Here is a 71,942-nt window from a genome sequence, read left to right on the forward strand (position 1 = left end):
GTGCGAGCAGAGGCCGTGCGAATTCGATGTAGTAGAGTCGCCTGGGATCTTCTCAGTCCCTTGGTCACACATGGTTTGTGGGACGCACTCCACAGGGTACTTAAGTGATCGAGCCCCGTTTTCCTGCAGAGACTTTTTCCCTCTTGAGGTACTTTTTTTGATGGAATCTTTTTTGATGGAATCTTTTTTTGATGAGAGCTTTATGGGCGAGATTGTCTGCCACCTAATTACCGTTGACTCCTATGTGAGAGTGCACCCATTCGAAATGTATAGTAAAGCCTCTGCTGTGCAGATTCTGCACCAAGCGCAGAGAGCTTATAGACAAGGCGTCAGTGGGGAATCCGCGCTCTAACCTCTGAAGGGCAGATTTTGAATCAATTAGGATGACAACAGGTTGAGCCGGACAAGACCCTAACTTCCGTAAAGCCGCCTCAATAGCAACACTTTCAGCCGTTGTGGAGGATACGACAGCAGTACAGCGTACGGACCACTTACCGTCCAAAGAAGGAATGTAAAAAGCCGCTGCGCTAGCTTGTTTGACCTTGTCCACAGAACCATCCGTGAAAATTTGAAGATGGCGCGCATACTCTGTTTCCAAGTGTTCAAGTACAAGCGAACGCGTTGCTGCCAAAGGAGAGCTGCGCTTTGAGCTCACATGGGGAATTGTGACCTTACAGTCGAGGGTCGGAAAAGACCAGGGGGGTTTCAACCGTTTCCTTTGCCTTCGGACATTAATGTCTAAAGAACTAAGATTATTGAGTGCCAAGTAAGCCTTCGACTCATATCACTTGCAGAGCCGCTGGAGAAGGGATCGCCCAACTACCGTCTCTCCTAGGCGGTCAAGATGCATTAGTAGCCTCTGAGAACCGAAAAGGCTAAGAGGTTTCGATTGAGACTCATGAAGTACTGCCTTGTTCGCAGCCGCCTGGGGAACTCCAATGGCTCTTCTTAGCCCTTTCTGTGGACAACTTCGAGACGTTCAAGTTGTGATGCCGAGGGAGAAATTAAAGATAATTATTACATTATGCAACTGACCACCAGCGCTTCATGAAGTTTGACCATTGAAGAAGGATGGTTTCCCCTTTTCTCACGTGCAATTCTACGGATCACATTGAGAGGAGAAGATATAGATGAAACAATCGCGTCTACAGCTTTTCGCCACAGTAGACGGGAGTCAATAATGACGCCCAAGAAACGCGTGCGGTTGAATTGACGGATGCAAGAGTGACCGAGGTCTATCTTCAACCGCGCTTGACGTATTCCTACACCTGGAAACAGAACAAAGCCGGATTTTTCCACTGACAGAGACAACCCCACACCTTGAAGGTAAGATTATGCCGAAAGTAGAGCCTCTCGAGCTATCAGGGCTAATCGCTTGAGTTGGTAGCCAGTAATCCAAATACTGATGTCGTCAGCATAAAGTGACATATGCACTTGCCGGCAGCTCTTTTTCAACGAAGCGGGAGGGCTAGCCATTACGACGTTAAAGAGCGGGGGGGGGGGGGGGGGGGAGAACACTTCTTTGAGGCACACCTCGTGATAGAACCCTTTCGGTGCTTAACGTACTCCCTAAAAGTACATGAACCGCTCGATCACTTATAAACTTGTAAATGAATCTTAACATATGGCCTTCTATGCCCATGTCTTGCAAACTGTTTAGAATTGAGCAGTTTGCAAGACATGGGCGTACAGGGCCATATGATCTCTGCGAAACGTCAGTTGCGTTTTGGTCAAAGAAACACATGATTACAGGAAATATGAAAAACTTTTAGATAACAGCACACACAAATCAGCTTACCAATAATACCAGAACGTTATGAGCCCTATAAAGTGTGTACGGCAGCTATCCATGTAAAAAATTGTGGACAAGCTTGTTTTTTTTTCAACAGGAAGTTGTCGATGAACGCAAGTTTTTCGCATATCTTAAGGTTGTACTACAGTAATCAGCATATCTTCAGCTTCCAGCTAGAAAAATTTGAAGTTTTCGTCAAATAATTGTCAAACGGACATCCCTTTGGTTTTGTAGGACATTCTTAACTGCTCGCTGGCTGCGAATACCGGACAAACTGCAAGAACAGTTTTGCTCCGCACCGGAAGCTTGTAGCATTTTCATCGATATGTTCATAATAGTATCTGGCAATTTTCCACAGTTGCTGCCTATTATTCTCCGAAACCCGCCTTATTGCTGTTCTAAGGCACCTTAATTACTCAGTAGGAGCGCAGGACAAACTTTCGAAACAACATTTTTCGGCGCCCCGGAAGGTTAGACCATTCTCATGGATACATTCCTAGTAGCAGTTTAGAATAGTGCTTCAAAATTAAAAGTGGTCTCCAGAAAGCTGGACTTGAGCTTTTTGTAGGAAGTTAAGCAGTAACGTTTTCCTTCGTTTCAATAAAAAGAGACTAATCATAATAGGACCCAGGTCCGTTGCAGTAGTGAATCTGTTCGTTTTAAATAACACTACGAGGAAGGCGTCTCAGGGATGTAGGCTTCACACTTTTTATTATAGGCTCTAAATACTATACAAAACATTCTAACGCAACGCTTGCTTGAATGTTTATCAAAGAGAGACAGATAGGCTGCTTTGTATACAGTGTTAGGCTCTGGATAGTGGTTCCCGCGAGTGAGAAAACATAACCAGCAACGTCGAAGGCCACAGCCAATCATGACGCAAACCCAAGTTACGCAATCGTTCCAAGTTTCGATCTTGATGTGAGTTGTCTTTCAACAGCGCTGCCACCTGTGTTACGGCTCTTGTACACGCAGACGTGTTGAAGTTTTTCTTCTAAAAGGAACATCTTGAGCCAAATAACTGGAAGAGAAAGCGAGTTCTGGGCCTGCACAATTATTGGAAATTTTCTTCCCGATACCGTTTTGCGTTGTTTCCAGACAGCTGAAGCTTCAGCAAACAAAAAGGTGCAGAACACAGTAGGCTGAAGCTTCAGCCTACTGTGTTCTGCACCTTTTTGTTTGACAATGCTTTTTTCTGCAACTTGCGCTCGTTACCTCTGTCCACGATTGGCGCGCATCGAACGAAAACCCCATCTTCTAAGAGGGATCGAGCAGAAAGAAGGTGCTAAGCTTTTTCTTGCTCTGGGAAAGTGTTTCGCTAGTAATTATATAACACTTTACAAGCAGTGTTGCACTTTTCTCCCATGGTAGGTTAGTTTTTTCTAAGAAATAGGTTGCTGGCTTCTCTCTTGTTTTAGTTGCTGCTGTCATCATCATTTTCCGGAGCACCCGATTTCCAAAGCGAACACTCTTTCGGGTCAAATTATGTGCAGCACTGGGGTAGGCTAGTACCCCAAAGATATATCGATTTCTCGACGTAGTGCTGCAGTAAAGATTGTATCTTGATCGTCTGAGACAGATGGAGCCATACAATCCATAGCTATCTAAGAATCTAGCTGCTCATAACCTGACCCTGATAACATGCCGTGGAGACGACTGCGGGGTGTCTTCGAATTTGCCACGTGCGGCGTTTGAGAGCTGCACGTCTTCATACCGGAGCTCCAAGAGCAACGCTGCACCCAAGCAGGGACGAGCGGCGTTCGAGCGGCCTCTGGCGTAATTGGTTGCTGGAATGAGGAACGCACCTTTCTTAATCTACAAGTTTCTCTCCGGTGCGTCGGAAAATGCGTGACTCTAATGGTCCTATATGCGTTTTAAAGATTTAACGCTTCTCTTTAAGCGAAAGGCGAAGGCGGCGTTTCAACAACGCAAGCCTTTAGAGCATTACTGCGTTCTTCTTGTGTTTGTAAAATAATTCTAAATCTTTCCCAAGGCAGAAAACGCAGTTCAAGGGTCTTATAATGAGGCACTGTAGCCGACCGCGCTGACAGAAATATTTCTGAATTGTGAAGAAGTATTAAATTCGTACCACGCTAAGGCCACGATAAAGCTAGGTTCCACCATTCGTACCTTCTCTTGCATTCAGTTAAAATTAAGCATGCAAATCGAGAAGTGCTCAGCGAGTCAACAAGTTTGACATCTATAAATAACTGTCCTCAGCTTAATGAGGTTACCTTTAATGCCGGCTTGTAACAATGGACTCTAGAAAGTTCCTGGAACGTAGGCATGGTACAAGTACCGCTTTCTCTGGCAAAAATTTTGAAAATTCGGAAATTGCAAGAGACGGGTATAGAAGTATTGAAGGTAATGGTCCATTATTCTGATATGCAGCAAAATCTTTATGTAAAACCGTTTCCAGCGATCGCATCGAATAGTTAAGACTGGCATTCAAATTAATGGGGAATTCTTTTGACGATAGCAAAAACGTGAATAGAAAAAAAATACAAGACTGCCGTCGGGTGATCTGAGGATATATGATTGTTAAAGTGAAATCCTATATTATATGAATAAATTGCGTACATAAACAGTTTCTTCGCTCAAAAATGCTTTTTTCCAGAATTGCTGGAAAGGTTTAAGGAACAGTGACCTCAACCGCACTGGGAAGGAAAGTTAAGGCACGTGGAAGGCACGGCGCAAACGTGTGGAAATTTTTAATGCGTTATATCGGTGGCCTGTGTTACCGTTGTCAACGTTCACCGCGTACATTCTAACTCGCGCTTTACCTTATGCAGTCTGGTCGTCATGAACGCTTTCGTTTTATTGCATCCGATCTGAGAAACTGAAAAACGCGCTATCTCACCTGAAATCAACACCTTATTTAACGTATATTCGACCAATGCTCCAATGGGCTCATACCGTGTATGACCCTTGGCAAATAATATTGAGCATTGAAAGTATTCAGAGCAGAGCGGTAAGGTTCATCCAATGCCGGTACTTGAGAGTTTCATCGGCATGAAAAATGAAGTAAGATAGGAAATTCTTTTTACTCGGCGAAAAAAACTGCGCCCTATATTCTTCTAACAGATATTTCACGAAAAATGCAACACTCTATATGCAGCATACTTACACAGGCCCATTCTGTCTGTCCTCGTACTGACCATTGTTTTAAGATACGGTACCAGAACTAATATGTATGCTAGTTCTTTTTTGTTCTCTCCATTAGGAAATGAACTGGTCTTTCAGGTCAACAAGTTTGCAGTATCAATAAAGATGCGTCTTTCTCAGCATTGTAAACCCCTAATACAGTGCCTTCTTATTATGTGGCATAATCGCTGAATAAAGAGTCAAAAACAAAGATCGGTTGTGTTCGACGGATGCATATTTCGATCGCCTTCGTTAAGCGATCGCCGACACCTGATGATGAGCGGTTGTGTCGCCTCATTTGCTATGAAAAGACAACAAGATTGCCGCTCCTGTGTCACCGTTTCCCAATTGCGATGAATCAATACCAATGGCGTTCCGCTGGTTACCTCAATGCCGCAGGTTCGATTCCAGCCGTGACCCTGCGTTCAGAGAGAGTGAAAGTACAAAACCCGCTTTCTACTGAGTTTCAGCTGCTTAGTGAACGCTCAGTGATGTCAAAATTAACGCCAACCACTCCAATACACCATGTAATACAGAGTTACTTGCCGATGTAAAAATCAGCGAGTGAGAATTAATAACAATCATTAATAACAATAAATAAATAATATTTGTGCGATTGGAAGAAACATTCATTATGTACGAGTATAATAAACTGTTAGCGATGGCGGCGAGAGAGAGAAATATTCATTGAGAAGCGGTGACCAGATAATATATTCATTCGCGCATCGCAGTGGTAACCCACAAGGTTCACAGCTGCTCATCGAAATATTATCGCTAATCAATACGGCATTTGCTCGATTGTAGCACTCCCTGGATTGGTACGCGCCATCGGATTTCAAGGCCAGAAAAAAAAGAGCAATGACAGGTTGTAACACGCACCAGATTTTCATGACGCGATAAAGAAATGAGCAGGGAAGGCCGCCCGACTGCTACTGGCCTCTGTACAGAAGATCGCCTTTTTTTAATGCATTAACTTTACTCAGCTCATTTTTTTTTGCGCCCTCGTCAGCGTCCGCAGTGCAGAACTTGGCAGCTAGCCAACATGTTTCGCTCCGAAAACAGCGCCGGTGGCGCACCCGGAGAACTTGGCTGAACGCCATGGCGCAGTGCGCCCTGGACGGCAGCGCCGGCGGCGGTTTTGCGCTCAGTGCAGGGCTGTCCGGCTGCGCCAGTGTGTTTCTTAGAAAGCGTCCGCATTCAAGGTCGCCTTTTTTTTTTTTTAAACCCGGCGTCATAGTGAACTCGGCGCGTCTTTGAACCGACGTTTGCATTTTGGCTCAGGTCCAGGTCGGTGCCTCGCTGACGGCATACTTCATATATGCTTGCGAGTCCTCTTGGTATCGATACAACCCTGCTGGGGACACGTCGTTTGACCCCTCGTTGACCTCACGAAAAAAAGGATGTCTATAGAAACCTACAAGCGGAATCGTTCCCACGCTTTTCACAAGGGGGGGAGATGACCTTCCCTTTGGTTCGCTGCGAGACGCGACCGACGATGGACAAAATGACGGCAGGAAGAAGAGAACGGTGCCTTCCTTTAATTAGCCGTGTCTGACCAGAGCCGTCCCGACCGGAGATAGCCCGCCGAGGTTGCACCCACGGCGCCGTACCTGTGCTTGGATGGACACGTGCAGCTTGGGGCGAAGTACCAGCGAACCTCCGAATCCTTCTCGCCCATTCCCACGGTGCCCCGCGTGCTATGTGCTGTGACACTCTTGCGATCTCTGCCTCGTGTAGAACTGGCGACCACGTTGTGAAAGGGCGGAGCCTAAGTGTATTTAACAGGCGACCTGAGTGAGAACGATCGCTCTGGGCCTGACAACAAGGTCATCTAGTCGTTCGACGCTATGAACTACTAAAATTTGACAGTTTGCTCTTTTCTAAATTACGTCATTAAGTTGCTTCAATGTTCCAGTAAACCCGTTTGTTTTTCGTTTTCCCAGCTTTCAGGTTCCATCTTGCCTCAGCCCGACGGCTCGGACACGCTACCCGAAGGAGAGCGGGTTCGAGTGAACCCCTTCGCCACGACAGTATACAATACCGCAGTAGGCAATATCGATAGTATTGATGGGCACGAAGTACCAAAACGACATTTTTTTATGCTGACGGCAATAGGGCGCTGCTGTCGTAGTTTCATTTTCGTATTCAGTTCAAAGGTGCTTATCATTAATAGGTCATTTTTTTCGGAGAAAAGGTGCGCTTCAGAGTCGAGTAAATACGGGAGTTAGATTACAAAGTATGGTAATTTTCCGCGCAACATTTCTGGGATCATCTTCCAGCATAAAACACTGTAAAGAGCGACCGACATATTTTTGGTAACTGCATTTTAGACTTGAGAGTGAATTAAGTTGTGCCAACACTACTGGCCCCCTGCCGCGGATGACCGCACTTCGAACACACAAATGCGACAAATGGCACAAATAGATACTTCACCCCGCAGTTAGGTAGCTCTGCCACTTTTTTATTACTGCAGTATATATTCTTGAGAGTATATGATTTACAGAAACATAGCGAATTAAGCATTTTTATTTCTCCACATCATAGCAGAAAGAGCCGCTTTGTTGCATTGCGCAGCGAAAAACACAGTATAATTTTCGGCCACCTGACGCTCTTTAACTTGCACAGATGTCGCAATGGCCGCTCTTTTTCTCATTTAGACTTCGACAAAACTAACGTTACCTTCGCGGGCTTGTCATCGACCTCCTCAGTTCGTGCTTGGTGGCAGAACCCTAATAGCACTCAGCCGTCATAATAGGTAACATGTGCGAACTGTAGACTGCTGAAAAACAAATTATTTTGCTCAGAAATGCCGACTGTGCATTTTTGCTGAACATGCGACGGCACATGCCAACAGTCGACTGGACATGCGTGTTTGCTCACAACTGTGAATGGACTGCATATTTAGAGATGGAATAAGGTGTTCCCCTATATTCTTGGAGCTCTCTCAGCTTTCTCTATGCAAATTGGTCTGTCATCGGTGAAGAGATAATGAAGCAGTAGGGATCTTTCACGGCTTGGCGGGGTGGGATGAGGAGGTGAGGACCTTCTTTTAGTGGTGATAACCGCTGACCTATCGATTCGAAACATGGGCTGTTTCAGAGGCCACCGTGTGAGCACCCTTCCAGTTCAGAGCATTGCAACCTTTTAGAGTATGAACATATGAACTGTAACAAGCACGCACGAACGCGAAGAATCTGCAAAGCATTTGGAAGTTAACTTTTCGCTGCAAATCTTTTTTCCACCGAGGCGCGTCCCCCTTGGGAAAGAAACCTTGTTGGCCCCTGTGTCTTTTATCATGCGGCTCTTGACAGACGCTGATCCGTACTACTGATTCAAAAAGGTTACACAGTGGTGGCGAGCGCTCTTTCTTTTTTGTGTCAGCCGAGAAAAAAATGCAGCGTACTTTACTGTACATGTTCATACAGATTGCATACCGAAGAACGTCCCCTCCTCCCCCCCCCCCCCCCCCAAAAAAAAAAACAGTATTACAGAGCAAAAGAAAGCAACGATTAATGCTATGAAACCGCCGCACGGCGGATCTTCGCTGATGAAATACACCTCATTGGACATACCAACGCTGCTGCCATTGCATACAGTGTATGTTGAAGAACCGAACAAGGTTTGTAATGTGGCGCCGACGGCAGTGACCATCCAGTGTTCGTTTTAGGCGAGAATCCCTATCACACGCACGTGACCATCTTCTTAGTTTAAAGGGATACAAGCACAAAGGTTGTGGGTGTCCGTTTATTTGCCCTTAAATAGGCCAACGGGCCATATATCTATGACGGTAAGCTGAAGACACCAGTGCACAGCGTTACTAATCAATAAGAAGCAATTTTGTGGAGGGAGTTTCGGTCTCTGTCGCGCTAGCGCTCATGGTCGACCGGCCGACCTAGGCTACCACATTCCTGATGAAATTGGCGCCGCCGCCAAACACTGGTTGTTCGTGTGAACAACCACTGGGATCGGTGACGTCACAATAATTGGGGAAGTGCACGCTGACGTTATTTCACACGCCTGAAATACCGTGCAGCTCCTAGGACAAAAATCAAAATCATATTATATTACGTTCCACTGAAAGCCTGCGACGGCAACCTCCTAGAGGGCATCTCCATACGCCCATGAAAGAAATCGTAATGTGTGCGTTCGAAATTTTGTGTCTTTATCAGTTTAAGGTCAGGTAACGGGTCGGAATGTGATTATTTAACTCTTTTTTGGTAGCACTGTGAGACTAGTGCACCGTTTATCATCTTGGCGGGTAGTTTTTTTTTCAGTTAAAAATTTGCAGTGAAAAAATCTTTAATGCTACATCAAGTGCAGTAATGAAATTATACTCTATAGGGGCTTTACCTAAGATATTTATTTTAGTTTGCTTCTAATAATGAAAACATTTTGTGCTTTGTCAGAAGCGCACACTTAATGATGACAGCTCATAGGTACGACTTCGCTCCAACAACTATTCGATTGTCGACGCCGTTCGCCTGCAAATTACATTGTTTCAAGTCTCACCTGCCAGCGCCAAGGTGTCTAATTCTTCAGTGCCCTGCCACGGCAATGACAACGTTTTTCGAGAGAAATCCCACCTTCTCGCACGTTGAATGGACTCAGTGCTCCAGGTGGAGAGCTTCGCGCGTCAGTAGCAGTGTCATCTGAAGCAGAATAGGCAGGCCTGACTTCATACACACCTGCTGCGGCGCACGCTGCTGCAGCCGAGGTCTTTCGGCATTTATAAAAACAAGACAGCAAAGGCGTGACTGGCTTTAATCTTGTTCCTGTTCTCCCTGTACGCGTATGCAGCACAGAAAGGAAACTTCTGCAGTCGGCTGGACACGCCTGGCTGAAAGCAGGAAAGAAACGGAGGAGTCTGCTCAATGAAAGCCTCAGTGACGTCTGCGACAAGCAGAGACGGCGGATTTGATGTGCAATCGCGCAGCTGTTACAACGCCCACCATGTGGATAAATCTCCTTAATTAACAGCCACTCATTTTACGGGCCGCTGGCACTGAATAATAATGAGTGCTTTTAATTAAGTTTTTCCGCTTTGTTACTTTATGTCCGTTTTTTTTATTTTGGCAGAGTTATAGTCAAGCGCTTCGTATCTTTCATATTTCCGGTGTCAGATAAAAAGTTGCAACTATAAAAGTAAGGGTTCACTAGCATACCAGCTTTTTGCAGCGGCGATTATTAACGGATATGGCGTCAAACAGCTAGCCGTTTAATTTTACTCGTGCGGGTACTGTTTGCCAGGAATTATAACGCTGAGCTGGTTTTAAGATTTCCGATTCATTTTTAACGCAACATATTCGCCCATTGCTGATATTTCAGCACTGTGAAGTGCGAGTTGGGAGCTAATAAGCCTCTTCTCCAGAATAACGGCTTGAGGGGCGAGTTGGTGCGTGATGAAATGAACGGCGGCTTAAACAAGGACACTAACAAGAAAGAAAGAGACGCCACATGCGCACTCTACCAACTGTTTATGGCGCGGAAAGGTGGCATATTTAAACGTTCAGCTTGGACATGTGACATCGAATTATCGCTCCGAACCCAACACGTGGAAAAAAGTCATCAACATCAGGAAAACGAACAATAAAATTTAACCCCTGCTTAAAAAGCAACAGATTCTGATGAAAGGAATTAAAAACTAAAAGTAGGTGGCACTCTTTTAGCATAAACAGTGTCACACGATCGTAGCAATAGCAGAGTCATACATGAGAAGCAAAAGCAGTCAGACAGTAAAAAACCAATAACAAATAACAATCGTAGCTAGCAAAAGCAGAGTCCAACAAAGGAAGCAAAAGCACTCAGAAACTGAAAAAACAACAGAAACTAAAAAGATAAACAAGATAAACTCGATAAAAAGATAAACAGACGGCTGCTAGAAAAGGAGAGCTGAATAGTCGCACTGAGCATGATTCATTTCTATCGACTCTTGCGTTAGCGACTCTTCGATATCCCTCCGTAGAAATGAAGTTTCATTTCTTGATGGTTTTTTGTGACATCATGCTCAGTGGGACTTTTCAGCTCTCCTTTTCTAGCGGCCGTCTGTTTATCTTTTTATTGGGTTTATCTTTTTTGCTGTTTGTTATTTTTTCGGTTTCTGAATGCTTTTGCTTCCTTTGTTTGACTCTGCTTTTGCTACGATTGTTATTTCTGAATGGTTTTTACTGTCTGACTGCTTTTGCTTCTTATGTATGACTCTGCTATTGCTACGATCGTGTGACACTACTTTTGCTAAGAGATTGCCCCCTCCTTTTAGTTTTTCGATTCCTTTTATCAGAATCTGTCACTTTTTTATGCAGGGGTTAAATTTTATTGTTCGTTTTCCTGATGTTGATGATTTTTTTCCACGTGTTGGGTTCGGAGGGATAATTCGATGTCACATGCTTGAGCTGAACGTTTAAATATGCCACCTTTCCGCGCAATAAACAGTTGGTAGTGTGCGCATGTGGTGTCTCTTTCTTTCTTGTTAGTGTCCTTGTTTGCGTCGCCGTTCATTTCAGCCTCTTTGTCGGTGCTTGAGGGCTTAATTTATCTGTGATTGTCTTGAACTGCAACTTCGTCGTGAACCTGTAATATTCTTTTCAGCGTTCCCCAGCATACATCAATCGTCTGCTGCCTTTGCAAGAAGCTGAAATAAGAAAGGCGATAAGAAGTGTTCTTGCATAGAGAAAATACCCCTTTCGAAGTTCTATATCGCACATTCCAGACATTCTTCCAATGCTAGTCTTTGTGTGCTGAATTGTGGAATGCACAGATCTGTGTATTAATGTTCGTGCTTTGGGAAACTCGTCTCTTTGCTTGTGTTTCAACATTTATTCAATTTTAGATGCACACACTCGCTAGCACCAAGAATTTAATCAAAGATGAATAGTTGGTAACACTCCAAGCTTGCCAGATATAAACTGCCCGCTAACGACGCAGCAGCGCCTTTACATTCGCACCTCAAGGTATGATGCAGCGCAGATGTTTATAGGGGAGGCAAAGGTGTTGTGAATATCAGCGGATATTATTTCGCACTGCGCCTTCGGCCGAGAGGTGAATATATGTGTAGACCCACTGAACGCACTCGCTTGCTGCTGAAGAGCCGTGGTCTTGGATGGCTTCCACTAAGGAGCCTGCCTATCTTTCCTTGCAATGTGACCGCTACACTCTCTATATTTCCGTATTCTCGAGTTCTACCCTCAGAAATATGGACGGCGGTGCACTTTTGCCAGCACAAACTCACCCCTATACCAAGAGCAGCGCGACCACGTATGCGTGGCGGAACACGCGTCTACTTTCTCATCACGTGCAAGTGGGCCGAATGCTCTGTGTCAGCCAGAAATTTCAAACGAAGATGGACCGGCGCGGGTCCCGTTTGTGCCTTGCGAAGTTCCACACGTGTTCAAAAAGAATAAAAAAATATAGGTCTCAAATTTTTAGTTTCCTTCCGCAACGTTGAGGACAACACGCCTTTGATCTCGCCTTCAGTGCTACTACAGGAATATATCTCCAGAAAATTCATGCGCACGTGTTTGCGCTATTTCTGAGAAGATACAGTGCACGGCACCTTCTTGTGCTTAAAGCAAAACTGTGCCAAACAGCTTTCTCAAAAGGCAGAAGAAATGAAAACAAAACAAGACCTAAACGCACCTCTATAACAAAGTGACAAGTAAGTAAGCAGCTGCCCTTTTTTTCGAAACTTGGCCGCGGCAGAGGGCATCATGATTTGAGCGGCTGTAGAGCCGGGACATGTTGTTGTTGGCACGCTATCACCTTGCCCTTGGCATGATCCACCCATGCGGAAAGGTTCGCGACAGACGCGCAGCCGAGCACTATGTCTCAATTTAGCGCTGTGAGTATGAAAAATTAGGGCGCAAGGAGGGTTGGCAAAGCTACGCGCGACCACAAAACGCGCTCACTGCGAACCCTTGTGCTATGCTTTGCTAGGCTTTAATGTACCAGAATTAGTCGTTATCTAGTGTTCTGTATTCTAGCAGATAAAGGAATGTTTAACATTCCAGCATCGCTTGGTCAAATATTCACCCAAGCGCAGCCGTACAGCTACAAAGGAAAGCTATACAGTTTTCTCAGAAACTTCGCAGTCCAAGAAAAATTCGTCCTGGTCCTGGGAGCACCTATTCATCGGAGCACTAGCTCTACCAACTGAGCTAACGGGGACGACAAGCTTTTGGTAGGGCGAGATTGATTTGATCGATAACTCAAAGGGAGAACAGTGTTGGTCAAATCCAACACAAATACCGCAAGGTGGAGTGAATTTGTAATAAGGGAGTAATTACTCATTGGCATCCACCCAAGCGCTGCCATACGGCTGCAAAAGAAAGATACAGCTTTCTTAAAAACTTCGTACTTAAAGAAAAATTCGCCTTCGCTCCGGGTTTTAACCCGGGATCACCGCTTCACCACAACACGGTGTATGGGTGGATGCCAATGAATCATTACTCCCTTATTACAAATTTACTCCACCTTGGGGTATTTGTGTTGTATTTGACCAACGGTGTTCCCACTGCGAGGTATAGATCAATTCTTTCTCGCCCTACCACAACATTGCCCATCCCGGTTAGCTCAGTTGGCAGAGCGACTGCTCCGGTGAAGCGGTGGTCCTGGGTTCGAACCCCGAACCAGGACGAATTTTTCTTCAACTACGAACTCTCTGAGAAAGCTGTACAGCTTTCCTTTGCAGCCGTATGGCTGCGCTTGGGTGGATGCCAATGAGTAATTATTCCCTTATTCCAGCATCACTTGTGACATGGTCTGGTTCACTATATCCTTGCAGATACTTTAGGCCGTTCGTTCAGTTGCCTTATCTACGCCCGCGGATCATCCAGACAGGTAGCATCAATGGTGTAAGACAGAAATTGCTAACGCTTTTTTGCGCGTTTGCCAGTTAGAGATTCAAAACAACACCTCAGTGCAATGTTTGTTCTGAGCAAAAATGCATTGTGCGGTGCTTTTTAAATATGTTGTTCGTTGGTTTGCCCCACAAGACAAATAAATTGCAGACAAAATTTGATTCCGAAATGATAGCTTTTTTTCGCATCGCTGAGTTCAACTTAATGATGGCAGTGCCGAAAAGGACTCCGTGATCATGATTTGGAGCTGAAAGGCGGAGTAACTTAGCCCCTGAGATCCGCGTAAAAATAATGACATCATTGACATTTCATAGTAAATACGGCACAAGGCGGTAATACCTATGCTTCATTTCTGGGCATCTTCTGGCTTATAAAGGCTCCTTTTTGGTGACGGTACCCCATTTATCATTAGACCGCGGTAACGTATATCAATAAAGGCCAACTTCGATTTCTTCTGAGAGCCCACTTGAGCATCATTGTTTACGGTTCTAGCACTCAGATCCATGGTTAATGATAACAGCAATGTGAGCTTTCTTAACGATCATTATACTTAGAGTACCAAATTAAAGGGTAGCTAAAAATTCCAGACCATCTAGACCCAGACGCTTCCTGCAATATGCGTTACCGTAGATGCTTTGCCGGTCGCTAAATTTAGGGCGTGGAATTTAAATTATTTCCAGTTTTATACCCGTGAGCTCATCGTTATTTAATATCTATATCTGTTGTGAAAATAAAAGTGGTGTGACCTATGGGAGGTCAATAATAATAATAATTGGTTTTTTGTGGAAAGGAAATGGCGCAGTATCTGTCTCATATATCGTTGGACACCTGAACCGCGCCGTAAGGGCAGGGATAAAGGAGGGAGTGAAAGAAGAAAGGAAAAAGAGGTGCCGTAGTGGAGGGCTCCGGAATAATTTCGACCACCTGGGGATCTTTAACGTGCACTGACATCGCACAGCACACGGGCGCCTTAGCGTTTTTCCTCCATAAAAACGCAGCCGCCGCGGTCGGGTTCGAACCCGGGAACTCCGGATCAGTAGTCGAGCGCCCTAACTACTGTCAATCAAAAAATTTTCGGGATAATGGTGCACAGTCTAGCAGCAGAAGATTAAGGTTCACCAAGACTAAACTTCCAAACACCCAAGGATTCTAAAGGACTTAGGAAAACTCATTGTATTCATTTAATCGAAGCAAGCCAAAAGAACGACACACACTGAAAGTGATGAAATTAACTTCAGCCGTGCAGGAACGAAATCCTGGTGGCAAGACGTAGCCAATTTGTCAAGGGTTCATGACACCGCTTTAATAAGTGCCAGCGCTTATCGACCTGCGTGATTTAAAACTGTGCTTACTGACAATATCTAGCGCGTGTCAACTCCTGGTTGACAGCTTCGAGAAAGTACCCGCGAAATTTTTCGACATGACGATCCCTTACTGATCGGAAAGTATTGAAAGGGTCGGGAGGTCATGTCTGAATTGGTTTTGTGACCATGAAACATTTGCCTGGATTTAAGAAATGGCTTCCTCCGAACTTGATCTGACTTTCAACAACAGTTGCTATTACAATAAACAAGCGGTGCTAAGTCGATGTAATCATTGGAACTGCTTCGCAAGGCTGGACTGTCTCACTGACAGCTTTCTACTGTCTTTTTTTTATCCTGAGGCCAACGCGACACTGGCTTAGAATATTTTGTATGTTGCAAATTTTCAGCAGTGACTCCTATGACTAAGAAGTTTCAAGATACAGTGCTGAACACATATGGGGACAATTATTTTCTTTAGGCCCCAAATTTTTATGGCCGTCTGCCGCACTGAATAGATGCAGCGAGCGTGTAGAGCTTGAGCGCTTGAAGACAGCCGGAAAGAATCCACGCTTAATGTAACTGAAAAGACATTGTTATTTGAAACATCGTATCATTTTTGGGCAGACAGTGCGTACTTTCGGAGTACAGTGATCACTTAAAGAGCTTTCTTTAATTGCGAATGTAGTAGGCGCACGGTAAATAAGGCTGCTTTTCACTCGGTTATTTAGTTTCATGCAGTACAGGCTTTTGAGCCGTTACGGTGGCTTAGCGGTTGTGCTGCTGACCCGAATGACACGGGTTTGATCCCCGCCGCGATGGTCGCATTTCGATGGAGTTTAAATTCTAGAGTACCGTGTACTGTGCGATGTCAGTGCACGTTAACCAGCCCCAGCTGATCAAAATTTCCGGCGCCCTTCACTATTGCGTCCCTCACAGCCTGAGCCGCCTTGGGACGTTAACCTTATAACCTTATTAACGACGAACGCACTGCAGGCTTTATTCATTGCAGGTGCTCTCGCGAACCAGCTTGAAACCCATGGAAGGGTCACCAGATACTGATCTGGGAATTCTTTTCGGCCTCCATAATAATACCTCTATGAGGTAGTTATTACTTGAGCTCTCCAGAGATCAACTATTTGAGGTACAAACTAATTGCATGTTCGACGTGCTTAAAGTGGCTGGCAGGATAATTCCTGCTGTCGTTTCGGCTCCACAAATGCCGACCGCATAGGTAGCCTGTCCGCAGGCCAGGGTATTTGTTGGCGCTGTTGCTTTGAGCTTCAATTTTGCTTCTGGACTTTGTCCTTTTTTTAAGCGCTTTTTATGCTATGCAAGCTCCAGCAATTGTGTTTTGTCAAATGTTACCCACAACATTCTTACAAAAACGATCAAAATAGCCATGCGGAATCTCAGGCCAGCAGCAACAAAGCTGACTAGGCCGCTTACTTTTGGCATTAAAAAGTTTCCCGCTATTCGCAACCGCTCATGATTTGCTAATCCCCTCCAACCTCCTCTCAAGACAGAACGAAACCTGAGGGCATTGTCAAGCCGAAACTCTTATAAGCATAGACTCTTTTCAAGCCCTAAATAGCAATTTCTATTTTACGATCTGTGTACAAACATATCGTCGGCAAGCAGCGTCGCGCTAGCCGTGCCCACCAGATGCGATTTCGGCTGGAACAGCGTTAAGAGGTTCTTTGCGTTACCGAATTCAGTGCTATTCCTTCGACACAGGTACGTAACGCTGACAGGTTACCGTTTGATTGACGCGGACCCAAATTGATCGCCCTTCTTCAAGCGGCATCGGCCGATTATCTCCGCTGCTTTCTCAACTCGTTGTCCAGCAACTCGATCATTTCGGTGAGAATTTAGAAAATCGATTCTGAAGGTACAATATCTCCTAGACACTCGTAAGTTGGGCTCCGATGGAGAATGAAGAGCATAATGTATGTCTTGAATTTCTGAACGCTGCCATTAGAGCGAAAGTCTATCTCCCGGCCCTCAGACGGGGATCGACTTACGCGCAGATACAAAGACTGGGAATTGGCCGGGTTGCATTACTTCTGATAATGGTTTCAGCTGGGTTTGATTTTCCTTACCCCTAAGATTATTTAACAGTTTTACATCAATTAGAAACGTGGAATAAAATCTCAGTCAGTCACAGGGTCGCCGAAGCAATGTCACGCCCTGGTTGCAACTGACGCGGTTCCATTGGATGCAATTCCCTGCTTCGTCCCATCCCCAGTCGGCAGGAATGCCGCCAAACGCAAAAAATGTCTGGTGGCACTGCTGTGAAGTTCCGATGTCCAGAGCAACTGCTCTTATGGCTCAGTGACAAATGGAGTGCACAAGGGATAAGTTAGGAAGATTACGTTGAGGGACACGATATCACTGTCCCTCAAAGCGGCGGGAGATGCTGGTGTCTTTCCTAAGCGACGATGTCATTCGCCGGGCCACTAAGCCATGCTGGTAATAAAACACTCCATAACGTTATGATTGTTGTCCTTTTTCTTTATTTTCGTTGTCGTCGGACGAGGCTTACCACGGACGTCGCCAAAAGGAATCACGGCCGTCTTCAGTCAGCCACTTGCTCACGAAAGCATTCCAGTGGGTCTGCTGGCCCCAATCAATAAATCGGCACCCGGCGTTTTGCGAGCATCGTTTGCCCTGGGAGCGCTTGAAAATAGTTATTTTCGACTCCCGCACTGCCATCCATATGCAGAGCTCTTTTTTTACCGCCCTCATTCGTACCTGCTGTAAGGAGAGCCCGATTATTTTCTGAAAGCCGACGTCGGGCTCTTAACAGCTCTGAGGGACGTTTCAAATATTCATCCTCTCAGCATACAGGATGAATGCGTATTGAAAGGGAGCAAATGCTCACGCCCTCCGACGCACAGCCCGAGATGACAACTGAAATGGCGACAGCTGTCCTAAATAAGAATCAAGAAACCTTCCCATTTTTTTTAAGTGTCGCGTGATTTCGTGGTTATCGTTGCTCGGCTTTATTCTGCTGTCTTCGTTTTCGAAAGGGCTGATCACGAGAAGCCAGAGGTCCTGGGCCCATTAATTTATATATATATATATATATATATATATATATATATATATATATATATATATATATATATATATATATATATATATATATATATATATATACAGTGAAAAGGTACAACTGGTTCTGTTATCTAGGTTTATTCACCAACGGTTTCAGATGGTGGACCGTCCTTCATCAGGGTTAACTTAACCCTGATGATTCGACTTAACCCTGATGATGTTAACTTAACCCTGATGAAGGACGGACCACCGTCTGAAACCGTTGGTGAATAAACCTAGATAATCGAACCAGTTGTGATATATATATATATATATATATATATATATATATATATATATATATATATATATATATATATATATATATATATATATATATATATATATATATATATATATATATATATATATATATATATATATATATATACATTCGCATAGAAATTATCTTTCTTCGCGAGCGACTGCTGTCTAAGCAGCACGAACACTTTGTGTTCTACTTTTCAGAGAAATGGCACCAGAGCGACCCACACATCTCTGCTTGTAGTCATCGCCTATACATATTTACTGCCTAAGTGCACTAGTTTCATTGAATTTCAGCTGAAGAAGCGTAAACCTGCGCTTGTTCACTTATAAACGTTGCTCCAGTTCGTGTCTATCAAATTTATTCCACCAATTTTTGTTTCCATCACTAAGAAGTGATCTGGTTTCAAGCTTCACAATGCTTTATGTTGATATCGAGCTCGTGTCTAACTCTGAATTCAAGTGATTGTGTGTATAGCCATGTAGGTCAGCTAGGACTCAAGTGTGTACTTGATTTATGGACGTCATACAAAATTTAAATGTCTCTGCGGTGGAGCAACTGCCGGCAGAATCCACAAGGTTAATCCCACATGTAGCTTGACACAACTTTAACTCAACTTAGTTAAGAGTTCCGACTATCACATAACGTAATGCCTGGGCTACACACCTTTCTCGAGGGTTCTATAGGCAGACCATTAGCGCTGTTGCTGTTCTGAACGCTTATCTCTCAGGGTCTGTTCATAAATAGGAAACTCTTTTCAAAGTGGACCCCCGCCCCTTCTTTCGTCATTGGGCCTACAAAACTCCAATCCACTGCCATACCAGGGACCTTGTTTCTAGACACAGGACATTGACGGGAAGCTTTAAGACGCTGGCGCATGACGGTCCCAGGAAGGAGTCGCCATCTTCTTTCGATAGTGCGTCGACGGGGACTCGTGACAGGGAGTCTGCTCCGGAATCCTTGCCCCCGGACTTGTATACCACGGTGATAGCGAACTGCTAGAATCGCAAGCTTCCTCGAGCAGGAGAATGCAGTGTGGTTCGTTATGCAATCCCAGCCTTCCAAACATCTCGAAGGCTCGAGGAGCACTCATCATTACCCCTCCAAATGTTAGGACTTTCTCTAATGCTACAAAAGCTCTACTAAGCGGCTTAGTAGCAATCCACCCTAGGTTTTATACTTTTAACAAAAGCTATACATCATGCAAAGCACAAGACATGAGACGCCATATTACCTTACGTCGTTTTTGCCAACAGCCTGAGACAAACCGGTCGATTCTATCCCAGGCCTTATATGGCACTAAGGTAACTACAACCGTCCGCACCACGCTTCCACTTATGAAGAGAACCTCCACGTCACCGCCTATCTTCACCGCTCAGATTAAGCCCGACTACTTTGCCGGCTACCGACCCTACAGCCTACGCCCGCGTCACACGGAACACAGGCCGAGTGACCTGTGTAAAATTGTGCATACCCATTCGCCACTGCGGACTAAGCGGACTGACCGGACAGCTTTCGGGCAGTACAAGATCTGCGTATATCCGCCTTTGGATCGGAGAACCTGACTACGAAGTCATTCCCGATGGAGTCACACCATCCAAGCGGCGCCGCTCACGCCCAGAAGTTGTGTGTGGCGCGCCTAAAGGTTCACTGTGCACACTAATGAATGCTTTGTGCTTGTGATCTGAGCGTGCATCTTTGCCCACAATTTTGTTTCGCTGTAAAGCATCGGGCTGATGCATCTTTAAAATGGGAGTAACCACGCAAGCATGTAATGTTTTCAGGCGCTCGCAACTGCTTCTACGGTTTTCGAGATTTGTGTAGGGGATTTCCACCTGTTATCTCGATTGCTATTCGTCAACGTTAAATTAAGCCTGGAGGAGAGCGCCGGTGATTCAGTGCTTCGGCGATCACCGAGTATACTGCTATCACCGTCGACGAGTTCTTCGGTTCTTTGTTGGCGGAAGTCCCCCGAATAAGTAATTTGTTTGATAATGATATCAGCCTGCTCTTACACTGTTCCCAGCGTGGTGAGGCCCACGTGACAAAATTGAAGGCGTAAATTTAGTTGTGTGAGCTGAAAAAATACTTCAGGCATCGTTTTGGGAACAAAATGTTGTAGATATAGGTTCTAGGTAATTTGGCAAGAACGAAAGAAATATTTGATTGTAGAAACATAACTGCGCCAGGATAAGCAATGGCCGCGCCAGTCATTGCTCAGAAAACTAAGCAATAATGATTCTGACGCCTGATAGGCACAATATATTTGTAGCTCTTCACAAGCATTCTCACCGCGAAATTAGGCACGTGAAAACAAGGCTACGCTCACGGACTTGTCTCGGCCAACCAGATTTCGCGCTGAAATTCTTTGAGACAGTAAGCAGTGAGCCCTTATTTGTTAGCCACGTGGTTTTTCTTGGAGGCAGCTGCAGCTGAAGAAAGAATTATTTTAGGTACGCGAAATGTCCATTTTGACTGCGCAGCGGAAATCATGCGGGAACGATAGTAACGAACGACGTCGATTGTTGTCCATGTTGACCGCGTTTCTTGTCCCTGTGGGTTTTGGGTCGCACGCGACGCCCTCAAGGAATTAAGGAGTGCCTGGCAGGCCTCCAGAGCTGACGGTCCTCGGCGGCCACCTTCCGGAATCTTCCTCTCCATCAGCGGGCGAGGATCAAGCGGCTCAGTGGTCGGCATAGCGGTCCCCTTACGGCGCTGCATGTGAAGCATACACAGCGCGCGTGCGCTGTGTATGTGACGGAACGTGATAGCGTGTGGCTCGACAGAAACGCTGCGGATGAGTTTCGATAGAGGGGAAAGGCTAAGGCGCCCGTGTGCTGTGCGATGTTAGTGCACGCTAAAAATCCCCGGGTGGTCGAAATTATTCCAGAGCCCTCCACAACCGCACCTCTTTCTTCCTTTCCTTTCTTCTTTCACTCCCTCCTTTATCCCTTCCCATACTGCGCGGTTCACGTGTCCGCTGATATGTGAGACATACTGTGCTATTTCTTTTCCGCAAAAAATAATTTTCATTATTAATGTAGCGGAGTTGCAAGGAAAGCCCCTAATCACTCCAGTACTAACTTACTCCGGCATACTTCAGCACGTAAAGCTAGCCCACCGGAACTACACTCCGCCGGCTAAGACGATAGACAAAGGGGAAGAACTACACCTCCGAATATTACAGAAAAACACTTTCAATAACCTGCGAATACCACACGCAATATATCCGGAGTCATTTGACTCGCATTGCAAATTCTGAGGGGAGAAGGTGGTCCTGTATCATACGGTATGCGCCTGCAAAAGTAACCAGACTATGAGTATTAATTACCAGCCAACGCAAGAGGGGCGGGAGACAGCTCTGACTAGCTAGGGCGAAATGAGTGAAAATAAACTCAGCCAAAGAGCCTGGGCAGCAGCCTGCGCCAATGTAGCCCCAGACTGAGAATTCCAACCGCCGGTACAACCTCCTAAAGAGTTAAATAAAACATCTTCACTGCTGCTACCATTACTACCCATTATACTGCATAACAAGAGAGAGAGAGAGAAACTATTGTTGGAGAGGAAGTCGGGGCACGCCCCTGGGTCTCCGCACGACCCCACTGCACTCAAGTGTTTATGTCCCAAAAGTCCATAACACTGGCAGCCCGGCAGGTGGTGATTGTCTGCACGGCCGGGTCCTCCGAGCGCAGCAGGGTCTCCCAGTCCTCCCAGGTCTTGAGGTCCTCTAGGCCGCGCGGGGGAGGGTCCGCCGGGCAGAGGGAGAGGATGTGGAGGGAAGAGGCGAATGATTGTGGGCACAAGGTGCAGGCAGGAGTGGGGAAGGAGGGATGATAGTGGGCTAGGGTCAGGGGTGAGGGGAGTGTGTATGTCAGTAGTTTGCGCCAGAGTGTTGCGTGTTTGTTATCTAGGGAGGGGTGGGGCGGGGGTAGAGCTGGCGCGAGGCTCTGTAGGCCTGCGTCATCTCGCTGAACGAGTGCATTCGCTCCCTCGCGAATCCCCGATCCGAGGCCACCTGAACCCGGTTTAAAGATCCTCGGGCTGAAAGGTTGGCAGCCTCGTTTCCGGGATTCGCGGAGTGCGCAGGCACCCATATAAGCTCTACATGGCGGGGTGGGGGTGCATCGGGCGAGCCCAGTATGCCAAAAGCAGGTACGTGGACTCGGCCTCGCGCAAAATTTAGAATTGCAGTTTTAGAGTCTGTAAAAATGTACTGGGCTTCCGTGCGGGTGATAGCAATTGCGATGGCGACTTCCTCTGCAGCCTCTGGGGTGTTGTCAGGGGGGAGAGGTAGTGTGAGGAGGGCGGATGAAGAGCAGTCCACCACGGCTGTGGTTGCTTCGTCACCCGTGCAGGCGGCGTCCACCCATACGGCGTCCAGCTCGGAGCCGTACACTCGGTGGAGTGCCTTCGCGCGGGCTCTGCGGTGCTGCTCATGGTGGGAGGGGTGCATATTTTTTGGCAGTGGCTTGATGACCAGCTCTCGGTGAAGGGATCGAGGAATGGGGAGGAGGGTTGGGTCGTTGGCCGGTATTCTGATTCCGAGGGAGTCCAGGATATACCGACCTGTGGAGGTTTGTGTAAGCCTTATGTATTGGGCCTGTCGATGGATCTCCACGAGTTCCCCGATCGTGTTGTGGTGGCCCAGGCCTAGTAATCTGTCTGTGGGGGCGTTGAGGGGAAGATGCAGTGTGACTTTGAATGCTTTGCGGATCAAGGCATCCAAAGTATTTATGTCATGTTTGGATAGTTCTAGGTATGGGGTAGTGTAGAGCACACGGCTGAGGACAAAGGTATGAATGAGGCTACAGAGGTCGTGCTCCTTCATGCCTCTATGATGGCCCGAAGCTCTGCGGATGAGATGCGATATCGCCCCTGAAACCTGCTTGAGTTTCTTGAGGGTGGTGGTGTTTTTGCCATCGTTCTGGATATGCAGTCCCATTACGCGGAGGGTGTCAACCTCCGGTACCGGATCTCCATTCAGTTCGATGGCAATGGGGGAGCGGGGGGGAGCGTTGGTTCTTAAGCCAGATGAGGAGCAGTTCGGACATCTCTGGGGAACAAGACAGTCCGATGTTCTGTGCATAAGTTTGGGTGAGGATGGCTGCTTCCTGTAAGGTGTTCTCTATGTCGCCGTCACTGCCGTGGGTGGTCCACAGTGTGATGTCGGCATAAAAAGTGTCCTTAAGGTGGGGGATAGTTGCCAATTTTCGGGCGAGGGGGATGAGGGTGATGTTAAAGAGGAAGGGGGAGAGGACGGACCCTTGAGGGGTTCCGATACTCTGAAGCGTGTAGGAGGGGGAAGAGAGAGGTCCAAAATGTATCTCAGCCGTGCGGTCAGTGAGGAATGCTTGAATGTAGACGTACGTGCGCGCACCCACATTCAATGGAGATAGGGCAGCCATGATCACCTGATGTTCGATGCGATCAAAAGCTTTGGAGAGATCCAGAGCTAAGACTGTCTTTGTGTGACCAGGCAGAAGCGGGTCGAAAATGTCATGTGTGAGTTGCAGCATGGCGCCCTGTGCGGACAGATGGGGCGGAATCCCAACATGCTATGTAGGTATAGATTGTTGTCCGCCATGTGCGTTGTGAGTCTTGCTAACGCAACATGCTCGAAGAGCTTTCCGAGGCATGAGGTTAGCGAAATCGGGCGAAGGTTTTGAAGTGTAAGTGTTTTGTTGGGTTTGGGTATGAATATTACGTTCGCGTGGTGCCAGGACTGCGGGAGGATACCCTCCCTCCAGCACTGGTTGAAGTATTGCGTAATTTGGGTGATCGATTGCTCGCCCAGATTACGGAGCATGGAGTTTGTGATTTGGTCTGCACCAGGTGCGGAGTTGGTTCGGAGAGTCAGGAGGGCCGCACTGACCCGTCTCAGTGATGTCTGTGTCGAGTGTTGGATTGGCTAGTCCTGTGTTGGTGGGTAGAGGTTTGGGAGCACCCGGAGAGGTGTATGTGTTCTGAAGTGTGTTTATGAGGGCCTCGGGATCATCAATATATTGGTGTGTGAGGCGTGTCACGTGGTGTTGTGTTGATTATTTGGTGTTTGTGGCGTCGATGAGGTGTCGGAGGAGTTGCCATGCGCGTTTGCTGGACAGGTTTCCGGCGATGCCGTCACATATCTGTCCCCTAGTTGGATCGGCAGAGCTCCTCCGAGTGTTAATGGATTTGTGTCTGCAGCGCGGCCAGCCGCTTTTTAAGTGTCTTGTTATATTTATTGCCTTTCCAGCGTTCCAGGAGGCTGTGATAAGCCTCCCAGAGGTGGGCTAGGTGTGTGTCTAGGGTAGGGGTTTCGGGGGTCTTTCAATGTGTTGCGTGTTGTGGTGAACGTCATGCTTGAGTGATTGCACCCAGGCGTCGATCTCTGTGATAGGAGTGTCTGGGTGGGCGGTGCGTGCAGCGCGAAGTGCGTCCCAGTTAACCAGTTTATGTGTTGTATATGAGTGATGGGGTGGTTTGTACGGAACAGTGATTTGTATAATGTAATGATCACTGCCCAATGTATGTTGAGTCCTGTTCCAGGTAACGCCCCGGATGTAGCGGCTCAGCGTCAGGTCCGGACTGGTGTCCATGCTGACACTGTTGCCGATCCGCGTGGGCATCTGAAACGTGTTGTGAATAGTGAGCTGGAGGTTCTGCAGGAGCAGCCACAGCCTGCGACCTCGATGTGTCGTGGTTGTGTATCCCCAGAGAGTATGCTGACTGTTGAAGTCCCCACCAATTAGTAGAGGATGTTTCCCTGCTAGGTGGTGTAGCTCCCGCAGAAGTGATTCTAACGAGGCCATCGGCTGGGACGGGGGGTGGTATATATTTGCTATAAAGATAGAAGGAAGTGTATGTGTGTTATGCATAATTTCAGTGATCACGCAGGGTGTCTCAGACGTGATGTGATGAGTTTTATAGGTGAGGCTGTGGTGGATGAGTGTGGACGCTCTGGGTTTGCTAGTGGTGTCTGAGTGTGTAGATGTGTAGTTGGGGAGAGTTGCCCGGTGTGCAGTCTCCTGGAGAAGAAGTATATAGGGAGTGGGCGTGAGAATGGGAAGGAGAAGTTGCAGAGGTGCGCGCTTGGCCCGGAAACTGCGGCAGTTCCAAGTTAAAATAGGGAGAGAATTAGTGTTCCGCCCCGCATATTGGAGAGTCGGGGGTGGAGGAGGGGAGTGAGACAGGTGCCAATTGGTATGTGTTCAGCAAAGGAGGTTTCTGCTTGCGGATGTAGGGGGGAGGAGTGGAGGTGGTCTGAATTTGGGTGACGCGATGGGTAAGGTTATGTTCCATGAGCTCCATCATCTTGGTAAGCATAGCGTCCATACGCTGCTCAAGTCTTTCGGTGAGGGTGGCGGCAAGGTTATTGAATCTGGCCTCAAGGCGGGCGTCTAGCTCTTTTAGTTTGTGGTCAAATTTGGCATCCAGTGCAGCGAATTTAGCGTCTATTTCTAGGTTTATGGGAGGCGGTGTGGCGTCTGAGGTGCGCTGCTTCTTTGCAGGAGGGGTGGTCGAAGTGTCTGTCGATGGGGAGGTCGGGTTAACGAGAGGGGTTGCGGGTTGAGTAGGCAGAGAAGGGGTGGGGCTGCTTAAAAGGGAGGAGAGACGGCTTACCTCGTCGCCCAAGGCCCGGAGTTCCTGGTCTCTCGAATCTTCTTGGGAGGACTGGGGTGGCGGGGGATGACGGGTGGCGTTGCCGGAAACGCGGTCTGCCCAAGTGAGACGTAAGGAGCTTTTGCTGCTGTTCTGTCGGTTTCTGGATTTTGAACGGGAAGCCGTGGAGCTGCGTCCGTTGGTTGTGCTTTGTTGATCACGGCGAGACAGCCGCGATTTAGACGGAGAGAGAGAGAGCGTTCCTCGGGGACGCTAGTTTACGGCCCCGTGCTTTGCAGTTCCCAGTTCCGGTCATATGTGGGCCCCCACAGAGAATGCAGCTGGGGGTAAATGATAGCACATCTTCTTTGGGATGGGATTTCCCGCAGCGGGGACATTTATGAGATCTTGGGTGGACACACATATCGGCCTGGTGGCCTGGGACGCGGCAATTCGTGCAGGCGTCTATATGCCTTCGGTACGGTGTACACCTGTGGAAGGCTCCTCCATAAAGAATGGCGCGTGGCACAGGTCCAGCACGAAAGGTGACTAGAATGAAACGCGTGGCCACCATTCGGAGGGCGTCCACGATGGGGGCTTCCGGGTTGCCGGTGGTAAGGTCCTGGAGAAGAGCTGTCGGGGTCTCATTCCAGTATGCATTGTAGATTACTCCGCGTACCACTCCGTACGGTGGCGCTATATAAGCTGCGGCTGCGAAGTCCTTTGCTTGGTGTTGGATCTGGGTTACGCGAACCAGCGCGAGTGCGTCAGCTTGTAGGGGCGTGGTTACTGTGCACGTGTTGTTGACTGGGTGAACCCTGATTTGGGTACGCGTTGGTTCTTGAAGCTAGGACGCCGCTCGGAGGATGGTTTCCCGTAGTAGTCGGGGCGGAAGCAGGCTCAGCTGCAGCCCGCCTCGAGACCTGAAGATGATCTTGTAGTCAGCAGCCGAACCCGCCGCGGTGGCTCAGTGGTTAGGGCGCTCGACTACGGATCCGGAGTTCCCGGGTTCGAACCCGACCGCGGCGGCTGCGTTTTTATGGAGGAAAAACGCTAAGGCGCCCGTGTGCTGTGCGATGTCAGTGCACGTTAAAGATCCCCAGGTGGTCGAAATTATTCCGGAGCCCTCCACTACGGCACCTCTCTCTTCCTTTCTTCTTTCACTCCCTCCTTTATCACTTCCCTTAAGGCGCGGTTCAGGTGTCCAACGATATATGAGACAGATACTGCGCCATTTCCTTTCCCCCAAAACCAATTAATTAATTAAAGTCAGCAGCCGGGAGCGGCAGCTGCTGCCGCGAACGCTGCGCAGCTGCGCGCGTTGCTTGCAGGTGCTACTTGTGAAGGCCTGCAGTAGGTGAGATGGCGGCACCGCTTGCAGACGCTGCGGTTTCCTGGCTTTTTGACGTACAGCGGTCCCTGGAGCGGGCAGACACACTAAGGATGTAAGTCCAGTCCCTTGGGTCGTAGTCTCGGTGGTGAGGAATCTCTCCCTACACCTGCACCTCCATGCTGGTGTTCACGGAGGCGCGACCGCGAGCGAGCGCGGACACAGGAAGAGGAGTCTGCATAACAAGAAGCAATCTGTCGAATCATTCTAGCTTACGTCAACCACGCCGAATGAATTTATTGAACTTTTTATAACCTCGTAAAGAAGTGCTACCGCCGCAGACGCCTTACTCCCTGATTATAGGGATTAGCTGAGCTGCCACCTGCCGCGGTGGCTCAGGCTGGCGTTCGGCTGCTGATCCGAAGGAAATGAAAACGAAAAGTGTTTCTGGTTTTGAGGATCACCCGCCGTGATGGCTCAGCGGATAGGGCGCTCGGCTACTGATCCGGAGTTCCCGGGTTCCAACCCTACCACGGCGGCTGCGTTTTTATGGAGGCAATATGTTAGGGCGCCCGTGTGCTGTGCGATGTCAGTGCACACTAAAGATCCCAATGTGGCCGAGATTATTCCGGAGCCCTCCAGTACGGCACCTCGTTCTTCCTTTATTCTTTAACTCCCTCCTTTATCCCTTTCCTTATGGCGCGGTTCAGGTGTCCGCCGATATATTAGACAGATACTGCGCCATTTCCTTTCCCCAAAAACCAATTATCTTCTGAGGAAACGAAATGCCGCAGTAAATGTCTCACATCTCGATGGACACCTGAACTGCGCGGAAAGGAAAGGGAGGAAGGTGAGAGAAAGGTGCCATAGTGGGGGGGGGCGACAATTACAAAGAAGCTGGTTTATTTAACCTTATCACCTTTCATGCTTTCACCCCAGCTTCTCTCTTCATTGTAACGCCGGTGGCGTGCCCAAATCCAAGCCTTTTCACTACCTGTGGGAACGTCCTTCCCCACAGGCACTGCAGTACCCCCAACCCCAATCCTCATTCTTCCTCGGAGGCTGCTTTACGGCCCGCTGGCCAGAAATTGCTAGTGGATCGGGCTTCATTTGAAGCTCCAGCCTTCGGACTCCTTGGTCAGAAAGAAACCACCGTGGAAGATATGTTTTTTCGTCTGATAAAGTTGGTTCCATTCAAAAATCGGGATTAACTTCGACCACTTGGTGATCTAACGTGTACCGACATCGCACAGCTCGCATAGCCACTATTGAAACGCGGCTACCCCGGCCGGGTTCCAGCCCAAGAACAGCCGAGCGCGCTAACCATAGAGCCACCGTGGTGGTGTGGTATTTAATCCCAGTAGCACCGGTTGCTTTTTTACGGAGCGGAAATAATAATAATTGTCTTTTGGGGAAAGGAAATGGCGCAGTATCTGTCTCATATATCGTTGGACACGTGAACCGAGCCATAAGGGAGGTGATAAAGGAGGGCGTGAAGGAAGAAAGGAAGGAACAGGTGGCGTAGTGGAGTGCTCCGGAGTAATTTCGACCACCTGGGGATATTTAACGTGCACTCACATCGCGCAGCACACGGGCGCCTTAGCGTTTTGTCTCCATAAAAATGCAGCCGCCACGGTCGGGTCCGAACCCGGGAACTCCGGATCAGTAGCCGAGCGCCCTAACCACTGAGGCACCTCGGCGTGTCGGTGCCGAAATGCAAAAGCTACCTGTGTGCTGTGCGGTCTCAGTGTACGTTCAAGAACTCCTGCTGATCTAAATTAATCCTGATCGAACTTCACTAAGTCGCTTTCATAGCTTGAGTCGCATCGAGACGTTGAACCTCACCTACAACATTAGCAGAGCCTTTGCACCATCATTTCATTTTTCTTTAAAAAAAGGAAAACGAACGTTCAGCGACTTAAAAATAATGTCGACCACCTGATGATCTTTAACGTGCACTGGCATCGCACAGCACACGGGCGCCTTAGCGTTTTTCCTCCATAAAAACGCAGCCGCCGCGGTCAGGTTCGAACCCGGGCACTCCACTGCTGCACCACTTTCTTCTTTCACTCTCTCCTTTACCCCCTTCTCTTACGGCGCAGTTCAGGTGTCCGCCAATATAGATGAGACAGATACTGCGCCATTTCCTTTCCACGAAAACCAATTATTACTATTTAAAAATAAAGGAAGATTTTGTAGGAGGCGCCATACCTGCTTGACCAATGAAAGTATATCGAGCGTAAAGGTGCGTTTAAACGGCTTAATTTTAGAATAAAATTTACAGAGTGATGAAACGTTTGACGTTAAAACATGAGGGATAGAAACACTACTTGTAATAATGATAATATTAATTGGTTTTTGGGGAAAAGAAATGCGTAGTATCTGTATCGTATATCGTTGGACACCTGAACCGCGCCTTAAGGGAAGGGATAATGGAGGGGGTGAAAGAAGCAAGGAAGAAACAGGTGGCATAGTGGAGTGCTCCAGAATAATTTCGACCACATGGGGATATTTAACGTGCACTGACATCACGCAGAACACGGGTGCCTCAGCGGTTTGTCTCTATAAAAACGCAGCCGCCGTGGTTGGGATGGAACCCAGTAACTCCGGAACAGTAGCCGAGCGCTCTAACCACTGAGCCACCGCGGCGAGTCGGACCCGAGATGCAAAAGCTGCCAGTGTGCTGTGCGGTCTCAGTGCACGCTCAAGAAATACTGCTGATCTATATTAATCCTGATCGAACTCCACTAAGTTGCTCCTCATAGCCTGAGTCGCTTGGAGACGTTGAACCTCACCTACAACATTAGCAGAGCCTCTGCACCATCATTTCATTTTCCTTTAAATGTAAAAAGAACGTTCAGCCATTTAAAAATGATTCAACGGTGGGCGTTCGAAGCGAGCGGACGTGTTTTTTAGCTCTCTGCTCCTTCGGACGCTGGGCCTAAGGCTTCGCGGCGTTGCGGGGTCTCCCCATGGAGGCCACAGACACCGTGAACGAGCGAAGGCCTGTGTTCGGCGGTGACAATCAGCAACGCAGGGCAGGCCGCTCACGCTCACGATCACGGAGACGAACGCCGTCCAGAGGAAGGTCGTCCAGCACCATTCGGCGAATGCAGGCCGAGATCGCTGATCTGCGGGACACGGTGAGGTGCCTGACGGCGGCGCTCATCACCACCTCGGAGAACCTTGAGTCCGTCATCGGGACCTTGGACGTGTCGCCGGCGGACCCACGCGTTCTAGCCTTGAGGGACGCAATGGCGCTCGCTCACCAGACGCAGAACTCCATGGCGGCTCCCTCCCCGCCATTTCTGGCCACTCCTGCGCTTCCTGCCGCCATTGCTACTCCTGGGGAACCGGCTGTGATACCCTCTCCTCCTGATGCTGCTGCTGCGGGCTCACCGCGGACACCTGCAGCCGAGGAGAGCATGCGCACCCCAATGGACGAGTCTGCTCTCTGGAAACGGCGACGCTCAACGGGGTCCGAGGAGGAGAGGGACTCGGAAACCAAAAGGGACGTCGCGGTGGCCAAGCGGGAAGCTCGAAGGCCCCCCACCGTCACTGTTCCCTCTCCCTCCACACTCGAAGGAGCAGGGCCTTCCCAGCACGAGCCCCATGGAGCCCACCTCCAGCCTGCTGCTGATGCTGCTGCTGTTGCTGGTGGGGCGACGGCGTCCGGAAGAAAAACGGGTGCGACCTCACCAAATCCCGCCGCACGAGACCAGGCTGCGGCTGGGGCTTCGTCTGTTGGCAGCGAGCGCGCCCAACTCCGCGGCGCGCCGCAGCAATGCCCCGCAGGCAGCGGCGACGCTGATGCTGGTGCCAGCCTGGTCCCGTGGCGCATTATCACTACCAAGGCGCAGCGGCGTCGGAGAGCTGCCCTGGAGCGAGCCGCGGCTGCCGTGGAGGTCCCGTCCAGCCTGGTGGGGATGGTGCTGTTTCGACCGGGGCACCGCCTTCACCAGGGAACAGGGCTGGGAGTTGGCCGAGGAGATCGGATCCCGCCCGGGCGTCCTCGCCGTCCGGGTAAACATGCGGCGGAATGTGGTGGCAGTGGACGCGGGGAGCAGCGATGCTCTCCAGGCCCTGCTAGCCACGGCCGTCATCCGCGGCGTGCCGGTCTGCGCCAAGGAGCCTCCTCCTCGGAATCAAAGCTCCGGCCTGGTCTTCGGTGTGGACGGGTGCAGGACGGCGGAGGAGCTGCTAGCGGCGGCGGAGTCAACGGTACCGATGGTGTCGGCGTCTCTGTCGGGCAGCACACTCGCTCTCCGTTTTGCGGCGCCGACACCCCCGGCGTTCATCACCATATTCAAGCGCAGGCTCGCGGTCCGCCCCTGCCGTCCCCGGCCGCTCCAGTGTGCCAAGTGCGCCAGCCTGGGGCATGCCACTGAGGTGTGTCGTGCTCCTGCCCGATGCACGCGCTGCGGCGGGCCACACGAGCCTAGTACCTGCGCGAGCAAGCCCCGCTGCATTAACTGCGGGGGGCGGCACGCAGCCATTGACCCAGCGTGCCCGCACTGGCAGCGAGAGCGTCACGTGGCCACTTTAATGGCCACATCCATGGCCCCGATGTCCAGGCGGGTTGTCCGAGCCGTCGTCCAGGCTGAGACAGCGGCCCCAGCCCAGCAACATCAGCAGACGCCGCGCGCTCTTTCTTATGCGCAGGTCGTCAGGCGAACACCCCAGCAGCAGCAGCAGCAGCAGCAGCAGCAGCAGCAGCAGCAGCAGCAGCAGCAGCAGACACAGAAGCAACGGCAGCGCCGGCAGCGGCAGCGGCGATCCGGTTGCCCGGCGTCCCGTACAGCGCGGCCCGAGCCTGCGGCCGCTTCTCACGGCCAGCCCCCTGACGCACGGGACGCGGAGATCGCGCGCCTAAAGCTGGCGTTGCGCCTCTCAGCGCACTTTTCCCGGAGGGCACCGATGGACACCGGGCTTGCTTAGAAGCAGCGGGTGCTCCCGCACAGATAAGCCAGCATGATGGCTAGCCGCCGGACTCCCTCCCGCATACCATCCATCCTGCAGTGGAACGTGCGCTCACCTGCGGCGCGGTACGCCGAAATGCGAGTTCGCATCGCACAGGATTCGCCGGAAGTTATCGCGCTGCAGGAGACGTGCGTACGTTCACATGACGGGGAGCCCCAGATGCAGCTGCCTGGCTACATTGACTGCCACTCAGCCACCACGTGCGAGGAACCCACCTGTGCTGCAGTGCCCTGTTGTGTCACATCTCATCGCCCCGGGAAATCAAGGTGCGCGATATACGTGCGGCAGGACGTCCAGCACACCCTCGTCGGCTCGGCGGCGGCGACATCTGACGCCCAGGAGTGCGTGGTGGTGACAGTGCGCGTCGGTGGTGTTGACACGTCGGTGGCCAGTGTTTATGTGCGTCCAGCTGTCGCGTGGAACGCGCTGTGTTTTCGTGCTGTGTCTTCGTGCTGTGCCCCGCGCCAAATCATCTGTGGTGATTTTAACGCCCACCATAGTGCGTGGGGCAGTGCGCGCCACTCCGCGCGTGGAGACGACCTGCACGACGCAGCAACGCAGCTGGGACTCACTCCCTTGAACGCCGGCGAGCCCACCTTTCGACGACGCGGAACAACCGTCTCCTGCATCGACGTTGCCTTCGCATCCAGAGGCATCGAGGCGACATGGCGCCGATCACCATCTCTCTGGGGCTCGGATCATTACTCCATCCTAATTGAACCCACTGCGATGGAGGCGCGCCCCAAACATGCCTACTCCATTACCAACTGGAGTGCGTTCAGGCGGGCGGTCGACGAGGCGGCGGCCACTGGCGCAGATTTCTTTTCAAGTCTAGTCCGAAGCGCTCTCGCAGCCACCCAACGAGCAGAGGTAAGGGCAGGGCAGCCCACACCTGATATGAAGCTGCTCAATCTGCGCGAGAAGAGAGATCGCGCAGAGCGACGGGCGCGACGGACTGACAGAGCCGCCGACTGGACTGTCTACAACCGCTTGGACGCAGCAGCGCGCCGCCACGCCAACAAGCTATACCGCCGGCAGTGGGCTTCACTATGCCAAAGGATGGAGGTAGATGTCAGTTTGCGGAGGCTGTTTGACACCCTGCGGCGCATCACCGAACCACAGGCAAACCGTCAACCGCTGGAGAAGAAGAAGAAAGAAAGAGAATTTTAATGAAAGAAAGGCGCAGAGGTCGGCCACCCTCGCAATCTCCAGCGGGCTCAGCTTTGTAGAATTGGCAGAGCGGTTTGCCGATCGGTTCGCGCCGCCCAGCCCCGCAAACGCCGCTAACATAGCTGCTCCTGAGAGCCCCAGAGGCGACGCCAGTCCCTCGCCCGTCGCCTCGGAAGGTCCATGTGATGCGCCGTTCACCGCGGCGGAATTGAACAATGCGCTGCAGCGCTGCCGCCGCCGCTCGGCGCCCGGACCGGACGGGGTGACATACCAAATGCTACGAAACCTGGATGCGCAGCAACGACAGATCCTCCTGCAGCATATCAACCTGGTGTGGGAACGCGGGGAGCTACCGGAGGATTGGCGAACCGCGGTCGTTTGTCCCATCCGAAAGGCAGGGCGCCCACCTACGGAGCTGAGCGGATACCGGCCAGTGGCATTAACATCGGCGGCAGGTAAGCTCATGGAGCATATGGCGTTGCAGCGTCTGAACGAGCGGGCTGCGGAGGCTGATTTGTTTGACGAGCGGCAGACGGGTTTCCGTGGGATGCGGTGCACGGCTGATTCTATATCGGACGTTGTTACAGCGCTGGAGCATGCCAGGGCGGCAGGCCAGGTTGCGCTGCTGCTGCTACTGGACGTCTCGGGCGCTTTTGACAACGTTCACCGCGCACCAATTCTCGCGGTGCTTGAGGGGGCCGGTGTGAGCGGGCGCCTTTTGCGATACGTTCATGGCTTCCTGAGCGGGCGCACCATGCGCGTGCGAGTAGGGGGTAAGCTCTCCAAGCCTCGCCCGGTCGACATGGGCGTGCCGCAGGGCTCTGTCCTATCACCATTTCTGTTTAATGCGGCCATGTCGGTGGTGCCGGCCTCCCTCCCGACGAGCGGGCGACACCATGTGTACATGTCCATATATGCAGACGACATAGCTCTGTGGTGCCGGGGACCACCGGGCGAGGCGTTCCGCGTGAGGGGTGCCTTCAGGGAGCCCTGACCGCAATCGATGCCAGCTTGCGCGGCCTTGGTCTGTCGCTGAGCGCGGACAAATCGGTGGCCATGGCCTGCGTTTCGCGCTCGCGCGCGCACCTTGCGCCACTGTCACTGGACGGGACTCCGATTCCTTGGCGTAAATCGGTGCGGTACCTTGGCCTGGACATCGACTGGCGCCTTTCCTTCCGCCCCGCGGCGACCAAGGCCTGTCTGGAGATGAAGAGGATCACCGCCACTGTGCACAAGCTCACCGCTCGAGGCCAGGGCATCTCCCAGCAAGCCGCGCTGCGTCTATACAATGCCGCAGCTTTGGGGGCGGTGCTCTATGCGCTGCCGCTCGTCACGGTGCGCAAGCCGTGCTGGAAGAAGCTCGAGCTTCAGCACCGCAAGTCCCTGCGCGTGTGCCTAGGCCTGCCCAAAAACTAGCAGTGCGCCGCAACGTTGGCCGAGGCAGGAGCGTGGCCCCTTGAGCTCCAATCAGCGCGCAGGGCACTGAATCACATCGACCGGCTTCACCGCGCACCGGACGGCGGCTCGCTACTGCAGCGTATGCGCTCGCACCCGCGCTCACGAATGGGCGCGGAGCTGCTCGAGTATGAGCAATTGACCCAAGGCCCACCCCCCTACGGCTCCTGCGCGCCCTGGCCTGCTGCCTCGGAGGTACAGCGAGAGATCGTCGGCATCGCGGGAAAGCGGAGCACACCCCTCTGCGCTGTGCAGCAGCTGGCCAGAGCCGTCATACACGAGGAGCTCCAGGACCATCTCCTCGTGTACACCGACGGCTCAGTGGTCCGCGACAGCTGCTCCCTTGCTGCGGCGGCCACCATCCCCGCCCTGCGACTGCACAGCCAGCAACACGCAACCTTCCTGGGCTCCTCCACCACGGCGGAGTTGATGAGGATCCGGCTCGGGCTGGACCTGCTGCTCACCCTCGGCCCTCCGCCGCCCAGGAGTGCTCTGCTGTGCGACTCCCGCGCCGCCCTCAGCCGCCTGCAATCTAACGGCCGCGGTACCCCACTAGTGCGGGAAATTCGCTCGCGCATCGAGCGCCTCGCGCAGAGAGGTTGTGCCGTGCGTGCACAGTGCGTTCCCGGTCACTGCGGCATCGCCGGCAACGAAGAAGCTGACGACCTCGCGACCGCTGCACACCAACTACCTGCCAGCGATCTGCCCCTTGCGCTGGAGGACGTGCGTGCGGCCATTCACGACCATCTCCGAAAGCAGCACCCCGACCCACACATCGCGGGAGGTGAGCGCATCGACAGTGTCACCGGCTGTCGCGCACTTACACGGTCGCAACGTGCAATGATCCTCCGCGCGCACATTGGCTGCGTGTGGCCCGGGGAACGACGGGTGCGTCACGGAATCGCGACGAGTGATGTGTGTGACGGATGCGGTGCTGTGGAAACACTAGAACATCTGCTCCTTCGCTGCTCCGCGTTTGCCGATGCTCGTCGCGATATGCTCGCGGCCTATAGGACGCAGGGCATACTACCAGACTCCATCAAGACGCTATTGTGGCCGCAGGGCAGTGCGCGCACTCGTGAGCGAACTTTGGTGAGCCTCTGTGCATTCCTCGAACACACGGGCTTGACGTCCCGTCTGTTCTCCGTCAGGTAGTTACACGCAGTGACCGAACGCTCCGCGAGTTCTACCTTGAACCATTAATAACTGGACGCCCCACTCCAGTTGTAACCTACACAGTGCTGTGCGCGTGTGTGATTTAATTCCTCTTAAATGAACTAATCATGCCCACAACCTGGACACAATTCTTATTGTGTAAATAGTTTGTACATATTACTTCTCCCCCTGTCCTCTATTCCTGTCCCCTCACCTCTTTCATTTCATTTCTCCACTCTGACAGCTGTCCTTTATTTCCGCCGCCCCAGCTCAGGTGCTTCAGTATCGATAGCAGATGCCGGGGCTAGCAAAAATCTTTTCCTTCCTTTTTACTGTTACTTTAATAAAACCACTACCACCACTACCATTTAAAAATAAAGTAAGTGTTGGTAGGGGGCGCCATACCTGCTTGACCAAAGAAAGCATATCGAGCCTCAAAGATGCGTATAAACACATTAATTCTAGAATAAAATTAACAGAATGATTAAACGTTCGACGTTAATTAATCAGGAATAGAAAAACTACTTTCAATTACTGTTTGAATTTCGTTTCCGAGTTTAAAATATACTTAACAACGTAATGCTCTCTGGCCACTGTATGGCGGTCGCAGTTAATGGGTGCGCAGTGCCTAGCAACCGATCGGCATACTTACCTGGTGCTGGGGCTTCCTTTGTCAAGATGGAGGAGCCTCCAGGTCGAGACGCGGGCATTGCACTGCGCCTGCGTTGACGCCTGCCACTTCCTCAATTGAGGCAGATGGGGCATGTAATTTTTGGTAGTGGGGGTTTGCGTGCGCGCATCCCCCGCCGTTATTCAATTCCAAAAATCAGAATCTTGTATGCACGTTGGTGCAATGGACAACTGCCTAGTCCGAAATCAAGATGTTATCGTAATATCCGAATTTCAGTTACGACGTATATTGCGCCGGCGAGAAATACATAGGAGGTGCTTTACTTCACCTTACCGTCTTTCATGCTTTCACTCCAGCTTCTCCCCTCAATGTAAACCCTGCAGAGTGCCCAAATCAACGTCTTTTCACTACCTGTGGCACTGTCCTTCCCTAGTGCCTAGGAACTCATATCTGATATATCTGCTGCGGGCCCCTGTACCCAAGACAATATCGACCAAGCGAAGCTTCCAGTGTTTGTGTCAAGGCGGGCTCTCGGATCCTGCGTCCCGGAGGTCCTGTCTGCTGTTCTTTTGCCCGGCGCCGCGCTCCTGTCGTGGTGACCCGGACGGAGCCATGGAGCGACCTTTCCCTGCGGTGCGAAAAGCTCCACTATGCGGGTCACAGCCGAGCTTCGCGTGAATCGAACTGGTGAGTTATGCGCATGCGCGAAAACGAGTGACATCACGCGACAAACAGGTGGTCGCTCCTTGCCGCAGCCGAATTCGTCGCCTGACCTTTCGGCGCAGCCGCGCGCTACTGCACATGTGCGTCATGTGCATGCGCAAGGAGGCTATATAATGCGCTTGCCAGAGAAAAGGCGTGCGCACTCGACATGGAAAGGAAGGAGAGTGCGGCTGCTGCTAGACTACGCAGAAAACATGAGAAACTAATATCGTCAGGTCCAGAAGTACTCGCTTGGGAGTTAGCTGCACAACAGCGAAAAAATGATAAAGCCAAAGCTAAACGTGCAGCCGAAACGCCTGAACAACAGAAAGTACGCCTTGCTAAACGACAACAGAAAGAAGCCGAAAATCGTGTCTTGGCCGCATCTTCAGCCAGCAGCAGCCAAGCGAGTGAGGAAATGGAAACAAGAGAGTCAGAAGAGGAAAATCCCAAGACTCGCCGTTACAACGACCACGTGGTACGACTTAGTGAAAGTGCGAGTGCGACTAGGGTGTTCCACTCTCTACGTCTTCCTATGTATACAATACGAGCGAAGCTGCGAAGCATAACCATGGCATCAAACCAAGCATAACTGAAGCTTTTCGCTTGTATACCCAGGCTTAACCAGAGCTAAGCCACTGCCTTTTTTTTTTCAGTGCCGGAACCTGTTCCGGCCGACCGCCTTATCGACACTCTTGAGGAGGTGGTCGGAGTCGGGGGTCTGACTTACCTGCAGCCCCTCGGTGGTCTACGTTTCCTGCCCGCCGTGGCTTCCATGGCGCAGGTAGCGAATATGTTGGCGAGAGGCAGCCTGCTGATCGCCGGAAAAGAAGTGCCGCTAGAACAGATGGGAGTTCCAGTGGTCCATGGGACGGTCTACCGTCTTCCGCCATGCGTCAGCGACGCAGACCTGATTGCGGCGTTCATGCCATATGGGAAAGTCCGCGCAGTTACCGAGACTGACTTCCTGAGCAAGAACAGCATCGGGAACGGGACGCGCCTCGTTAAGTTGGAGATGACGAAGTCTCCACCCAACTTCCTGACGGTGGCCGGGACTCGAGCCATGATCGAGTACAGCGGCATGAGGCGTGTCTGTTCCTGTTGCGGAGGAGAGGGCCACTTCGGTGCTGTCTGCAAGGCGGTGCGCTGCGGACGGCGCGGCGCTTACGGGCACTTGGGCCCGAATTGCAGGCCCGTATGCAAGCGCTGCGGTAGGGCACATCCCACGCACGACTGCGTCCGACTGCGTTCCTACGCGGCGGCGTTGGCGTCGGCGGCAGCCAAGGCGCCCCGGGAGCCTGGCGATCAGCCCGGAATGGCGGAGTCATCTCAGGCGGCTGGCGCCGTTTCCAGCGGCGCGGCGGAGGGGGCGGTGACGAGCCTGGCCGAGCCTGCTGTCCAGCGGGACGACGCCGGGACCAACCCAGCTGACGACCAGGCGGGGAAGGAGCGTCTTCCCAGTCCGCGGCGGAGCAGTCGGAGGGCGCCTCCGACGCCGAGAAGTCGGCTTCGTCCGACTCGGACGATTCGCTGGGCGACTCCTCTCTTGAGGAGCCTCCGAGCCTGGAGGCCTCCCTCCTCGACTTTCCGATGGCGACGCAGCACTACGAAACGGAGGCCGGCACCGAGTCGCCTGCCTCCCCCTCTCTCAGTGACGACCTACATACTCCGGTCAAGGGCGCCCAGGGCAGCGACAGCGCGAGCGAGTTGCGACCGCAGGCGCCGCACATCCCGGTCGCCCTGCCACCACGAGGCCCGTGCGTAGCGAAGGTGCGGGCGGGTGTCCGGAAGGTCCTAGACCTGGAGGACCCCAAGCGCCAGCTTTGGTCATCATCGGAAGGCAATGCGCCTTCGTCCATCACCACGGCGCCGAAGAAGGCAAGGACGGAGGACGACGATGACGTCCTCATGGACGTCACCGGAAACAAATAGTTTCCACCATGGCGCCCTCGCCCAGCACTCCGGTTTTTAGCGGTCATCCTCTTCTCCTGCCCGGCGTTGGTTCGGGCGCCGCCTTTTTGGCACTCGCCCAGCGCTGCTATCTTATCGGCGCGCTGGCTCCGTCGGCGCGTTTGGCGAACGATGGACGGTGTTTGTGCGGTGGTGTGTGTAGGTGCGAGTGTGACAGTGTGTTCCTGCCGCAGCCGCGCGCATCGACGAGACCTTTCCGCCGCGCATCCGTTGGCACCGCTTGGCATCACCGCCCCGCCGCCGCGGGGCCGTCAGCCAGGACACTAGCAAGGATCCCCTCCCCCCTGCGACGGTGTATCAAGTCACCCACAGACTCTGCCCGCTGAACTCTACCGTGAGTCCGTACCCGTATTGTTGTTTCACTTGTTTTGTTGTTTAGCTTTGTTGAATTGTTTTCTTCTTCATTTTCATTATGGCTGTTTTTTCGTTTTGCTTGTTTTAACGTGCAGGGTTATCGCTCTCCCGATAAGAAGTGGGAGGTGCTCCACGTTGCGCGTTCGTTCCAAATTGACGTTTTGTTTTGTCTTTGCAGGCGACTCGAACCCGACCGCGGCGGCTGCGTTTTTATGGAGGAAAAACGCTCAGGTTCCCGTGTGCTGTGCGATGTCAGTGCACGTTAAAGCTCCCCAGGTGGTCGAAATTATCCCGGAGCCCTCCACTACGGCACCTCTTCTTCCTTTCTTCTTTCACTCCCTCCTTTATCCCTTCCCTTACGGCGCGGTTCAGGTGTCCAACGATATATGAGACAGATACTGCGCCATTTCCTTTCCCCAAAATCCAATTATTATTATTATTGTTATTATTATTTGCAGGCGTGCAATTTTCGCACCCCTGCAGGTGTTTTCCTTTCGTTCACGGTTTTATGTCGATGCTTTCTTTTCGTTGACGGACTCGCGGTGTTGCGGTGTGGGTGTGTTTCTGGCGCCGGCTTATTGCGCGGGTGCCCATTGTACCTTTGGGTATGATGGTCGTGTACTGGTCGTTGATATTTTCCTCCACGGACGGAGCACTCGCTTTGTGAACGTATACGCACCCGTCACGCGTGCATTAACAAACAATTTCAACCACTCGCTCACATCCCATTTTCTTGAACCTGTGCCATATGTCCTGCTGGGGGGACTTTAATTGCGTCCTGGACACGATGCGTGGCATTCAGGGACCCGTTGAAGGCGCGTCCAATTACCACGCTATGAAGCTAGGCAGACTGGTTCGCCAGCTACACCTTAGGGACGCAAGGGTTGAGCTGCACGGGGACCTCTTCAAACTGGTTCGCCAGCTACACCTTAGGGACGCGTGGGTTGAGCTACACGGGGACCTCTTCGTGGCCACACGTGCTAGGGGCCGCAGCGCCATCCGAATCGATCGGGTGTATTTACCTAGTGCCCTTGTCCTGCAGTTAAGGTCCTGCGAGGTTGTCCCCTTTCCGGCCGGTGCCGGAGCGCTCAGTGATCACTTTCCTATCGCGGTTTGCCTGAGGTGCGCTCCGGGTCGTGTTGGTGGCGCCACTATTTAGCGAATGGACGTCTCCCTCCTAGAGGACGAATTGAGCGTTCGCGGCATCCGCGAAGATTTGTCGGAATCCATTGCTCGGGTCGTCGAGTTCACTCCCCCACATGGGATGACCTCAAGTCTCGGTGGCGCGATTGCCAAGTCCGAGCAGGTCGAGCAAAGCGCGCCCGGAGGACCGCGGCGCTCAATGACGTGCTGCGTCGAATGCGTTTAGTGAAGCGAGCAGGTGAACTGACCTCCGCGATGCACGAGTACTTGGACACGCTTCGCGTCCGGTACCACCACGTACTGGAGAAGGGAACCCAGGCCTCCTGTGCGGCAGCGAGCCTACACATGCCGGCGCAGGATGCCGCAGATCTTAGGCATGCCAACAGCCTTCGCCTTGAGAGCGATCGACCGGCCCGTATCGATAGCGTCACCATGCCAGACGGTGCGGTCTCTGATCAGGCCTACGATATTGAGCGCGTTTTCCGCGAGCACTTTGCGGAATGTTTTGCTTCACAGGGTCTCTGTGAGTGGGATGGGTTTGAAGCCGCCGTAGACACCTTTTGCGCCACCCTCCCTCACCTACCCGACGACGCAGAACCGGCACTTTGCGCTCCCGCGTCAAAGGAGGAAGTCTTCGCAGTCCTGATTAATATGAGCCGTGCATCTGCACCGGGACCAGACGGCCTGGTCGCCGGTTTCTACTACGTCTTTTTCGATGTGCTGGGGACTTCCTTACGCGCCTAGTGAACGCTTTCCTTCAGGAAGGAGTTAAGCCGCCGTCCTTTGCCAAGGGCCGAATTGTGTCAGTCCCGAAACAGAGAATGACGTCGTCATACGTCGTCTTTCCGCGTTGTGTCTTGTGCATTCTCGTCTTCGTCCCTCGTTGTTTTGCGTGGTTGCAATATGCACTCCCCTGTTAACCACCAACTAGACCGCCATTGCCTTTTAAACAAGCGAAGGCGTTTGACAGGGTGTAATTACCTATTTTCCGTCCTGAAGTGCTCTGGGCTCCCTACCAGCTTTATTAATTGCGTAGCGCTGTTGTACTCCGACCTCACGGCCAACCTAGTCTGAAATTATCGTGTGACCGCCTCCTTTCCGGCAACGCGTGACGTGCGCCAGGGACGCCCTCTTTCTCCGGCGTTGTTCGTCCTGTCTTTGGACTCCCTGCTGTGCAGCGTTGCCTCCAACGAACGCATTCACGGCTTTCCATTGACAAGACAGGAAAAGATCGTCGTATCGACCTATGCCGACGACATTTCAATCTTTGTCCGGGACACCCGGAGTTTCGGGGTTTCCTGGCCACGTTTCAGGTTTACTTGGTGCTGTCTGGCGCCGAGCTCAATGCCAGCAAAAGCCGGGCGCTACGTTTTGGGACCTTCTGCGATCCCGTCCCGGTGCCTTTTCCTTTCGTGGATGGGGTCCGCGTATTGGGGGTCCTTTTCGAACAGGGCGGAGTTTCGTCCCATACGTGGGATGGAGTTGTTGAGCGCATGACGACTGCGCTAGGAAAGGCAGCTCAGTTTGACCTCTCTATGGAGGCAAAGATAGCCGTAGTGAAGAGCCGCGCGTGCGCCTTTGCCCACTAAGTAGCACGCGTGGCAGTGATCCTGCGCCGTACCGCGAGTCAGCTAGCATCCCTCGTGGGCGTTTGTCTATGGGATGGTGGTACGGCGCACGTAGCTCGGCGCCTTTACCAGCTGCCGCCTTCACGAGGAAGACTCGGGCTACCCTGTGTAGCTACAGTAGCGTGGGCTCTCGGAGCCAAATTGGTAACCGCGCTGGTAGGAAATGAGTCGTATCTGGGCCGTTCGCTCATGCTCTATTGGATTAGCTCGGCGCGTTGCTTTCACCCCGGATCGACATACAGGCCCACAAGTGAAAAGGCCTTTGGTCTTCTACAGAGCAGCAGCGGGGTTTAAGCTGTCTGTAGCCTCTGATCTACCGGGCGTTGACCTGAGCGAGGTGCCTGCATCTCAGCTCAGCGAGATGGTCGCGTGCGCGCGCCTTGGTACCGACGACCAGCGGCGCACTGCGGTGCGCAAGTGGCGTACGTGGTGTACAAGTCGCCTCCCTTCTGAGGTTCGCGACTTTGAGTGGAAGAGGAGATGGGGCGTTCTCCCCACGCGAGAACGACTCGCATCGTGGGGCGTTGTGCCCAATGCCCAGTGCGCGCAATGCGGTGCGCAAGAGACGGCGCGCCATATTTTCTTTATGTGTCCTGTCGCGCGGACAATGTGGCGATTGGTTTACCGCATGTTTTCTGTTCGTGCCGGGCCAGGTGTCCGCCAACCGCGCAGCCAGTTTGGCAAACTTGTTTTTGTCTGGGAAGAAGAAGTGGAAGAAGGAGAACGTCCCTTGATTGCAGCTCTTCCACTTTACTGCAGTTTTTTTCTTTTGTGCGCGAACCGTGTTCTCGTCATCCTTCATGATGGCGGGCGCACATCCCCTGCGTCCTCCCGTCGTCGCCGTCGAAAAGACTGCGCACTACTAGATGGCAATTCCAGTGCCACAAACGTCGCTGATGTTGTGCTTCCAGATTCGTCTGATGAACCCACGGTGACAGAGACGGAATCTGACAGCAGCAGCTTCGAGCTTGTTGAGCCGCGCGGCCAGAAAAGGAAGTTTCGCCGGACATTAACAGCGGGTGAGTTGCCTACGAGGACTGTTGACAAGCCAGGAGTTTTCTCAGTGGCCTTCGTTCCTACAACGCAGACGACTAATCTGAACACCATTAACAGACAACGGCTTACCCAGCTTTTCGACTGGGTGGTTCCGGAACAAGTCTGTGAAGTCAGAATTAATGCATGGAAGAATATCCTGACAGTAGATGTTAAATCTCAGGCATCAGTAGACAAGCTGAACGAAACTGCTGTCCTCGGTAGCATGGCGGTCCGCTCCTACGTTGCTCACGGGAAGAAAACAACCACTGGAGTTATCAGTGATGTTGACCCGGAGATAGATGACAAGGACCTCCCGACGCTGATTAAATCTATGGCCCGGATAGTCGACATTCATCTTTTCGGCCGCTCCAAGTGTGTCAAGTTAGTTTTTGAAAAAGATGCTCTCCCATCCCACGCCAAGGTGGGCTATGTGAGGCATCCTGCCCGCCTCTATGTTCCAATGCCTGTTCAGTGCCACAAATGCAACAAGATAGGTCCTGTGAGTGCTGTTTGCAAAAATTAGGTATCCTGCCGTCGATGCGGCGGGATGCATCAGCATGACACCTGCACGACGGAGACTATAAAGTGCGCCAATTGCTCGGGTGCCCATGAAGCCACAGCTAAGGACTGCCCTAATATTACGAACGAAATACATCCTGAAAAAGTTGGTGAAGGACAATTCGACCCACGAAGAAGCGGCTGCGCGTATTCGTCGCCGGAAACATCGTTCCCGGCGGCGTCGTCCGGATCCACACAATACTAGTCCAGCTGCACCAAATTCGCAGGAAGTATCAGCTCAGCCGGCACAGCAGCATGAGCCTAAAAACGATAAAAAAGATGCCTGCGGCAGTGCCCCATGTTACCGCAGTGGCTCAGTCTGACGCGTTTCTGTTAACTTCCTCCGATGCTGAATGGCCTGCTCTGCCATCAAAGGACATAGCCACGGCAAGACCAAGACTGGTTGCCACTCCAGCTGACACTGCTGGCAAGCCTGCAGGTCAGGATGTGAGCATTATGTTAAAAAGGCTTGTGGGTTCAATGCGCGTGCTGCTTTCCGGCATTAACACGCCAACAGGAAAGATTGTTGTGCAGTTTTTGGATGCACTTGAGCCGCTCTTGGCGGCATTGCAGTAATTTACTAAGGCACAATCAAAACCCACCTCCTCTGTGACATTACATGTGTGCCGCAGTTTACTGGTACAATGGAATACCTGAGGCCTACGCGGTCGTCTGAGTGACTTCTGACCACGTGTCCGCAAGTACCGCATCCCTGTGCTTGTTATATGTGAGCTCAACATGCCGTCTCTTTTCCGCCTTTCTGGGTACGTGCTGCTGTGGTCTCGCGAAGAAGATGAAACAAGCAAAGTGTTAGTTTGCATACGCCAAGACATTGCGCACGTCCGCCACGTCCTACAGCCACACAACGCAAACCATTACATCTGTTTGACAGTCACGCTAAAAGGACGGATCTTTTCGATAATCGGGGCTCACATTCCACCTAGAGATGCGTTTGATACTTCGTACCTATATTCAGCTATCCATAGTTGCACAGCTCTTCATATAAAAGTGTGCGATTTTAATGCTCATGACCCTCAGTGGGGCGGTGCTGTAATGAATAACCGAGGCAGGAGACTTTTTGACTTTATGCACTCCCAGAATTTCGTCAATTTCAACGCTGGTTCACCTACGTTTCTGCGTGGCACGTCGGGCAGCAGCTGCTTGAATCTGGCGTTTGTTTCAGCAAGTCTCCAATGAAGTCTTACGTCAGCTGGTGCAGTGGCGTGAAAACACATGGGAGTGGCCACATTCTAACGTAGGTATGCGTCAAGTGGTACGCACCTGCTACTTCGTCTCGCGTGCGATATACAGACTGGCCTGCCCTTAGAACATCCGTTGAGACTTCCTGTGCGGACCTCACAACACCGTCCAAAATAGAAGGCTTGATTACGTCCTCTCTCGGTGAGACCACACGGTATATATGTACGCCTACGCCAGGATCTACTATTGACGTGGAATTCGAAAGACTACGCGCAGTCCGTCGGCGTGCCGAAAGAAAAAACAGAACTAAATCCACGTATGATCTCGCCCTTTGTCGCTGAGCTGAACGACAAATAAAATGTCACCTCGCGAGATTAGGAAGACAACGTTGGAGGCAGTTATGTTCATTGCTGGACCCTCGCAAACCACTGTTGCGTATTTGGTATGTAGCCAGGTACTTGCGTTCACCCCACAAGAACTGTATCCTTTCCGTGCCATGTCCATTTACCAACGCCGTAATAATGTAGAGGTAGCAGAATAATTCTGCAAAATGGTTGAGGGCACAACTCCGGTAGCATCAAAGAGTTTGGAGGCTTTTGTGCCACCTTCATCAGATGACCACTACGACATGCTATTCACGATGCCTGAACTAGAAGCTCCTCTTTCCTCGTGTAGGTTTCCATCTACACCTGGTCCTGACGGAATTTCGTACGCGTCTCTCTCTCACCTTGTAATGGAAGGCCGAACTGCGTTGCTCAATTACTACAATGATACATGAGCTTCCGTAATCGTTCCAGAACACTGGAAGATCAGCCGCCTGGTTGCTCTATTGAAGCCTGGAAAGCCTCCTTATGAGCTTACCTTATACCGGCCAGTTGCACTAGCAAGCTGCGTCGGTAAGGTTATGGAGCGAATGGTGCTGGCGCGGCTCGAATGGTTTTTAGAGCAGAATGCTCTCTATCCGGACATGATGGCTGGCTTCCGGAGGGGACGTTCTTCGATTTGCAACGTAATCGACCTCATATCGACAGTGGAACATGAAAAACGGAGTCGCCGACTCGTCGCTGCTGTCTTCTTGAACATCAAAAGGGCCTACGATAATGTACTTCATGACGCCATCCTTGATGCCCTTGACGACATAGGCATTGGCGGCCGGATGTACTCGTGGATTGTGAGCTATCGCAACGGCCGTTCCATTTACATGTCTACGTCTGATAGAGAGACTACCCGTCATCAGGTTTGCCGTGGAGTTCCTCAGGGAGGAGTTCTCAGCCCAACCTTATTTAACGTGGCATTGATTGGACTGGTGAGTGAACTTCCCACTCACATTCACATCAGTGCATATGATGATGATATCTGCATCTGGACTTCGGGTTCGACACGTCCGCAAATGCGCGCGAGAATACAACGTGCCATGTCATCTACTTCAAGGTACCTATGACGCCAGGGTTTGCACTTAGCAGCTGATAAATGGGCTGGGGTCGCATTCACGCGCAAGTCTGTCTGGCGCTACCCGGTAACACTTCAAGGGGTTGCAATACCATGTCTCCCACCACAGATTTTTGGCCATTATTATTGACCACGATCTGTCGGAGTCGAGGCATATAAATATGCTAAAGAAAAGACTTACTCTTTTTTGCCATGTCCTTCGCTTCGTAGCAGGCATTAAATGGGGCCCAACGGAGCGCTCCTTGCTAAGACTTTAGGATACTCTCTTTATAGGCTACATTCGTTACAGCCTTCCTGTACTCTCTGCCATGAGCATTTCCTGCTCGCGGACATTGGAGAGTGTCCAAGCACAGGCGCTCAAGATATGCCTCGGATTACCACGTTTTGCCTCGAACAAAGGCACGATTGAGGAATTTCGTGCGTGCCCAATATCGATTTACTTGTGACATGAACCACTTCGTGTATATTTACGCGCGCTTACACAGCACCGCTGTCACCCGCTGACGGAGATTTTTGATAAGCGACCGGACAGCAGTTTTGCACGTGCACCGCGCTTCCATCGATCCGAATTGTCATCAGATTATGCCCTGCCGCAACATCCCTTGCAGCCACCATGGGTGATCGCCCAGCCTTCAGTATGCCTGCATATCCCTGGCATAATCTAGAAATCTGTGATGCCGGTTAGCGGACTGAAGCAACTTGCTCTTGCCTACATCTGGTCAGGATACCAAAACTGTGTGCACGTGTACACAGGTGGATCTGCGTCACCAGAGGCATCAACAGCAGCTTTCGTAATCCCTGCTCAGCAGACGACCCGCAGGTTCATTTTAGGACACAAGTCTACTTCAACCGCTGCAGAGCTTGCGTGCCTTCGAGAAGCGATCCGCCGCATCTGCGGAGAACCGCCTCAGGAGTTGTGCATTTTCACTGAATGTAAACCTGCGCTACAAATTTTGGGATGCTTCCTACGCCACACCGCCTACCAAGCTCTGGCTCTTGACATCATTAGTCTCCTGTCATTAGCTCAGGAAAAAGGCCACCGTATATTGTTTCAGTGGATCCCTGGACACTGCGGACTCGGTGGAAATGAGACCGCCGACGCTGAAGCAAGGAGCGCCTTCAGCAGAGGCGTGCGTACAGCTGTGCCGTTCTCTAGACCGGACACCACTTGTCTTTTTTCGGAATCAATGAGGAGTGCGGCGGCTAGGTACTGGGCCCTACCAGACTCTGGACACATACGCCTTAAACGGCTAGATCCGGCGATGACATTTTCTGTTCCTCGCAGAATACCACGCCCTATTGCATGCGTAATCCATAGATTACGTTTAAACGTCGGCTTCACGCGCAAATACTTGCACTTTTTTTTGAAGCGATGTTTATTGCTTCATGGCATAAAAACTACGAAGTGAGAGATGAGTAAGATGGTTAAATAAATGAAAAAAATGTGGGCTGATTTGATGAAATCAAGAAGTGAACGATGATATCGACCCAGTGTCCAGGCAATATAGGAATCCGGATTGTCCGGTGAGAGTCCCACTGCCGCCAGGTGCCGAATTCTCGTCGGCTTCTGCACCGGGCAGTTCCACAACAGAAGGTGGATATCCGCCTCACAGTCTCTGTTCTTGCAGACTGGACACCCGTGACGGGGATATAAATCTTTGAAATGCGGCCACTTGGTTGTCACAGCTGGAGTTAGGGCAACCCTGACCCGTATCCTCCGAAGCGCAACCTCTTCAGCACGGGTAAGACCACGGGGGAGGGTTACCGCACACGGAGGGATTAGAGCACGTGTGCGGCACCGGAGGTGTTCCTTTCTTGTTAAAAGGAGCGTGGTGTCATCCAGAGTGAGAACTCTAGCCAAAGACAATGTTGGGGTCGAAAGGCGGGTCGCAGAATCTGCGCGGCTTTGTGCGCTCAGGAGGTCACGTGGGACCCACTCAATACTATTTGCTGCCGGATGCGTGCCGCTAGTCGATGGATGTCTTCGCAGATTTCTGGGGTGCGAGCGACTCGTCGCAGTAAGCGTGTGACGTGAAGGGCATCGGTGCGAATGACAATGCGGGCCGTGGGTAGCATGGCAACGGCGGCCACAGAACAAAGTGCCTCTTGAACCGCAAGCATCTCCGCACAGAAGGCGGAAGGAGGTTCTGAGAGGCGAAACCTTGACGTTTTGTTCAGAGCAGGCTTGCAAGGACAGTGAATTGCCGCTGTTGTTTCGCAGGCCTGGATGCTTGCGTCAACGTACATAACGATGGAGCCATGCGCCAGATTGACGTCTTGCTCTGTGTGTAAAGCTTGACTTTAGGCGGCGAGCATCGCGTCGTTGCTGCACCAGCTCATCTAGTGTATTCAGCTGCGCATTTTCTTGGAGCGCCACGATCGGGGTAATGCAGGAAAGGAAAGTGATGACCCCCATTGCCTCTCGATTAACAGCTTCTAGACGATCCCATTGAGCCCTCGTCCAATGCTGCAATTGGGCTTGGTAAACGAGGCCCGGTTGCACAACCGCCGGCACCAACTGTTGTGCAATATGAGAACGGGCTCCGCTTGTTTTAGGAGCAATGCGTCTAATCAGGCCCAATGCCTTAATTGCTTGCTTTTTAGCCAGAGAAAGCCAAGCAGTACCTGTTCCTGACTCGCGTATTGTCAAGCCCAAGATTTTTACCGTCGAACTTTCTTGAATTGGAGTTCCGGATATATGAAGACGAATTGGTGTTGCAGCCAGTTTACGGCGCCCCCAGCGGTTGGCGACTGACCCGAACGTAGTTTTGCTCACTGAAAGCTGCAGAACAATTGAAGAAGCAAAAGTCGACGTAATATCTATGGCTGATTGTAGGCCTGCTGCTTGAGTCATCAGGTCGTACTGAGTGCTCCACATCGTTATGTCATCAAGATAGAATGAGAACTTAATCTCAGAGACATCATGTAAGCGCCAAGCAAGTGGGAAAAAAGCATTATTAAATAATGTTGGCGATAACACCGATCCCTGCGGAACGCCGCGAAGAAGCACAAATGATCCGAAGGCCTTACCACTGAGGGGTATGGCAAAGTGTCGGCCTTAAAGGAAGGATTTAACAAAATTGCGCACTCTAACGGGGAAATGCAACATGTCAAGCGATTCCAGGATGGCAGCATGACTGATATTATTTTACGCATTTTCCACGTCCATGGCCAGTACAGTACGTACATTGTGGCTGCGAGTTGAGGCCAGAACTGCTGACGCCAATACAGCCAGCCAGTCTTCTGTACCTATAAACGTACGAAATCCAATTTGGGCGGGATGGTAGAAATAATGGTGAACAAGCCACCACGACAGTCGTGTGGCAAGCATTTTTTTGGTAAGCTTGCATAATGTTGGCGTAAGTGATATAGGCCGGAAATTTACGAGGTCTGTCGGCGGCTTCCCCGGCTTTGGTATGGGGATCACAATAGCCGATTTCCAGGTTTCTGGTACGACGCCTTCTATCCATACCTTGTTAATGGTGGCGAGGAGTTGAGTAAGTACAGCGAAACTTAAGTTCTTGTAAACCTCGTACCGAATGGAGTCAGGTCCGGGCGCAGTCTTCCGACGGGCCTCGTCTATTGCTGCAAACAACTCGGGCATTGAAAATGGGCTTGGAATTCCCTCGGCGTCGCCTGTAGATGGGAGCTTATCGACATACGCTGGAATGGCAGCCAAGGGGGCTCCTATGACCCTTAGAGGCAACACATCATACTTGTGGAAAAACTTCCGCGCTGACTCTCTGGCGAAATCATCCGGAGCTGTTAGCTGCAAAGCATGCTGTGGCCGCTGCGTCACGGCGACGGGAACCATGTTCCATTGCACGAAACGTTCGCCAGAGAGCAGCATTCGATGACTTTGTCGAGAACTGCTCACACCACGCATGCCACTGCCGTCGCGAGAGATCGCGTACATATCTGCGAGCCTTGGCAGTAAGGCAATTCAGCCTTGTCCGTGCTTGCGCAGAAGTCGGGTCTGGGGAAGCTACCATCTCCGCTTGTCGGCGAGCAGCCCACAGGTTAAGCAGATCCACAGCCGGCACCGGGCGATTCACTTCCGTCCAGGTGACAGCAGTAGCCTTATTAAGCGCAGTTTGTATGCAGTCAGCAAGTAGTGTAGACGATTGCAGAGAGAGAGAGATATTCGATGGTGGTGCGAAACGTGTCCCAATTGACCACAGAACACCTACGGCGTAATCGGCGGGCCCTTGATGGATGGAGACCGATGATGATAGGATGGTGGTCTGGCTCCAGCAGTCTGGCTCCAGGTGCCACGATGCAGTCTCGGGTCCTGACCACCACGTAAGGTCCGGAGCATATGTTAGACTGCGAGCATGGCGCACAGTCTGCGTTGCTGAATCTGGATGGTTGAGTAAAACAAACTGCTCATCCGCGAATGCGTCCCACACACGCCTACCACGGGGGCTTTAAGTGGGGTACCCCCAGTCCAGATGAGGGGCGTTAAAGTCACCACCGACTAAAACAGTCCACCCTGGGTGCTGTCGTCGTAGAGTTAATAACCACCCCAGATTAATGCGGGAGGGAGCTCCACCGGCGGGTGTTACATAGTATGACACGACCACAACAGTTGCCTTGGGAAGCTTCACAGCCACTGCGACTACCTCTTGATATGAGGTGCATCAGTTTTCTAGAGAGAGGCGAACTTGAAGAAAACGCGCATCAATCTACGCCGCCGCCTTTCCCGGAGGGGCAGCAGTGTGCACGCGACGGCCGTTCATTGAAGGAGACATGTATCCATTAAAGCCCGGAATGGATGGCAAGGCATTGGTCTCCTGCAGTAGGAGGGCCCACACCTGGAGCTTGTTCATGCGAAGTCGAGATTTTAGCTCAGCTTTTGTGGAGAGGCCTCTGCAGTTCCATTGGAGCACACCACAACAACGTGTACTCGCCATTTTCGATTAGGCTTCCAAGCGTTGAAGGTTCCAAGGTTGAAGCCCCATCCAGCAGTGGAGGCTGGGCAGCCATTGCCGAGTTCCGCCCAGAGGGCAGATCGCTCACGGGCTGAGGTGCATTTCAAGAAGGCGGGATGTGCGCTGCCGCTGATGGACCGGGAGCAGGGACCGACGCCGGCGAAGCCACCTCTGCCAGTGCGTCTCCGGTGGCTCTAGGCCTAGCCTAGGAGCCCAGTCCAGCTGCCGGGATGACTGAAGGACAGTTGCTTACTGCCACCTAGTCAGACGGCGCACGAGCCTCGGGAGCTTCCTCAGATGGTGCGAAGTCAGTTCTCTTGATATAAGGAACGTATTTACGCGGATGGCGAGATTTTTCACCGGAGCGATGTGCAGCCACCTTAGCAGGTAAACTTCCTCTTCTTCTTAATAGGAGAAGCGGACTCCCCGGACTGTACCACATGTGGCGTGCAAGAGACTATGGAACATGTTTTAGTAATGTGTCCAGCATAAATACGTGAAAAACTCTCCGCCCCTCTCGGAGGACTTGATCCTCGGCGCTTGGCCAGATAGTTTGAAAACTGTACAGGCAACGCGAGCGCTCTCACGCTTTTTAAGCGACACGGACCTTACCTCGCGTTTGTGACGTTAGAAAGTGTGCATTTTTTATGTATTTTTTATCTGCCCCCCCCCCCCCCCCCCATCAACATCACCCTCCTTCGTGACCCTCTTTTTCTCCTCTTCCCGTTACCCAGTGCAGAGTAGCAGGTCAGATATCTTTCGGGCCAACCTCTCTGCCTTTCAAGTCAATATACCCTCTCTCTTGTTATTGTCTGCGCTATGTTTGTATTGTGGCGTCGTCGCTGTCTGGCCGTACCCCGGCGGCAGCCGGCGAGGGCAATGTACCCAGCGTTGCGGACTCTGCGTCTCCTCATCTGGCAATGCCTGTCTGATGGTGAGGCTCTGTTTCTGCGGCGCTGGCACACCCGTTTCTTTCTCGTACGGGAGGGCCGACTGGCTATGCGGATGCTACGGTACTAGCTAGGACGCCCCCCCCCCCCCCCTCTTCTCTGCCTGTTGTGCAATTAGATTGTGGTTTGTTTGTTTGTTTATAGCTGTCTTGAGGGGTGGCCCTGGAAGTGTCCCGCCCACCCCGCGGAAAGGCCTGATTACAGTGCCACGCCATTTTAACAGAACTTATTAATGTCAAATAGGTACTGTGTACATTCTTGTGATTGCCCGATGTTTTGGTGATTAGCTTGTTACACTCCTTCTGGTCATGTACAGACGGGTTTTGATTGCGTAGGTTTCGTTTTCGAGTGTCAATAAACTTCCTTTTACATTTACTATCTTCTGCTGGTCTTTCTACCCACGATATTAAACTTACTTTTGGAATATGCCGGAGTACTAGACGCACTCCGGCACGGGTCAGCCCGGTATTGCACTTCCTCCGAGATCGCCCGGGGCCTCTGGGCCTATTAGCACGCGGCATCTTTTCTATCTATCTTTCCCTCCTATCCTTGAAGTCTACTACTCTCAGCACGTGGCAGCGAGCGTGGCTCGGCTTGAGCCAGTAGGCAGGCCCGTCATCTTTCCTTTTCCTACTTCCTTTCAGCAACATCAGTCAGTCAACTGATCGGCATACTTACCTGGTGCTGGGGCCTCCTTGGTCAAGATGGAGGAGCCTCCAGGTTGAGACGCGGGCATTGCACTGCGCCTGCGTTGACGCCTGCCACTTCCTGAATCGAGGCAGATGGGGCATGTAATTTTTGGTATTGGGGGATTGCGTGCGCGCATCCCCCGGCCGTTATTCAATTCCAAAAATCAGAATCTTGTATGCACGTTGGTGCAATGGACAACTGTGTAGTCCGAAACCGAGATCTGTAAGTAATATCCGAATCTCAGTTACGACATATCTTACACCGCTTCGTTATATATTCCACATATTGCACGTATATTACACCGGCGACAATTAAAGAGGAGCTGCTTTATTCCACCTTCCCGTCATTCATGCTTTCACCCCAGCTTCTCCCTTCATTGTAACTTTCACTACCTGTGGGGATGTCCTTCCCCACAGGTACTGCAGTACCCCCCACCTCCAATCCTCATTCTTCCTCGGAGGCTCCTTTATGGACCGCTTAGCCCGCCGGCCAGAAATGGCTGGTGGATCGGGCTTCATGTGAAGCTCAAGCCTGTGGACTCCTCGGCAAGGAGACCACCCTGGAAGGTATCTTTTTTTTTCGTCTAATAAAGTTGGTTCCATTAAGCCTGTGGACTCCTGGCAAGAAGGAGACCACCCTGGAAGGTACCTTTTTTTTCGTCTAATAAAGTTGGTTCCATCCAAACATTCGGAATAAATTCGACCACCTGGCGATCTAACGTGTACCGAAATCGTACAGCTCACGGGCGCCTTCTGCGTTTCGCGTCCATTGAAACGTGTCCACCGCGGCCGGGTTCCAGCCGTAGATCTACAGCCGAGCGCTCTAACCACATAGCCAGCGTGGCGGTGCGGTATTTTATCCCGGTAGCAGCGGTTGCATTTCTATGGAGCGGAAATATCAATAATAATAATAATTGGTTTTGGTGGAAAGGAAATGGCGCTGTATCTGTCTCATTTGTCGTTGCACGCCTGAACCGCGCCGTAAGAGAAGGGATAAAGGAGGAAGTTAAAGAAGAAAGGAAGAAAGAGGTGCCGTAGTGGAGGGCTCCGGAATATTTTCGACCGCCTGGGGATCTTTAACGTGCAGTGACATCCCACAGCACACGGGCGCCTTAGCGTTTTGTCTCCACAAAAACGCAGCCGCCACGGTCGGGTTCGAACCCTGTAACACTCCGGATCAGTAGCCGAGCGCGCTAATTACTGAGCCACCGCGGCGGGTCGGAGCCGAAGTGAAAATCTGCAAGTGTGCTGTGCGGTCTCAAGGGCACGTTCAAGAACTCCTGCTGATCGAAATTAATCCCGATCGAACTCAACTAAGTCGCCCCTCATAGCTTTCGTCGCGTCGGGACGTTGAACCTCACTTACAACTCTAGCTGAGGCTTTGCACCACCATTATATATATATTTTTAGAAAAAGTAGAAAGAATGTTCAGCGATTTAAAAATAATTTCTACCACCTGGAGATCTTTAACGTGCACTGACATCGCACAGCACGCAGGCGCCTTAGCGTTTTTCCTGCATAAAAACGCAGGCGCCGCGGTCGGGCTCGAACCCGGGCACTCCACTACGGCAAGACTTTCTTCCTTTCTTCTTTCACTCCCTACGTTATCCCTTCTTTTACGGCGCGGTTCTCGTGTCCGCCGATACATGAGACAGATACTCCGCCGTTTCCTTTCCACAAGATCTAATTATTATTATTTAAAAATAAAGGAAGTGTTTGTAGGTGGCGCCATACCTGCTTGACCAATGAACGTATATAGAACCTCGAAAGCGCGTTTAAACAACTTAATCCTAGAATGAAATTAACAGAGTGATTAAACGTTTGACAATAAAAAATGGAATAGGAAAACTACCTTAAATTACTGTTTGAAGTTTTATTTCTGAGTTTAAAATTTACTTAAATCACAATGCTCCCTGGCAACTCTATGGCGGTCGCAGTTAATGGGTGCGCAGTACCTAGAAATTGATCGGCATACTTACTGGTGCTGGGGCTAAATGGGTCAAGATGGAGGAGCCCCCAGGTCGAGACGCGGGCTTTGCACTGCGCCTGCGTTGACGCCTGCCACTTCCTCAATCGAGGCAGATGGGGCATATAATTTTTGGTAGTGGGGGATCGCGCGCGCGCATCCCCCGACCATTATTCAATTCCAAAAATCAGAATCCTATATGCACTTTGGACCCGCCGTGGTGGCTCAGTGATTAGGACACTCGGCTACTGATCGTGAGCTTCTGGGTTCGAACCCGACCGCGGCGGCTACGTTTTTATGGAGGCAAAACGCTAAGGCGCATGTGTGCTGTTAGATGTCAGTGCACGTTAAAGATCGCCAGGTGGTCGAAATTATTCCGGAGCCCTCCACTACGGCACCTCTCACTTCCTTTGTTCTTTCACTTCCTCCTTTATCCCTTCCTTTATGGTGTGGCTCAGCTGGCGTAGTATCTAGATACTGCGCTATTTCCTTCCCCGAAAACCAATTAATAATAATAATAATATTATTATTATTATTACTACACAATTTCGTTTTATCGGGGCATGTTCGTTTTGTCTGGTTACGACATACTACACCACCATATACAACGTTAATATTGATTAGATGCGACATACTACACCCTATCCTACGTAACAGTACTTTATGGTGGTAGTGGTTGTTTATTAAGATAATAGTAAAAAGTAAGGAAAAGATTTTTGCTAGCCCCGGCATCTGCCATCGATAACTGAAGCACCTGAGCTGGGGCAGCGGAAATAAAGGACAGCAGGCAGAATGGAGAAATGAAATGAAAGAGGTGAAGGGACAGGAATAGAGGACAGGGGGAGAAGTAATGTCTACAAACTATTTACACAATAAGAAATGTGTCAAGGTTGTGCGCGTGATTAGTTCATTTTAGAGTAATTAAATCACACACGCGCACAGCTCTGTGTTGGTTACAACTGGAGTGGGGCATCTAGTTATAAATCGTTCAAGGTAGAACTCGCGGAGCGTTCGGTCACTGCGTGTAACTATCTGACGGAGAACAGACGGGACGTCAAGCCTGTGTGTTCGAGGAATGCACAGAGGCTCACCAAAGTTCGCTCACGAGTGCGCGCACTGCCCTGCGGCCACAATAGCGTCTTGATGGAGTCTGGTAGTATGCCCTGCGCCCTATAGGCCGCGAGCATATCGCAACGAGCATCGGCGAACGCGGAACAGCGAAGGAGCAGGTGTTCTAGTGTTTCCACTGCACCGCATCCGTCCCACACATCACTCGTCGCGATTCCGTGACGCACCCGTCGTTCCCCGGGCCACACGCAGCCAATGCGCGCGCGGAGGATCATTGCACGTTGTGACCATGTAAGTGCGCGACAGCCAGTGACACTGTCGATGCGCTCACCTCCCGCGATGCGTGGGATCGAGGGTGCAGCTTTCGGAGGTCGTGGATGGCCGCACGCACGTCTCCAGCGCAAGGGGCAGATCGCTGCAGGTAGTTGGTGCTGCGCAGGGCAGGTCGTTGGTCAGCTTCTTCGTGCCGGCGATGCCGGCCTTCGTTGCCGGCGATGCCGCAGTGACCGGGCACCACTGTGCACGCACAGCACAACCTCTCTGCCGCCTCGAGGCGCTCGATGCGCGAGCGAATTTCTCGCACTAGTGGGGTACCGCGGCCGTTATATTGCAGGCGGCTGAGGGCGGGGCGGGAGTCGCACAGCAGAGCACTCCTGGGTGGCAGTGGGCCGAGGGTGAGCAGCAGATCCAGCCCGAGCCGGATCCTCAACTCCGCCGTGGTGGAGGAGCACAGGAAGGTTGCGTGTTGCTGGCTGTGCAGTCGCAGGGCGGGGATAGTAGCCGCCGCAGCAAGGGAGCAGCTTTCGCGGGCCACTGAGCCGTCGGTGTACATGAGGTACTTTATACCGCAATATCATAATTTGTTATGATGCCACACATCAAGTTACTTTCGGCAGCACGGTTTGAGGACACTATCTGCGGACGCCACTTTATCGTCCCATGGCATCCACCGGAGTATATGGCCATAAATGCTTTCTCTTTAACAAAACTAACTGGACATTTTTGATTTAGTGAAGTGCCTTGAGCGTACATGAGCAGTTGTGAGTAAGCTAATTAAGAATTAGCATCGTCATTCAGTTCCACTGTGCACATCCTAGCGTGTGCGCTGTGAAATAAAAAGCGCGAGCCAGCCATCGTTTCACTGTTGCCGGCTAACGTCCTTAGAATGACTGGGAAAGAATCACGAGCTCCATATCAAAATACACAGCTCTGCCCCGCCGTGAAGCGAAGTGCCGAATGAAATCCCACGGAGAGAGAGAAAAACTATTATTACGAAGGAATTGAGGGCATGACCTTGTTTCTCCAGCGGTCACTCTTCGGCGCAATAAAGTGATTAGTTCTTCTAAAAGCCTAGTAACTCAAAAATAAAAAAGTAATATCAGCGTAAATATTTACCAAAAGCTTCTCTACCAAAATAAACTTCAAAACTATTTCTCGTGTACATAGAGCAACTCAAGAAACTTCTCTCCCCACATGGACGCCATCTGGACGCCGCGCGATGCAAACGTGCTCCGCATGGGCTCCCGCTCTTTGGCCAATTTCTGTCGTTTTTACAAAGCCAGTGTCCGGGACCGCGTTTCTGGAGGTCGGTGAAGGGGTCCGTAACCACCTGTCATCACTTTTTGGAATATTTTCGGCACTTTCCGCGCTTTTTAGGATGTTTTCCTGCCGAGCCAAGCCAGCGCGCGGTTGGGTCTAACGCCTCGCAGCGTTAGGCTTAGACCACGCGGTCGGCTCCGTATCTGTCCTAGATGGAGTACGCTGTGCAAGGGGAGGAAATATACACGGACAAATTCAACGTCCAGCATTGGGATACCGTTTTGCGGTTTCACGACCGACATCGAGCCAGGAAGGAGCTCGCAAGTACGCCGAACCCTAGTACCGCCAAGTCCACGGTAAAGAAATCTGGCGGGGCTGCCGCCAAGTCAGCCGTCAAGAAGTCGCAGGTGTAAAGCCGACCACCCAGAAAACAGCAGCCGCCACTGCCACTGCTTCCAGTTGATGACTACAAGGTTGTGGTGAGGCCATGTGGCGGACTTAGCCTCCGCATGGTCGGGACGCCGACCATCTTCACCGCCGTACGCCGAGAACTCGGCCTCAACTACCAAGAGGCAATGAAGATAGACCGTCTTCGTGTTAATCCAGTGAACATCACGTTCACAATTCGTACTCCGGTGGATGCCAGAGCACAAAGGTATGTCGCCTGAGGAATCTGCAACTCGAAGACCAGACCTTCGAGATGAGTGCCTACCTGCCACCCCCGTACGACTCGGTCCGAGGAATCATCTACCAAGCCCACAGCGGTGAAAACTACAAGGACATCATGGATGGCCTGATCCGGCGCTTCCCATTTAAATGGCACATCTGCCTTCGTCAGTTGGGTCAGGGGCTCGGCGATGCGCGAAAAGTTTTTCACAAATTGTCGGTAATATGCGCACAGTCCGAGAAATCTGCACAATGCTTTCTTATCGGCCGCTGGTGGAAAGTGTTCAATAGCAGTTGTTAGGTACGGGTATGGGAGTACTCCCACCTTGCTATCGATGTGGCCTAGAAACACCATCTCTTCATGGGCAAAGTGGCACTTATCTGCTTTCAAGGTTAGGCCAGACGACTTGATGACGTCTAGTTCTGTTCAGTCTTTTGAGGTGCTCTTCATAGTTCGAGGGTAAGACAATGTGGAAATATGGCGCGGGAACAGCCTTCCGCCCCTCCCCCCCCGCACTCCCACTCCGCGGATGCAGCGTTCCCGCTCGCTAATCGCGGATGGGGTTCGTGCTCGAGGGACAAAGGGAAGGGATGACAATAGCGTTAACACTCATATGCTTTTTATTACAGTTGAAATTAATACATAGAGTGGGCCAGCTAGCTACAAAACATCAACGAGGCATTCCTCGGAAGCGGAAGGCAACGTAAGAAGGACTTCCGATTTGCCGGCTGGGGCAGGGGTGCGACTTGGGAAGTATCGGCGGCGAACATTTGTATGCGCCGACAATGGCGGCCGGATTTTCCCGCGCGCGCCGCATTCTTGAGGCACAGCCATTCCCTAGCATTTGTTGGAGAGGTCCACCAGAGCGTGCGTTTGCTGCGCTCGCTTCGCTGCCTGGAACCAGAAGTCCAAGGGCAAGGCATAACGGATCCCCTTGCGCCTGCCGCAGAAGGTGACGGGAGCGTACGGCTCCAACCGCTCCTGACGCTGGCCGGATCCCGAAGAGGCTCTGTCCGGTTCCGCAGAATTCCGCGTAACCTACGAGGTGGCACTCCCGTCGCCGTTCCCTTTCCCCCATGAGGGAGACCTCCCTCCTCGCCCAGCCGGGGCTGTCCCGACGCACACCGATGGAGATGGTCTGCCGCGCCGAAATGGAGGGGAAAACAGGTTTCCACATCCCTCTCTCCTTAAATGTCAGCCCCTGGTTGAACTCATCTATGGAGGCCAACGAAGAAGGGCCACGAGTGTTGCGGTGATTACTGCAAGACAGCTCGTACAGGCGGAGTGCCGGGGTCATCCGACGAGCAGCAAGGTCACCGGGCACCCGTCCTTGTCCCGCGGCAGGCATCCAAAATTAGCGTGCCGGGAGGGTGTTGTTCGCACCGACGCGCCTTTGTTGGAAGATAGGGGGGCTGGCTCCCCCGCTCTCGTAGCCGCTGCAAACTGCTCGACGGAGACTCTGCAGCTCGATGACTCACGGCCGCAAGGCAGCAGGCAGGGGCCCATACAATGGACAGCAGGCCGGGGCAGCTTCTATTGAACTCTGCATATCGCTCCTAGGATCTCCAAAAGTGTGAATCAAAAACAATGGAGACCGCGCAAACTCACCATTTGGTAAAATGCCGAGCAATGCAAGTGCCAAACAATAGTATCCGGCACCGCCCAAACGCTCGGTTCATTTGAACGTAGCTGGCTCTCTTCTGTCGAAGCACATTCGCGGTTCGCTTTCCGGCATGGTGGTGTTAAGCTCATTTGAACTGCGGTAGCGTCTCTGGTTCCTCGAAATTACAGATTCGCTTCGCTGCCCAAAAATACAAAGTTCGTTCGAACAAAGTCAGCTTTCTGTAGTTGAGCGAGACCTCTAGGCTCTAGCGAGGTGAAATATAAAACAAGCAAACCAGTTTCCGCGTGCTTGTGGCACGGTACGACTGTGTCCTCCCAAAAGCGACAGGCAGCTCCCGAAGAGCCTTAGGCCTACTCGCTCTTACACTTGCCGGTTCCAACAAAGGGCCAAGGACAACAGTTAGAACACAACGCCACGAGGTGATACGTTTCTGCCAAGGTGGCCCTAAAGCGAACGGCGCCTACCGCTTCTCACGGTGTCGCAGCGCCCCAGTGCTTTTCCTGTAATCACTACTGCAATCCAATTCAGCTGATTACGGCACCCTGCTCCCACCGCCAAAGACACAGAACAGAGAATATTTACAACTGTGTACAAGAGAAATCGGACCACCCTCCAGGCTTCCGCATTCACTCGCTTCTGGCTTGCTGTTGTCCGTGGACGTCTCGGTCTCGCATCCATCTGCGGACCTCGTTCACCTTCCAAAGGTGTACCAATGAAGTGCTCATCAAAAGTGTAGCATGCACGACAATTCTTTCTTGCTGCTATTACGCTCACCTCGCTGTCAAGAAAGCATCTTAGCCTTGCTAGCAACTCCGAATTCTGGTCAGGCCTAACGCTGTTCCAAATCCGGGCGGGCATTCCACGCATCGAACTGACTGTCGTCCCTCGTCCCAAGAGCTTGCCCCACGTTGGGCTGCCATTGTGGAAATATAGGGGGAACAGCATTCCGCCTGCTCCGTGGAATTAGGGGGGAACAAAGCCTTTCGCCCCGCCCGCACTCCCACTCCGCGGATGCAGCGTTCCCGCTCGCTAACCGCGGGTGGGCTCGTGCTCAAGGGACAAAGGAAAGGGACGATAATAGCGTTAACACTCATATGCCATTTATTACACTTTGAATCAATGCACAGAGCGGGGAGGATGTTTACAACAATGAAGTCATCTAAATATACCAGACAAATTTGCCACTTCAGGCCTGCCAGCACGGCATTCATTACTCGCTGAAACGCCGCTGCTGCAGAACAAAGACCAAATGGCATCACATTGAACTCGGAGAGCCCATGCGGAGTGATGAATGCCGTGTTCTTGCGATCTTTTTCATCGACCTCAATTTGCCAGTAGCCGCTCTTGAGGTCTGTTAGTGAGACATATTTGGCGTTGCAGAGCTGGTCCAGTGTGCCGTCGATGCGGGAGAGGGGGCAGACGTCCATTTTTTATGTTGTTCAAGCTGCGGTAGTCAACGCAGAATTGAAAGGCACCGTCTTTCTTTTTCACTAAAACAACCGGTGCCGCCCATGGGATGTATGAATGTTGGATGACGCTGTTGCGAATCATTTCTTCCACTTGGTCCCGGATGGCTTGTCGTTCTCGAGGCGACACACGGTAGGAGCTTTGACGGAGAGGTCGGGCGTGTTGGTCGGTGATATTGTGATGCTTGGCAATTAGCGTTTTTCGAACCATCGGCGATGACGAAAAACACTTGCTGTAGCTTCGAAGCAGACTGCGGATCTGGTCTTGTCTGTTCCGGGGCAGGGCTTGGTTGATATCGAAAGTGGGCAAGTTCTTTTGGTGAGGCAAATCTTGTGGGGATGGTTCCGAGAGGGCGAAGGAGTCTCGTACGTCGGATATTTCGTAGAAGAAAGCAATCGTCGTTCCTTTGTTAATGTGCCCGTAGTTTTCACTGAAGTTAGACAGCAGTACTTCGGCCTGGCCGTCGCGGAAATGTGCGATGCCTCTTACGATACTCATTCCTCGCTCTAGAAACAAGTGCGTGTTCCCTTCGATGATGGCTTCAGCGTAAAATGGCTTTCGTGGCACCTACGGTCACGATCACGTTTGAACGGGGTGGGACGCTGAATTCTTCCATGACACTCAGGACATTGTGATATTCTAAAATTCTCATCGAAGGGATGGCCTCGTCCGTCGAAAGCGTGATCAGCTTGGACCGCATGTCGATGACCGCCTGATGCTCACTAATGAAATCCATCCCCAAGATCACTTCGCGGGAACATTTCCGTAGCACAATGAAGGTCGCAGGAAAGGTATGTTCTTTGACAGTCACTCGCGCTGTGCATCATCCTAAAGACGTAATGAGGTGGCCCCCTGCGGAGCGAAGTTGTTGGCCGTCCCAAGCGGTCGTGACTTTCCTCAGCTGCGCAGCGAACGTTCCATTCATCACCGAATAATCGGCTCCTGTGTCGACAAGAGCGGTAACTTTCCCGCCGTCGATTGTCAATCCCAAGTCGGATGTCCTGGCTCTTGCATTGGACGTCACCCTCGGCGTCGGGTCACGGCATCGTCGCGTATGCGAGTCGCGGTTGGGGCGTGTTGGCGAAGCTTTTCTGGGTGGCGGCGTCATTTTGAAGGCAGTTCGCGGCATTGTCGGGGGTTGTCATTTTGTGCCGCGTTTCGCTCGTGAGCAACCTCACCTCTAGAGGTTGCTACCTTCAGTTTTCCATACGGGGGCTGGGAGACCTTCCTCGTACTGCGGCTGCGTAGCTGCGACGTGTTGACGAAAAGCGCGAGGTTGACGGCGATGGTGAGCGCGAAAGGCGGTTCGGCGTGTACTCCTCACGACGCAGATACTCGTCGATTTCCTGCGGACGTTGTCGAAGCGTGGTCGTGGGGCGTTAATGGTAAATCCTCGAAGACCGATACGTCGGTACGGGCAGTGACGAAGAATATGGCCGGCCTCACGGCAATGGAAGCACAACGGCCGGTTGTCGGAAGTCCTCCAGGCGTCGCATTTCCTGGGGTTTGAGCGTCGCTCATAGCCTGGGCGTGCGGGGGCAGGAAGGCTGCGTTTGGGAACAAGTTGTTCATTTCGTAGAGGACGTAGGGGTTGTCGTTGGGGCTGAGGAGTGAGTAGAGCAGCGGCGTAGGTCATGGCCTGGGGTTCTGTGGCCGTCGGGGGGCCAAGTGCCTGTTGCACTGCTTCCCGTACCACATCCATGAGGGTGGCTGCTTGCGGCTGTGGGGAGGATTACTGTAATCGGCGTAGCTCCTCGCGGACGATTTCGCGGATCACTTCCTTCAAGTTGTCGCTGGTGGCTGTCGTCGCTACCGAACGGATTGCACAGGCAGAGGAAGGGCAGTTGCACTGCCGAGCCCGGACGTCGAGGGTCTTCTTGATCGTGCAGGCTTCTTGATAACTTCAACTGTTTTTGGCGGCTGGTGGACGAGGCTGCCAAAGAGTTTTTCTTTTACGCCGCGCATTAAAAACTGAACTTTCTTTTCCTGAGCCATCTCGGGTTCGGCGCGGCGAAAGAGGCGCTTCATCTCTGAAACATAACCATGGAAGGGCTCGTTCGGAAGCTGGATCCTTTACTAGAGGATTCGTTCTGCTCTTCCTTTCATCACGGCGTTGGTGAATACCTTCAAAAGTTCCTTCTTGAATAGCTCCTATGTCGTTAGGGACGACTCGTAGTGTTCGCACCACGTACGTGCTGAGCCCTCCAGTGAGAAAAATACGAGTCCAATTTGTGCCGCATCATCCCACGTGTTGAATGATGCCACGCGCTAAAATTGGTCCAAGCATTCTTCGGGGTATTTGCCAAGGGATTCATTAAATGTTGGCGGCACCCGCGTCTGTTGCAGTATGATCTGAGTCGACATCTTTGGCGAGGTTGCGGTGCTCGTAGTAGCGTCTTTTCGTTGTCGGGTGCGGTCTGGTAGGGTCCCAAACTCAGGCTCCTTTCCCCGGAGACGTCTGCTGGCTTGGTAAGCTGCTGGCTCGTCCTCCGGTGCGGAGCGCATAGGGCCGATGTCAAGACTTGAAGGGGGCGTCGGGAACATGGGTAGGCTACCCAACACCTCCACAAGATGTCACGGAGTGGTGACTGTAGTTCGGAAAGCAGAAAGGCTGCGAAAGCGGTGTCTAAACAAAACTATTTCGGCTGACTTGCGCCCACAGTGGACTGTATCAATCGGCGGCGGCGTAGCAACAATCGTGCTCGGCGGTCGTCGAACAGAATGCCCGCCGCTCTCGGCCATGCTCAATTTAAAGCTGATAGCGAAAATTCAAGATAAAGCGGCCGAAGTTACTAGACCATTGTGGAACTACGTAGAATCACCTATGCCTGGAGGCGATAAATCGAGATAAATCTGGTCACTTCTGGGATCGCAAACAAAGAGAGAATACGGCGTGGCTTTGAAGAATGAACAAACACTGCAAAGATTCGCGGCAATATTATGGTGTCTTCGACTGGTCGCTCCCGTGATCCGGTTAGGATCTGGGAGAGTGGGAGCCGCTCTTGCTCTGAGCGCATAACGAGACTAGTCAAGCCGAATGGTCAGCGAATTGTTAGAGCGGAAGCGCAAAAAGGAGGAGGAGGACGTAACTTCCAAAGCCGCGCCGCGGCTCCGCGTCTGGCGTCAACAGTAGCCGCAGGTGGTCGCAGTCACCACTTAGCGTGTATCGATCGCTACTCCAGCTCTCCGTCCCACGGGGCGCTCATTTTTCAAACATCGCCTTGTGGATAGCACTGTCGTCCTCGTGTGAGCTGCTGCGAGAATCGCTGTTGTCATATGTGACGGAAACACAGACCGCTTTCCTAGCGTATGATTATCCAGCGTCTCTAGAAAATTTTGCCTCACACAGCGCCTTCCCGCAAAACGCAGCAAGGACTCTAAAACTGCTTTACCGCGTCAAAAAACCTACACTTGCTTCTGCCTACGCGTAAGGAACGCCGAGGCCTCGCACCGCTTTCGCGAAATGGCGTAAGTGGCTCTCTGTCACATGAACTCATCTCGGAGCCGCTCCGACTTTTATGCGTTGCATATTACAATCACTCAGTTCAGCCCTTGGGCGCGGCCGGGTAGCCACCAAACCACGTGACGTGACGTCACGACAGCCGGAGGAAAAGCTGGGCCCCAACTCGCGCGGTCGCGCGCTTCCGCAGCCACCACCTGACTCCCGCTCCTCCCGCTAGGGGCGCTGCGCCGGCGCGTGACGTCACGGAGGAAAAGCTGGGCCCCAACTCGCGCGGTCGCGCGCGGCCGCAGCCACCACCTGACTCCCGCTCCTCCCGCTAGGGGCGCTGCGCTATGATTGACGTCACGGCATATGTATACAAGAGCTTCGCTCCTTCGCCGGGACAGTCTTATACCCCTGTCACACGGGCATTTCGAGGGCCCTCGAACCGATAGTCTATCGACTCAATGGCGATCGAGCGCTGCTACACGGGCAGTTTCAATGGCGATCGAGTCAACAGCCTATCGAGTCAACGGAGCAGCACGGAACTCCATCGAGATATGCAACGCATTCTTGGCTTAACCAAGCTAAGCCTGGCCATTCTTTTTTCTCGTAGCGCGTCAAGCGCTCTGAGCTGGAGGCGAGCGCTCGGAAAGGACCAGCCGAATGTAGTCAGAGCGGCCGGTTTCAACCATCCTAAGGTGCGGTCGCCTCCCGGAGTGCTCTAGAGCGATCTAAAGCGACCAGTCGAAGGAACCATATTTGGAGCCCGTACGAAACGAACTTGATAAATATGAACGATGGCAATATCCCTCTGCGTTTTATGTGCAGTACCTGCAGTCGTGTTAGATATGAGAGTGACCTTGGGTGAATTTCAAAATGCCCTCGCAGCGCGTATTAATTTTTATATGAACTTTATTGGAGTCTTTCTCCAGGATTACTTTAAATTAAACCGATCACATTATCTAAAAAAACCTTAAAGTCACATATCACGAATTCATTAGACCATTATTATTCCGCAGCCAATTAACACACATTAACATGCATAAGTAATCTCTATTTGCCTCCGAAATTTATTGCTGGAGTTATTAATATCTAACAACACAGGTAACTGTTTCTGTAAAATCTATTTCTCTAAAGTTAAACGCCGAGTTTTCGTAGTTGTTTTGTCCTACGTGGCGTTTTGTGTCGTTGTTCCGTTTGGTTTACAGTTTATGGGGGCTTAACGTCCGAATAACACTTCTTTTTGAGCTAGTTGGTGCATTTTGAACCTAAGAAAAAGGAGCAAGCGCCAAAGCATTCAACCACAGACGAAGAAAGCAGAAGACAGTTGATAGTCAGCGCTTGTGTCTTCTCCTTTCTTCGTCTGTGGTTGCACGCTTTGGCGCTGCTCCTTTTCTTAGGCTTAACGTCCCAAAGCGCCTCAGGCTTTGAGGCACGTCGTAGTGGTGCGCTCCGGAAATTTCGACAACATGGATTTTAACGTGCACTGACATCTCAGTTAATGAACGCCAGGTGGCTGAAATTTCCGGAGCCCTTCACTCCGGAAATTTCGACCACCTGGGATTATTTAACTGTACGATATCAGTTATTCAGTTTCTTCCGTACATTGAACCTCTTTGTTGTGCGTGTTAGGCGATTCATTGTTCTGGATTGGTTAGGAAACTCGGTTTAATTTCGCTTCTATTTGGGCGCAACTGGTGACTGCAAGAGACCTGATGCTCAAAATGAATGATTCCTTTGAGCGCACGCAGTGCCAAAGGAGGAGGCAGTGGCCATATTGTCTGAGGCGCTAGGATACGAAGTTGCCCTATTTTCGCCGGCGTGGTTTGAACCACGCTTGGGAATGTTTTTTCTGCTGAAAACAGTTCTTATGACGACAATACGACGCTCCTATTGAATTCCCTGTTGCCGCTACGGGAAGAATTGACGATGACGTTGTATTAGCTGAAAATGGTGTATACATAAGTATCCTACCTCTAGTTTTCTCTCTTTTGAGTCCCATTGGGAGAGGAGACAGCGGCTTGTGTTTGTAAGTGTCTGCACTCGCAAATGGTACAGAAAATCCGAGTGATGTTGAGCAAAATAGGCTGACGTCATCAAGCGGCCGTAGGACACCTATTAGGCAAGGACTGCCAGCCAACCTCTAACCGCGGACAGTCCCGCCTCCCAGGCCTGCGTCCCGGGTGCTTGGAGAAGCGTCTTTGCTGATGAAAATAAAAGTTGTTCAATAAAATAGGACGCACAAAGCTCAAAGAGGAGTTTGTGTACACATAAACATATACATAACGTCCCACTCAGGAGATCTCACCAACATACCAAACAGTGCTATAAAATACAATTCAAAACACCATAACTTAGAGGTACACTACGAAAAAAAAAGGAGGGAGTTTCTCGGCCCCCTGACAAACGGAAGGCACCGGCTCTCAAAGAAACTCGCTTGGACCAGTGGGCCACAGCAAACACAGCGGGGCAGGACTGGCATCCCGAGCCGGCTCCCGCACCACATAGGGAAGCGCGTGTGCCAGCGTCGCAGGAACCGCGCCTCGCCATCTCTTTCTGACTAGTGAGACAGATACTTCCAGATGACGCGACACAGGCTCTGCAACGCTGGGTACATTGTGCGGGCAGGAGTGCGCCGCGCTTCAGCGGGGCAGCGACCACGCCACAGCCACAACTAAGCACTGGAAGAGGCTACACTGGCGTCTAGTTCCGGGGCCTGCACGCACTCCAAAGGTGCGCATCACAAGGCGCCACATCATTCGCGCCACAATACAATCAAAAAGTACGTGTTGTACACTCTCTGGGGCGCCACAATTGGCGCACTGATCATTTGGGACTATGCCCCATCTAAAAAGGCGCTGGCGCGTGGGACTAAGGCCCCAGAGTCTATGCGGCACTCATTCAATTCGTGGGGCATCCGACGCGATGCCCACACTCTCCACTTGGAGGGTGTTGTCTTCCGCGTCTCATCTAAAAAGAGGGAAGGGCACACGCGATCTGTTGACTGAGCTCGATCGTGGCCGTCTCAAAAACATCGGCGTCTGGAAGATCACTCTCCAAGGCTGGCTTTGTTCCTACTCAGCGCGGCAGAAAGCGGACGGGATCTCTGCCGGGGGGCCGACATGCCTACCGAGGACGAAGGCGCGCCGTGCGATACCAAGCCAATAGAAAAATAAGGCGCGCCCCGGCTACGACTCCCTCTCTAGGAGTGAGCTGACCAGTCTGACCGCCAGTATCCGCGCTACAGAGGAACATTTACAATGCACTGACTGGGCAAATGTTTTTGCTTTTTTTTAGTTCGTATTGACCCCTGGCTGCACCACTGCTAGATGAATATTCAGGTTGTTACAAAATAGAAGTGCACCACTTAATCTAAAATGTTGCATTGGCATGTAGAAATCAAACGAGGTTTTTTTTCGTCATTTAATTTTTCCAGTATTTCTAACTTGCGCGCTTTTAGCAACAAGGGAAGAATGTGTTCTCGTAAACGAGGCATCTTTACCTCGAGAGGTAGGCATATGATAATCCATCGGTTGCTTCGTATGCTTCCTGCTCTACATACAGGAACATTGTTTCCAAGCTTTCCGTGTAACTCTTTGACGGGTAGTGCCCGCTTATTATCATCTGAAATTGTTTTGGTGACATGGAAACTTTTCTGGAAAGCTTTTTGCCATAATGTTCAGGCAATACGATGACGTGAACCAGCGGCGTTTTGCATTTAAAATTCGTAGGAAAGGTGTTGCCTCCATTCCTTAAACATCTTTTGGTGTGGACTTAAAAAGCAGACAACCATTTTTTTTCAATAGAGATTGCTTTTGGTGTACTGCAAGGAGATATTCACTACTGTTTGTAATTTTTTCTAATGAATAATGATCTGGAATCATTTTTTCTAATTGAGAGTACCGATAAAGACGGAACGCAGTCCAGATCTAAAAATAGCAACCGGCCGTGACGACATTGGGTACGTCTTCTTCAGTTTTTATGACTTGAAATCTCAAATTTCCACCCTCCTCTTGACTACCTTAGCTTGTGACGCCCCCAAAAAAAACAAAACGTCAGGAGCAATCGCGCATAGCTTTTACGACTTTAGCACGCAGAATATTCTTCTCCCTACAGAGAAGCCTGTTTCTTAAGCAATTTGATTGGGGCCAAACCCACGGGCTGAGATTAATAACCTACATCGTTTCCCGCTCTGCATTATTCGGTCACGTACTGCCCCGGAGGCAAACCTGACAAAGATATTCGGGTAGTCTTTGTCTTCTGTCGGGACACCTATGAATAGCATCGGTGACTCCCAGACGAAGCCTTCAAGCACGTGGCATCTCTCTTTACCATCTCGTCGGGTAAGAAGTTTCATCGGCTGAAGAACAGAGATTTTTTTTATTTCCAAGCCGTTTTGGTGACCATAGAACGCTTGTGCTCATGTTTCAAGGGCACACGTGGCGCCCTCTGTGGTGAGCAGCCGCAAAAAGCGTCGGTCCTTGCCGCGCTCTCTTTGAATGTCAGCACTTGCACGCGGCGATGACATCCTGAGAGCTGGACGAAAAATGTATTTTCCGTGCGCGGTTGTATCTACACTGCCGAAAGCTTTCAAATGTAGAATTGTATCAGTTTTTATGTAAATGAGAAGAGAAAACGCTGGATCAGAGCAGCACGGTGTGCAATGTAAACAACCACTTCAACGTCTGAATAGCAGCACAGAAAATACAAAGGACAAACGAATAAAAAAACGAAGGTACGAAGTGCACTTCTCTTTTGTTCGTCTGTCGTATCCGTCGTTTGTCTGTAGTAAACAAGAAGCACTTTCCAGTGCTGTTTTTTTTTCAGCTGAACTGATCTATATTTTGTCGAAGCTCGTGCTAGGCAAGTGGAGGGCGGGGATAAAGTTAGGATGTGATTTGAGTTTATATCGACACTGTTTTATGTGAATCAACCAATAATGCGATACCGAGCGCAGTCGTCTTCAGGAGCATACAGGCCCTGCACGTTTGAAGCAGTGCGCGATAATATAAGATGAAGTAAATATTGATTGCAAAATGATGTTTCACATGGCGTTTATTGCGGCCGGAAAATGCAAAGAGCACTTTTCTCGCTAAAGTGGAGTGCATCGCACCAGAATTGTATCTCTCATTTTTGCATGCATGGAGCTCTTCTATGCCATCGTCGCGTAATTTCTTGCACCGTGTTCTCTATCAGATGAAGAACCCGACGATGAGTTCCTGATGTAAGCCGTTATGGAAATTATCGACTGGTTTTCTGCACATTTTTAAGAATACTTTTTCTTCCTATAGACATTTACTTTTGTTCAATCATAGTCTTTAGAAAGTCTGCACATAGAAGTCAGTTGTGAGTCTATTGACTTTTAATTAATCATAGTCTATTGACGAAAGTCGACTGAGTGCTCTTTATGCTTTTATCTCATCATAATCTACCATTTACAGACGTAAGTTCATGCTGTGTTTTTAGGCTTGCGTGTAACTGTAGTTTACAGACTGTCTGAATGCGCTAATCAAATGGCAGTTTTTAGACATATGTCTATTCAAAGTGAATAAGCATTCTAAAGACGCAAGTCGATAGCAAGTCAAACTTATGCCGACTCATAGCCTATAGAGGCAAGCTGTTTGCGAGTCCGTTCGGATTTTTGTCTATTTGTAATGTACAGATGTAAGTTGCAAGGAACTAATTTCCCTCTATTGCAGAGTGCGTGTATTGAATAGGTCTGGATATTTCCTCCGTGGGCTCGCATTTTTTGGGCTTTCTATATATGTAAGCAGAAAGGAATATTTACTTCATCGTTCGCTAGTTTATAAATCATGCGTGGAAGCAAGCTGACAAAGAAATTTATTCTCTTAGCCCATTAGTATTTTATAAACAGCCTATCTGGATGTATATTTCTGCCTTTTAAGTGTATACACTATACACGCAACGAGACAGCAAAGTTGGTTGTCTAGCCACCGTAACCATTGCCCATACAAGAGTAGTTAAGCATATAGTTAACGTTTCGATCAGAGCCGTTACAGTTTTTAATTCTCAATACATTCTTCTTGGTCCTATTTTTCCAATAAAGTCGGAGCATCTGGTCAGCCACTGGTTACCGAGATTCAGGAGATGATTAAGTGCCACATTGAAAACAGAATAGCTGCCATGTTAGCCAGAGTGATTATTCTGGTCGTTCAGATGAGTGCCGCGTGTTGGCATGCGTCGACACAACTTTTTTATAGTGTACACAGCGTGGGTCGCATTTTTATAACTTCTTTCGTTGAAGCTGCCAAGCGCAACATTTTCTCTCACGCATGCGAACGTGGTTCTTTCATCAAGTTTTCGGTTGTTGAGAAGGCTGACCATTCAGCACTACAGGCAGAAATAAACTCAGCACCGGGTGACCACCGCTGCAGCTAGAGCGCTCAACTCACTACCTTGGATGTTACTGCAATTAAAACAAATTACTTTTCTCGAAGAGGTCTATGCAACGTCCTCCAGTGTAGTGTTGTGACAAAGCTTCTTTTTGTTATTGCATGACGTATATATGCACAAAAATAAAGCACATAAATCCTGGAGGATGAAGCGAGGAAAGGCAGCCATTCTTTAAGGCAGCGTACTCGTAAACGATACTGGATGAAATAAAATGCTTCAATCTCTTAATAGGAATCACTCGAGACTACACCTTTCCCATGTGCAAACAATGTTATGTCTCTAAGGGGTTTGCCCTGATGGGCAAAATCGACCACTTTCGCGTCTCAACAAGTTTTGAGTCTGTCGAGCGTTCTCTCTCCCCCCCCCCCTTTCTTTGCCCGACTGCAGACG

General features: G+C 51.1%; 3 non-coding genes across 3 annotated transcripts; all 3 read left to right on the plus strand.

Moving 5' to 3' along the window:
• The first annotated feature begins 36,765 nt into the window (after positions 1 to 36,765).
• On the plus strand, positions 36,766 to 36,928 carry LOC144122220 (U1 spliceosomal RNA). Its single transcript, XR_013312859.1, has one exon. It is a non-coding gene; the product is annotated as a U1 spliceosomal RNA (small nuclear RNA).
• Positions 36,929 to 53,343: 16,415 nt separating this feature from the next.
• Positions 53,344 to 53,505, plus strand: LOC144122232 (U1 spliceosomal RNA). Its single transcript, XR_013312860.1, has one exon. It is a non-coding gene; the product is annotated as a U1 spliceosomal RNA (small nuclear RNA).
• A 1,828-nt stretch (positions 53,506 to 55,333) lies between these two features.
• On the plus strand, positions 55,334 to 55,494 carry LOC144122244 (U1 spliceosomal RNA). Its single transcript, XR_013312861.1, has one exon. It is a non-coding gene; the product is annotated as a U1 spliceosomal RNA (small nuclear RNA).
• The last annotated feature ends 16,448 nt before the right edge of the window (positions 55,495 to 71,942 follow it).

The sequence above is a fragment of the Amblyomma americanum genome, chromosome 2 (assembly GCF_052857255.1).
Source record: "Amblyomma americanum isolate KBUSLIRL-KWMA chromosome 2, ASM5285725v1, whole genome shotgun sequence".
Classification (NCBI taxonomy): Eukaryota; Metazoa; Arthropoda; class Arachnida; order Ixodida; family Ixodidae; genus Amblyomma; species Amblyomma americanum.